Source organism: Plectropomus leopardus, chromosome 20, assembly GCF_008729295.1.
Source record: "Plectropomus leopardus isolate mb chromosome 20, YSFRI_Pleo_2.0, whole genome shotgun sequence".
Lineage (NCBI taxonomy): Eukaryota > Metazoa > Chordata > Actinopteri > Perciformes > Serranidae > Plectropomus > Plectropomus leopardus.
Genome location: NC_056482.1, coordinates 3,949,792 through 4,014,753, shown reverse-complemented (window position 1 = coordinate 4,014,753; position 64,962 = coordinate 3,949,792). Strand labels below are relative to the sequence as shown.

Genomic DNA, 64,962 nt, shown 5'->3' with positions numbered 1-64,962 from the left:
AGCAGAGACCCCATGATATTATAACAGTCCTTAAGTCACGATACATGATACATCATAGCATTCATAACATGAATTGTGATTTATTACCTTTCCTTCAATCTTAAATTTGTTTTATCAAATGAGATGAAATTTTAAAGATTAAGTTTCTTACTTAATTTATTTTTATAGCAGCAAAATGTATCCAGTGGAAAGAAAACCAAACTGATTTTTATTATTCCAGTAGGCTACTAAAACTTTTATTTGTATTTGCAGTGTTAATAATTTATATAATAAAAAAACTGATACTTGGTGTCTGTGTATTGATTCAATATTGCCACACAAAAAATCACAATATGATGCTGTATCAATTTTTTCCACACTCCTAATGGAAAGTAGGTAAGGGACATAAGCCTTCTTGTCATGAGTACTCTCTTGCAACAGTTGTTGTTGTTTTTATTTATTTGCAGGTGCCTGTAGTGTCAGAAAATGCTAAAAGAGATTAGAATATATCCTAAATACTCTAAGTCCATCCTGAGGCCACTGATAGATTTCAGTGCATTGTCACAGGAACTTTGTCTTTCACTGTCACGTCATCTATCTGCATAAACTTCCACCTTTAGCTTCCTTTAGAGATAAACCTATCTGTGTTTCTGATGCACAGCCACCAGTAATCATCTAATCTGCTCCATTCATCTTGCTGTAGTGTCTTTGGGCACTTTTAGTGAACAGCTCTGCAATTGTGTTAATGTTGTGACTATTGAAGTGAAACTATTGACCTGACTGTTAACCCGAGCTGAGTGCTGCTCTCTCTGGATAGGATCCATTAAAAAAGTCCCAACAGTGCCGAGAAAAAAGAGGAAGAGTGTAGGCCATTAGTTAATTATCTACAGCCTGACCCTGACGTCTGTGTGCCATTAGTGTGTGGAGGGCAGAGTAACCTGAATCTGCTGCCGACACCAGGAAGATGTTTGATTATGTGTCTCTTGTCCTATTGACTTTTCTTTGGTTAGTTCTAAAGGATGGATTGGTTTCTTGTGTTACATCAATCAGTCAGTCAGTAGAAATCCCTATGCTTTTCTAAAATACAAGATTAAAGGAGCAACTATTGATCTTTTTAGCCACTTTGGCAGCAAGCTATCAACAAAATATTGACATATTATCACCTTGTAAAGTGGCCAACTATTCAGCAAACAGTTGCCTATTAAATATCCGGCAGATACACAGCAGCAGTATAATTTATTTGGAGCCATCTGATGAATCTCAGTACAGTATTAACTTTCTTTTAGCTCTGTTTTGGTCTCCACCAACTCCTTAGAACAATATTTGGATATTCAGCTTCTAAACGCTCCACTTTGTTCATCAGCTAGTTGCTAACTTTGGTCGTCTAAGTTTTTATGTATGGCACACAGTGTACAAAGGATTCTCAAAAAGCCAAAACAGTGAGCTGAAAGATAATAAAATGCTCCTGTTTCATTATTGTAAATGTGATATTTTAAGAAGGCCCATTTTCTCAAATTTAGCACAAACGTCCATTTGGACTTAAGGATTCGATAGTCTAAGGTCAAAGGTCACTGTAAGCTCACATCCATCTCATTATCCTAAGTGTGATATTTCAAAAATACCTGGAGGGAATTTTTCTCAAATTTGGCAAAAACTACCACTTGGACTGAAGGACAAACTGCTTAAAATTTGGTGGTCAGTATAATAAGTATAATGTATAGTAGGGTAAAAGGATAAAGTGATGGTAGTTTATATCCAAAAGGTCAAAGATGAACTTCACTGTGACATCATAATGGTCTGAAGAAAACCCTTTTCTTACCGTTATTTAATATCATAACTGAGGTACAGAAGGGGAGACATTTGGTCAAATACTTAATTGGTGAAACCAATGCTGGATGTCCATCTTGAAACTGATTGTATGGATCTTCCTTGCTGCTGGGGGAAAGATGTATGTAAAGCGTCCATTATTTAGAATATGTAGCTTTTTTGCAGCAACGTCCATCTTTTAAACATTGTCTGCTATCTTGTGAACAGACATGGATGCAAACTATAACTGTAGCTTGACTGGTTTGCAGAGGTATTTCTGGCATTGCCAGAATATTTGGAAAAACACAGATGGCCTTTTGATTTTGTGCAAGTTGAAATTAAGTAGAAGCAAACAGTTCAGTCAGTCAAAATGGAAAAAACATTGAGATGGACTCATATATTAGTATCAGTGTTTGTGCTGATTTCGGGGTTAAAATTAGGATTTGAAATTTGAATGTGGGGTTTTATAACACCTTTCACACGGGGCTTATGACTTATCCCTCTGAGTGACTTGGCTGCATTATATAAAACACACACAATGTGTTTTGTTGTGTGCAACATTATGCAACGTTACCACAGGGACCCACGTCATGTCAAATGAGGGATGCAGACATAAGCGTCTCTCTTTTTTTACGATCATGTGAAACAGTTTAAAGGTTCTCCAGGTGCAGGTGCTTGTCTGTCTAAGGTTTTAAATGGAAAATACCAATGAGTAAGAAAAGAGAAAAAGATGCTCATTTGAAGTTGTGGAGCCAACTCTGACTCAACTGTTGCTCTCTGGAGATGGTATGGTTTTGTGATTTGGACTCATGGTTGCATTGTTCCTGCTCTCTCTGCAGGTTGTGAGGAGTTGAGAGAGGAAGCTGACATCATTTGGATTAAGTGAAGAATTTGTCTCTGCGTCCACACAAGAGGTTAGTGGTTCATGTTCGAGGTGCTTTACCCTCTTTTTTTTGTAATTCTCTTTTTATTGGTTTATGTGAACAAAAAGATTTTCAAAAAATCAAATAAAAAAGGGAACAAATGAATAGGTGGGAAAGAAAGAAAAAAGGGTGTGTAATTAAATAAAGATGCATTATAAAATAAAATAAGGGTAGAAAATACGTAGAGAGGCAAACAAAAAAATATGTTCCGTAGATAACAGTATTTCGTCAAAACATACACACGTAGATAGTAGGTGGCTACTGGTTATACTATTTGTGTTTCTGATACTTGTTCACACAAAGACAGGTCTGATACAACAATATACATTAGCCATTTTTTTTCCAGTTTTCAATTAACTTATACATTCTTGTCATTCTCTCCATTACATAAATACTCTATGTTACATCAATCCATTCGTCAACACTGGATATTTATTTTTTAGCCATTTCTTGGTTAGAGATTTCTTACTGGCCACCAATAATATTCTTGACAGGTATTTATCCTTTTTTTCTAAATTCGAGTTCCTCCAGTCTATCCGGATACATCAGTTTCAAGTTGAAAGTAATTTTGGTTGAAAAAAGTTTCCAGGATGTCATGAATTTGCATTTCCACTCTTTAATGTGCTGAGTCATGACTCCAGTATGGGGCTTTTCCTTAGGTGATGTGAGGAGTTGTGTAGACAAACAAAACAAACAGAAACATGGTTTCCTGCTTTTCTTGCTCTGATGTTATTGGGGTTCCTGGCACCTGTCTGTTACTGATGGAAATACAAGCTGTTCCCATGGCCCCTATTGTTCCACCCAGGTGTTATCTAATGTCATGCCTTGTAAAGTCAGCTTCTCCCTGTGAGCAAATAATTCCTACATAAACGTCATCTGGAGAAGTTTTGGTTTCTTTATATGTGATTTTCTCTGTGCTCCTCTCACGTGTTTTTAAGTAACCAAAGCTCGGAAAAAAAAGAAGATGCCTTTTCTTACGGTTGTACGGTTGTGAATTGCCTGTGCTTTGGTCGCTCAGGTGAAGTCTGATGAATCCACATCCGCACTGTCCTGATGAACAGCTGTGTTTTTTATGAACAATACCTGTGGATGTATTTTTCTTATCTTTAAAGCTACATTTTGTCAAATTTGCTGAAACTATCACTTCATCCTGCAGTAGTACTTGAGACAGATCATTTTTGAAACAAATCATCTTCCTCTTCCTTATTGTGCTTTTATAGCATATGCAAGAATCCTCCACATGTAAATGACAATAACCAGTCAGAGCCGAGAAGTCTCTAACACCGTTGTCAATCTGCTCGAGGCAGTGCTGATCAAATATAAATCAAGATTCTTTCACTGCATCGCATATTTCTCACCTCCGATGTTTTCAGAAACTGTAAAATTGTAAAAGCAAAAAGTTTGCGACCCTCCTGCCATGTTGGAAACAGTCGAGCCAAAACAAAGCTGTGCCTCCCGGCTGGACCAGAGTTCTCATTTTACAACTAAACAGCACATTAAAATATGTTTCTGAAAACATTTGGGGTGAGAAATAGGCAGTGTAGTAAGGTTACAAAGGTACAAGGTAATAGGCAGTAGTAACAGATTCTTGTTACAAGTTTCATAGTTTGACAGCAGTTAAAAAGCAGCAACTGACATGACTGACAGCTGCAAGAGTCCCTCAGTTTGGGGCAACCTTTCAATAAATTTGATGTTAAAAAAACAACAAAGGTTTCAGAATTTGAATCAGCTTTATTTACCAAGTATGGGCACACATACAAGGAGTTTTTCTGTCTCTCAATATATAGTAAAATATATGTTAATACATTAAAAAAAAAGGTATATATATTTGTAAACGGTAAGACGGTGGGCTCTAAATCTGTTTGGGCTGTTTGGGCTTCTAATACTTTAAAAGTTAGTTATGGCAATATGTTGCCACAGGCTGCATACAACACTTAAATTGTGAACAGTTAGCCATTTTTTTTTCTCTGTTTAATTCAATTGGATCCATTTAATGGCACGTGAAGGTGAAATGATCCAGTAAATCAACAACAAAGAAACAAACCTGAAATATAGAATAAAGTCTATTGCAATATATACGTAGTTGCCAGATTATTAGGAACACTTACCTAAAATGAATGTAGTCTTATACAAAAACTCTGCTATAAATCCTGCCTTTACAAAGGTTATAATAAAAGAAACTGTTCAAGAGAGTTTCTGTTAAGTTTAAAATCATTACATTTAGGCTGTAATTTAATGTCCTGTTGAACTGTGTTACATTATCCTGACAGGTTTTCTCATACACCGGTGACTGATTGTGTATTTTCCACTTTCCTTCTCTGTGAATCATCTTGCTTTAAACCCTCTGTGCAGCTGCCGCTGTGACCTATAGTTAACTCAAGGAAAAACAGCATCTTCATTAGCTCCAAGTTCATTGTCTGCCATGCCGACTCTGGAAATCTGTCTGGTATATTTATCTGGATGAAGTAGGAAGTCGGGGGTGTTGGGTGGGTGGTGAGGGGGCCATGTTTTTCCAATATGGAGGAAAACAACAGAATGAGAGATAATGAGCGGGGACCACCTGTGAAGGTCATTTCAAAGTGGAAAGCCCCCGCTAAGATAAATAAACAGAATAATCGTTTGTCACTTGGCTCCTGAAATAGGGAGACTTCATGTCAGCGGTCAACTTCCTGTTATCTCACATTTGTTTTTGACTGGCCCTCCTTTTGTCTGCAGGCTGTGTGTTGGACACAGGCTGACACTGAGGTTTAATCTTTGAATTAAGCTCAAACACACTCTTGCTTCTTATCAGGAAGTTTGAGAAAAGCCTTGTGTATGTTTTGGGCCTCCCATTAGCTCAAATGGTAGAGCAGGCAGTCCAGGTACAGAGGCTATGTCTACGCCGCAGCGGCTGTGGATTTGATCCCGGCCTTGGGCCCCTTGCCTCCAGAAAATAAGCCTTGTGTATGTTTTTGTTAAAATACTCTCAGCTTTTAACCAAGGATCATTTATTCTGCAAATATGAGACATGACAGTTGTTATACATCCTGTCATGTCAGTTCTGAATCAGACAGATTCTAATGCCTCCACACTGGGGATAGCCATGGCTTCAGGGATAATATTTTCAGGTTCTCAGGTACGTCTCATTCTCGTGAATGCAATGTCTCAAAAACACCGTGACAGAATTTTTCCAAATTTGGCACAAACCTTAAGTTGGACTTAGCGATGAACTGATTCAATTTTGGTAGTCAATGGTCAGGATCACTTTGATCTTGCATCTGTCTCATTCTGGTGAATGTGATACATCAAGACAGCCTTGAGAGAATTTTTTAAATTTGGCACAAATGTTCACTTTGACTCAAGGATGAACTGATTAGATTTTTCTGGTCATAAGTCAAAGATCAGAGTCACGGTGACCTGGTCTGCCTCATTCTTGTGAATGTGATATCTCAAGATCACCTTAAGGGGAATTTCCTCAGATTTGGCACAAACATGAACTTGGATTAACGATGAGCTGATAAGATTTTTGTGGTCAATTTTTAAGGTCACTGTGACCTCACAAGACATGTAACAGAAAGGGAGACATTTGATCAAATGCTGAATTGGCGACACCAACCTTGGGCGTCCACCATGAAACTGATAGGTTGTAATGATGAATGAAGTGATGACATTTTATATCTAAAAGGTCAAAGGTCAGCTTCACTCTGACATCATAATGTTCTGCAAAAAAAATCCAAAAACATTTCTCTTCAACACTCATCTCTTTGTCTGCAAGTGGCAGCACTTTCCCATCTCACTTTACTCCCCCGAAACCAGTCTGACAACAGCAACATGCTTCATTTCTCAGCTTCCCACCTCTTTGTTTTGTCCTTGTCCTCTCCTTTTCACTGGACTGCTCCCCTCGTTTGTCTCCATCCCTTGTCTCCTCGCCTCCTACACATACTGGTAACGTTGATTTGCCAAGAGCCTGTGAGCGGGGATGGGATCATTTGATACTTTTTATTATCTGAAACTGGAGAGAGTGCGGTGCCAACGTTCTTCGGCGGTGCTTACTTTTGATTTTGAGCAGGGTATCGGGTTAATCTCCGAGTACCCGCAACAGCAATAGCTTTGCCCTCCCAAGGGGCGTTTGGATAAAGCAGCCAGCAAAGTCTCAGTTTGCAGGGGAGTTTATGTCAGAGCTGCAGGGAAGTTGGGATTAAGCTGCACTCATCCTGAGCACAAAAACACAGCGAGAACAATGCTTTCAGCCCTCCAGAGAAGAGGGCAGAATACCTTTCACCCAGCTCAGCAAGAGTGGCTGATTTCCTGAGTCTGGCCTGGAAAACAAAAGCACAGGGATTTGAAGTGGCAGGACCTTTCTCCTGCGACCCCCTGTGTTTATGGCCCCCGGAGCTGTTTGCAGGGCCAAGGTGGGGCTGGAAATGGTTAAGTATAATGGAGACAGTGTTAGGCCTGAGGGCCCCGAACTCTGCCGCTCTCTAACAGTGGGAAACAGAGTAGAAGTGACGGGCTCCTGAGGACTCCATCAGCAGTCAGAGGAAAGAGGTGTGAAGAATGTGGCCCCTTAGAGTGATATTTCGTCTTATTGAATGCTTTAATTTTTCAAGCAGATACAATGTGTATGAAGTATTTTTTTCAAACCATTTCTTGAACATAAAACAAAAAAGATAACCTACAGCTTATTTCATACATCTGGAAGCTGATATTTATACTTTATACTTCAAATCAAGGGCTGTGTGGAAGGATGTGTAGAAAATGATCAACAGGAAGTGTTACCTGTAGGGAAAGGGGATGGTGAATGGTTACACACCTGCCAAGCTGCAAAACACGTCCAACAAATAACAAAACAAGTTGTCTATTAGTGAGTAATTGCTGCATCTTCTGGTGACTTTTTAAGCCCCAAATGAGGGTGTATCTTTTAAGTGACCTGTCACAGTTTTTCCATCAGAGATAGTGTCGTGAAGAGCAGTTGTTTTTACCAAGACATTGCTACGTTTCTTGCCTGGAAAGTGCCAGAAAAAGGTGGTTGTCTTTTACCATATTTTTGTTTTCCTGCCAGGGTAGTGGCACAAAAAGCGGTTGATTTTTACAAAGACATCCCTGTGTTTACTGTCAGGATAGTGGCACCAAAAATTGTGTTTTTTTTATCGAGACATTTCCTGCCTTAATAGTGGCGTGAAAAGCGGTTGTTTTTACTGAGACACTGCTGCGTTTTCTTCTGGGTTAGTACTTTTAAAAGTAGTTGTTTTTATGTAGGGGCGGCACTGTGGCTTTGTGGTTAGCACTGTTAGCACTGCACTGTGGTTAGCACTGTTGCCCTCTGTTGCCCCCCCATTTGGAACGGGGTTCGGTCCGGGCAGGGGCCCTTCTGTGTGGAGTTTGCATGTTCTCCCCGTGTCTGCGTGGGTTCTCTCCGGGGTCTCCGGCTTCCTCCCACAGTCCAAAGACATGCAGCTCAGGTTGATTGGTGACTCTAAATTGACAATTGAAGATTCTGACCTGATAATGATGGCACAACAGTAAAAAAGGTAGTGGATAACTCAACACTTAACAATTCTTACAAAGGGTGCCATGAATATCTGCACTAAAGTTCATGGCAGTCCATCCAGCAGTTGATAAGATATTTCAGCTGCAAGTAAAATGTCCTGCTTGCAGGGTCACACAGCAACTGTTTTTGCCTGTTTCGTTTTGCACACAAGAAACAGTAGTGATTGTTGCTCTGTTGTTATCGTTTTTGAGAGCTCATTGTGATGGATGTTATCTCTGCTTTGTTGCCATTCCTCAGCCTCTTTAATCCTCGACTCAAACAAGCACGAGTTGATATTTAACCGAGATGCCATATGGACTGAGTCAGACCAGAGACAAAAAAAAAAAAAATCTTTTGTGGCACAACACAAGATGGCTATCCAGTGGAGCCCTCCCCGTCTGTGGCGCTCTGGTTGGCCACCCACTTTGACATCGCTGTGATATGTCAGATGGTCTTTGTTTTCCATCACCCTCTTAACCCTCGTGGCGTGGGCTCGACATGCGAAGGCTGTTATGGTCAATATGAGAAGATGAGGGATTGTTGACCTCCGCCTTTCTCCTCGGAGGCACAGCTGAAGAATTACCCCGTTGCTCCTTCTGGAGTGACTCCTGCTCCACCTCACCACTCAAACCAGACTGACACACAGTCAGGCAGATTGTATAAACAGATGTTTCCAGGGGGAAACTGTTGACCACTGGCGCTGAGATCAAATGGAGGTGTGCATGTTTAGTGTGCCCAGTTCCACATGTGTTCATGTGTACACTGCTATGCTATGTTTTTATTATGTTCTATGTATGTATTTGGACTAAAAAGACTCCTGGGATGGGTTAAACTGTTTTCTTTTTCCCCATCACACTGCTTGTTTCTCCGACTTTCCCCCTCAGTCGGAGGTGTTATAAGTCCTCGGTGCCTCAGTTGCTCCACACCTCTCACAGGTGTGCTCCCCACTGACCACAAGCTGTGGGATCTGTTCACCACTCGGCTCTCTGCACCATTATTCCTTTTTCCCCTCCTTCTCTCTTTCCCACGCTCCCGTCTTGCTTCCCCCAGAGCTCCAGTGTTGGGATTTTCTCACCTTCAACACATCCGTGTGTTTATGCTCCAGCTCTGCTCCTCACAGAAAGTTCATAAATTAGCAAAATATGCCGCAGAGATATCTCTCCCACACTAAGATATGTTCACCTACAAGCACCGCTGACAAGAGCGTAATGGATAAAAATGATGTGGCGTGACCTCGCTGGGGAAATGTATCTGTCTCCTGACCTCAGCTGTCGTATTAAATAAATGGATCGGTGTCAGATGTATGAAGAACTTGTTGAGGTTTTCAGGGAAGATATGCTATAGCAGAAAACATTTCATGCTGGTTAACACTGAGATGTATTCCTTTCAGCAAGTTATTCTTAACATCCACCATGTTTATGTTAAAATCATGAAAGACAATATGGGGGCCAGATATGTTTTGTCATTGACCTGGTCTGATTTGTGTTCTTTTTGGCCTGTTTTTGGGCTGTTGTTTTTTTTTTTGTTTTTGTTTTTTTATCAGAAAGCTCCTGATTTAAACAAAAAAATTGGCTGATTTTAATTTTTTTTAATATTTAGTTCTTGTAAGTTTGCTTGTGTTTAGACAGTTCTGTATTTAACAAAAGAGAACTTTAACTTCACTTGGTAGATCAGAAAAAGTTTATGTCTCTGTGCTGCCGTTCCGAGTTTCAGAGGCTTAATTTTTTCTGGTTGTCTGTCCATCTGTCCCATTCCCGTTAATGCGAGATCTCAAGAACGCCTTGAGGGAATTTTGTCAAATTTGGCACAAACTTCATCTTAGACTCAATGATAAACTGATCAGATTTTGGTGTTCATAGGTCAAAAGTCAGTATCACTGGGATTTCTTCTGTCTCATTCTTGTTAAGGTGATATCTCAGGAACACCTTGAGGAAATTCCTTAAGATTTGGCACAAATGTCCACGTGGACCCAAGGATGTGGTGATTAGAATTCGTTGGTAATAGGTCGAAAGTCAACGTCACTGTGACCTCTCTTGTCTTGTTTTCTTGTAAATGCTATATCTTAAGAAAACTTTGAAAGAAAAAGAACCAAAAAAACTTTGGCACAAACATCCACATGGAATCAATGATAAACTGAAGATTTTGGTGGTCATAGGTAATTCTGACCTTTTATCTCTCTAATTCTTATGAATGCATTATCTCACTTTGAGGAAACTTTTTCAAATTTGGCACAAACATCCACTCGGATTCAAGGATGAAGGGGTGAGAATTTGGTGGTCAAAGATTAAGATCAGTCTGATCTTGCCCCCATCTTATTCTTGTGAACACGATACTTCAAGAGCTTGGGGGAAATTCCTCAAATTTTGCACAAACATCCATTTGGGCTCAAGGATGACCTGATCGGCATATGGTTGTCAAAGGTCAAGGTCACTGTGACCTCACACAAATTTCTCATAGGATAATATGATGATGATATAAGTTCATATTATATATCCAAAAAGTCAAATGTCAGAGTCACTGGGACATTATAATGCTCTGCAAAACACTTTTTGGCCTTTACACAATGTTATAACAAAGATTTTTGATAAGATATTGAATTGGAGACACTGATCTTGCTGATTGTATAGATCCTGGGTGCTGTTGGGGGGAAGATGTGTGTGAAGCATCCATGTTTACACATGATTGTAAACTGTAACTGCAACTTGACTGGTTCACGGAGGCACACAACCATGTGGCAGTAATTCTATTTTTTTTTGTAAAAAAAACAACAACATAGTAGTATTTATAAAAGTAAAGTATGGAAAAAGCCCTACCCAGGCTGTGTTAGATGTTGAACATCTGCCTCTGTGTGCCTGTTGATGGGCTCTATGCAGCCGTGGCCTTGAAGTGGCCAGATGGCTGTAGCTGCACCCTCTGTGGGATTCAAACTGAGCTCAGGCTTCTCTGATTGCACGTAGAAATGAATGCATAGCAGTGGAGACTCCCTGACATCCATTTGTCACTCCGGATCTACTTTCAGCCTGCATATTTTGAAAGTTAAAATGGGAAGGGTATACTGCTTGCATCCATATGCCACCATCAGGTATGCTGTTAGATGCTCTCCTTCTCTCGACATTTGGTTTGCACTCTAGAGAGAGTTTGCCCAGTCAGCTAGTGAGCTGTCGTTTATTATTTTCCTCAACTGGAAACTCTCGTCAGAGCCAAATGTTCCATCTGTCCGCTCGTCTTTTCCATCTCTCTCTACTGAGTGAACCCTGCGTAGCCTCTTCAGGGTGGCTGGATCGCTGGTGGAATGATGCAACACTTGTGCAGCTCAGATTGAAAACACGTGGAGATAGAAAACTCATTCAGATATCCGAGGCATGTCCGGGAATCATGTCACTGAGCCAAAATCCAGCATTCGGTTCCTGTAGTATGAAATCACTTCCTGGCTGACTCTGAAATCCAGGTCACAGGTTTATAGACACAGAAACGTCACTTTTTCCACTGTTGTCATGTTCATAACTTTGCTTCACATTAGTAAGAACAGTTTATAAACTCTAATGATCTTTACAGATACTCCTAGTACTATATGCACCCTGTAATATAAATTTTATATGTAAAAGTGATAAAGAAATGGAAGATATTTTAAAGCGTTTGAAAACTTGATTTAAATCCAAATGTTGCTCTTTAAAGGGATAGTTAACCCAAAAATGAAAATTTAGTCATTATCTACTTGCCGTCATGATAATGGAAAGTCAAGAAGTTTTATAATCCACAAAATGTTGCACTCATCTGCTAAACAACTGAAGCAAATGGTGACCAGCATTCAAATGTTAAAAAAAATATATAGTAAAACCACAAAATGTCGGCATACTGCTCCACTGAAGTAATTCAAGTGTCCTGAAGCCCCGGCGTGCCAACTTGTTTTGAAAAACATCACTGGCATCATGTTTTTAGCCTTACTCTCAAATTGTAAATTGTGAATTGAGAAAATAATTAACAGAGCAATTGATAATAAAAATGCTTATTAGTTGCAGCTTTAATGTGAAGTAAACATGTCTTAATGTAGGACGTTATTGCTTATAGTAAAAGGGTGATAAAGGTTATATCAAGGAAACCAATAAGAAAACACGATTTCAAAGTTTTTGCTGCTCTATAAAATGCATCTTACCTTAATTGTAAGTTGCCTTTCTTTTCGCCGACTTGTTATCTGACTATTATCAGTTTCGACCCTGCTTTGCTTCACACTCATCCACTTTCTTTAGATCTTCAAGATACGATTGATCAGACAGGAAAGATGAATTACCAGCCGGACAACAGCGAGTGCTCTGTCGAATCAGTATGAATGATGATTCTAGTCCAGCATGTGTACATGTGTGTGGATGTGCTGAAGATCTTTTTCGTCTGATCCTCTGCTCTTTGATGTGAGGGCCTGTGCTTTGTCGTAGGGAAATCTCCCAGAGCATCTTTATGCAGCACCGCCGGCTTTCCATTAGCTCGTAAGACGATATGTGGTCAGTGTCTGTCTGATGTGTATCTGTTCTGATCTGTATCAGTGACATGATAGGTGAGAACGAGGCCCGCTCACAGTCAGCTTGTCGTCTGATACAGCTGAGAACATCAACATAAAGTGCAGTTGTGATATTTTTTTAAGCAATTTACTGTTTGCTAAACTCCACCTTTGGACTGTGAGTGTCCAATTGTAATTCAGCAAACTTATTAAAGCACAGCGGGTGTGTATATCCTTGGATTTCTATGGTAGGTGGTGTTTTTTTATCTCACAAAATAGCAAATTAGGTTGTCAGCACTCAAAAATAAGTATGACGGGGCGCTGGGTGGCTTAGTTGGTAGAGCAGGCGTCCCATGTACAGTCCTCACTGCAGTGGCTGCTGGCTCGAGTCAATAAAGGCAATAAAAGCCCTAAAAAATATCTTTAAAAAAAAGTAAGCATGAAATGCAAGATGATGCACAGCAGCAAAAGAAAATTGACACTTTTTAGCCCTAGGCTTTCGTCAGCCTTTTTTTCGGGGTGTCTTTTATGGCTTTTTTAAAACCCAAAGAACAAAAGTGTAAGGAATGGCCTAAACACTGTGTTTATCTGCTTTATTAACACAACAGATCCCCACAAAATATTAGAAAAAAGTAATATTCTCACAACTATTTTCCTCATTAAACAGAGAAATACAACTGTACACCATTTGAATTCAACTCTCCCAGTAGAAAACTGATGAGGCTCAATTGCCTTGAAAACACATCATAAACCACATACCCAAACTGTCTTGGCTACTCTTGTTAGTAATCTATTTAGTAAGTCCACTGTTCCAACAATCACCAGCTCTGGTTTGGTTGAAACTAATCCTTAATTCACCAAGTTAGATGTGAAAATATGTTGTTCGTCCCGTGATCTCTCTCTGCCTGCTGGCTGCTGGCTGCTGGCTGTTTGCAGTCCTGTAACTTCTCACTCCACCACTAGGTATTAAGGTGTCTTTCAGCTCAGCTGCCTGTTCCACCAGTAGAGACCTAAGACTGAGCTCTGGTGGTGCATGCTGTGCACTACATGCAGTGAATTTAATAGAAAGAGGAGCGCCTGTATTTATGATGATATTGAAAAACATACAATAGGAAGACAGGCCATTCTTACTAAATTTACCCCAGGAACACTGATTTGTTCAGATAACTGCCAGGTAAGCAACTCCACTGGACTGAATAAGCTCCATCTTGGGGTCCAGTATCTAGTTGTTGTTATTGGCTACATCTATTATGGGCTTTAGCCTCAGTCATTTAGCATGAGCCATGAATCTAAAAAGTCTCCTTGCATAAGATTCTTCAAAATGTGTCGGTGGAAAAAAAAAATCAGCTGGAGAGCTTTGTTTTTCAGCATTTGCTTAATACGTTTGTGATCTCCAGCTAAAATGTATCATTGACAATTACCAAAATTGACAGTTTTTGGGTAAAAATTCTAACTTTTATCTTCCTCTCTGAAATATCAGCCCTGTTGAAGAAGTTAGTGTTTGGACTTTTAAACTTGTGCTTGTGTAACAACAGTATCTAATGGGGTGGCGCTTAGCAAGCAGTCAGTTGCTGTTTTCCTGAGAAAAGGCATTTTTGTGATAATCTAGTCATTTCAGTGTTGCTTTAAAAAGGCCCATTAACCTCTTCCCATCCAATTCAGAAACCACAGGGTGAGGACAAGTTACCAGGATTTATTGGAAATGGGTCAAAGGAGAGGCTTTACTGGGTTTAGGATATATGTGTCCTGGTTGAAAGGAACTATTTTTGAACTAACCTCCATTTAAACTGATAAGAAAGGCCTCTTCCTTTAGGCTTTCCATGCTGCCTTCATGTGCTTCAGCCTATCGACTCCTCTTCCTGTTTGAGTCGGCCCCTTTTTCCGTCCTCATATGGAACTAATTTGTCTCCCTTGTGTGAGTGAACACAAAAGTTAGACAAACGCTGCAGCTGACTGTGTTGTTGGCTGAATGCATCCTGCTGCTGCTGTAAGCAATCCTGGGACACTTTGCTCCCATCGGTGTATGTTGTGGGTCATGTATTGGTTATTAGTGTGCAAATGTTATTATTTTACTTTATGTACAACCTGTAGTGACCTAGTAAGTTCACTGTCAGTAGCCTATTCTGTCATTTCGACCGTTCCATTACAGAGAAGTAAACTACTTGTGCACTAGATGCATTAGTTGTATACTAGCTATGTTTGTTTGTGTTTTCTTCAAGCTCTGTTTTAAAGGTTAGTTTTTTGGTGCTTTTTTTTTTTTGCTTTTTTTGTTTAGATAGTACAGACCATAGACTGTATATACACATAGAATCCCCACTGACCCCCGCCATGCTCAAGTAAAACCAAAGTATCCCGGATACAGCTGCTGCCATCTTACGCTGGTGACATCATTCAGAGCAGGAGTCTGTGCAGTAGTGATCTCTGCAGAGGGGAAGTTCCCTGCCAAATACATGTCCGAACAATCGTGGACTGGCTATCACAGCTGTCAATCATGGCGGAAAATCCCCTTCTTGTAGAAATGAATAACTCATTAAAACCGAACTTTTCATAAAAACAATCACTTGAACAAACATCAGGGTGATGAGAACTACCTTCAGTGACAGAAACCATCTTTGGTAAAATTAATTTGGCGTGTACTTTGAGTTTTTTTAGTTTGTCCTATGTCCCATTCACTGACATGGAGGGGCAGGCTTTATGACCTATACTGCAGACAGACACCAGGGGGTGATCAAGACTAAAAGGTTCACTGTAGGGGAGCTGTCATGTTGTCCATCTTTATATACAGTTTATGGTACAGACAGATAGGAAAGGGGGGAAAGTGGGGGGAAAACATGTATGGGACACATGCTCCAACAATAGAAAAATAACACTACTACTGGTGTAATTCCAAGTAAATAAAGGCAGAATTTGAAAATACCATAGACTGTATAAAAAATGGACGTAGCTACAGTGACGTCACCATTGGCTTGTGGACTGCTGCTTTAAAGCCTCGAGTTTGGCATCACGGCTGTCACCATTTTGGTTTTTAGAGCCAGAAGTGACTGTGTTTGGATGAGAGGCTGGAACTGTGGAGGAGTGTGGTGCAGATGTGACTGAAACCAACAACACAATCTGCGGACATCCTGTCACTCAAAAGGCCCTGCCCCTAAATATATGTAACTTTGGACACTAATTATATGTAAACACGTGAGTTATAAAAAAGAAAAAAAAGTACCCCCTTACAGTTATCATGAATGTTCAAATTAGCTATAGAGAGCAAAACTGATTTTTGAACCAGGCTGTAAACATGTTTATTTCTGCTGTTAAGTTGGGCATTTTAACATGGGGTATAAAACGGGGACTGACTTGCTTTTGGAGCCAGTCTCAAGTGGCTATTAGAGGAACTGCAGTTTTTGGCACTTGCACATTGGCTTCATTTTTCAGCCTTGGAGGTTGCCACTTGGAAAATACACCCTCTACCTGCAGCTCTCTCCTCTCTGTTCCTCATGCGTGCATACGTGCATTGCAATCAATGCTTCAAACCCCAATAATAGTAGCGTTTTTTTGAAGCCAATTTGATGGAGTGACCAAACACTGGAATTACAAATTCTAGGTCTGTCACATGATGCATTTGGGACCAAAAAGAACTTTTACCTATGGACTTACATTCTGAAACAGAAACCCTGCAAAAAGGCACGTGCGAATATTAGGCTTTGATCCATTCTGTCCGATTATATTTTAAAAGTCTAGAAAAGTTGCATGATTATATGATTTTTCCCATTCAAGTTATCAGAGGGCTAAATGGAAGATAACCAGCTCAGCCTGTAAATCGCTCTAGCGCACTTGCTCAATGGGCCCAACGATTTGGAAGATGCATAATTGCATACAACGGTAGTTCTGCAGCCAGAAGTGCACTTAATGTGCTTTTAAGTACACTTATATAAACTAAAAAGTGCATGGGCCAATTTAATCTGAATACTATATCAACAATATATTAATCCAAGTATACTTAATGGTGTTTACTCGTTTTTGTAAAGAAAGTAAAAATTCTCAGTTATAAGATGTTGGTCTTGGCTGATTCAAAGTGTGCAGAGAGCAACGAAAACAGAGCGAGAAGGTGAGAGAAACTGAGACAGAGAGAGAGAGAAAGAGGAGAGACCCTCTGCAGCTCCAGCTCTTGTTATTTTAACCCAGATTCAGCACTGAAATATGGCCACCATGTGGACTCTCTCAAGAAGTGTGGCTCCAGTATCGAGCCAAGCCAATCACAGGAGACGTGGCGGCCTGGGGAGGAGGGGCGTGGGGAGGGTCCGGGAGTCAGGAGTCTGAGAGAGAGAGAGAGAGAGTCATTAAAAGTGTGTGAGCAGAGGAGGAGAGTCAGGGCAGAGAAGCCACATCTCCAGGAGAGCTGGACTATCCACAGATCAATGGAGACAGGTTGGACTATTGTCTTAATTTTCTTAATTATTCTGCATTAGTTTTCCCATTTAACCTACTGAGGAGGGAAAACTTGAGTCAGTTATTCATACTAAAGGTTAGCTGGGTTCCTGGCTGATGTGATAGGATGTAAATATTATGCTTGAGGTCTGAATCACAAGCTCCAGTATGCTTAGCAGATGTGCAGAAGTTTAGGAAAGACTGGCTCTTCTGCTGTGGAAAACCTTAAAATTGACTCCTTTTGTTATTGACTGCTATTATTACTATTAGAGCCTGGGATTTCCCTTAAATAATACTTATTCTGTCCTTTAGTGCCGACACAAGAGATATGAAATTACGCTACGTCATATGGATGCCCAAAGTAAGAAATACCAATACTTTTGCTATATTTGACATTCTACCATGTGGTTTATCTTTAAACAGAGCCTTTATGAGACAAGAAAGTGTGACTGGACTAGTATTTGATGTCCTCTGTGACCAATCATGTCCTGCATTCCCTTTCAGTAGCTGCAGGGGCTTCATTCAAACAGATCCTCACAGATTATAAGCACTCCCTTTGTTTTAAAATTGCTTTACTTTGTTGGGTCACCTAAGGCAAGAGAGGTAGACTTCCAAAGGAATACAAAATAAAAGCTTCATATTTCTGTCATTAGACAATATTAACCAAATGTGTTGCAGATGGTACATCTTAACAAGCTGTAGCTTTAGTGCTCTCTGCATTTAGACCCAACATAAACTCTCCCTAAACCCCTCATCCACCTCCAAACAAACACTCTCCATGGTGACGCGTCACTCAAGTTGAGGCATGTCCATAGATATGTAGATTGTTTCCGGTCGGTGGCAGCGTGGAAAGGTGTTTCCTGCTGTTTTGTTGCTGTGATAAGAGAAAGGCTGAGTGGACACTTTGAACTGGAGTCGTAGTGACAGCAAGGCTGTAGGGATGGCAGTGTTGGTCGATTAGTTGGTTTGTCCACCACTTTGGTCCAGATTAAAATATATAGACAGACAGTTATTTGATGCATTGGTGTGGAATTTGTTGTAGACATTCATATTCCCAAGAGGTTGAAGCCTACAGAATTTAGTAATCCTCTGATTTCTTCTGTTGTACCACCACGAGGTTAACATTTTTGACTTTTAATGACATGTCTTGACAATTATTAGATGGCTTACTGTGAAATTTGGCGCAGATATTCGAGTTTTCCAAAGGGTGAAGCCAACAGACTTTGGTGATCGCTCAACTTTGCCTGTGGTACCATCATCAGGTTGACATTTCTGGCTTTAAGTAAATGGCTTGACAATTAATTGGTGGATTAACATGAAATTTGGTGCAGATATATGTTTCCCAGAGGATGAATTCTACAGATGTTTGTTTTTCCCTGACTTTTCCTGTTGTGCCTCCATGACGTTGACATTTTTTGGCTTTTAGCAACTTGACAATTATTTGACCAATTGCCACAAAACTTGGTCCAGATATTTAAAGTTCTCAGAGGTTGAAGCCAAACAACCTTGGTAAGCCTGTGCCTTTGCCTCCAGTGGCACCATGACTTTGACATGTTTGGTTTTTAGTGACATTTCTTGACAATCATTTGATGGAATACCCTGAAATTTGGTGCAGACATTCATGTTCCCCAAAGCTTGAAGCCTAAACACTGTGTCTTTTCCTTTTGTGCCACCGTGAGTTTGATGTTTTTAGCATTTAGTGAAGTGATAGTGATTCAACATTTTGCCATAAAATCTAGTTCAAACATTGATGTTCCCCAGAGGTTAAGTCCGACAAACTTTGGTTTCTCTAGTGCCTCAGCTTCGAGTGACATATGTTAACAAATGTTTTTGATGGATGACCCGGAAATATGGCATAGATATTCATGGTTGCCAGAGGGTGAAGCTTAATGACTTACATATCTTGAGCTTTTTCTGTGGTGCCACCATGAGGTTTTATGATGGTGGTGTTTACATCTATCAGTGGATTGGCATGAATTTTGAAACAGACATTCAAACTAACACGGTAACTATTGTGAAGATTATATCTGCTAAACATCAGCTTGTTTGCAATATCATTTTGAGCATGTTAGCATGCTGGCATAAGCATTAAGCTAAAAGCACTACTGAGTTTGTGTACAGCTTCACAGAACTGTTGGCATGGCTGCAGACTCTCAGTCATGTTTACTTCATTATTAATATTAATGGTGTTCCTCTGAGACCATTGAGGGCATCTCTAACAGACCACTGATCATAAATTATTTCTGAATTTCATTTTGATCCTTTCCATTAGTAAAAGCTATAGAGTAAATTGAGGTCCAACTGTGTGGAAGTTCCCCTCTAAGCCAGACTTTGGGGAAGCATGTGTCCGATGGCAGGGAGTCTTGTAAGTGTGTGCGCGCATGGGGCTTAGTGTTGGAGGTCAAAGGGGTGATGGGTGCAGTCTGAAGCTTGTAAACTCCTCTGTGTATGTAAACCGAGCCTGAAATAATCCTTAGTCTCCCCCTGGTTACTCAGGGAGTATAAAAGACATCATAAATCCACCTCGAGTCTCACATATACGGACTACCATGCTTCGCTCTGTCTTGGGAAACTTCTGTTCATGATAACTGCTCAAATCCATCCGTCTGGAAACAGCGAGCAGACGTCTGGGCCATGTGTTGTGACAAATACCAGGTACATTAATAGAACCAGACATGCCCAGACTTGTTTTAGATCTACTAACCCACATTTGAGGGTAGCTTTAAACAAATTGAGACCCTCTAGTAGGTACTGAGTAACCAACAGGCACGTGATGCAAACACACTGCTGCCAAGGAAGGTCGTAGGTTAAGTGTCCAGGTCTTCAAAGCTCCATATCTCCCCAGCTGGTTTGAATTGTTTCAGCTCCAAAGTGTTTTCCAACAATATTCCTGTCAGTGAGGAATTAGTCTGTGCAACTGGCCAGCAAATGTATGACCCTAAAACTCCGGACTTGCCTGTTTGTCTTTAATGCTAACGTCAAACATGAGTCTCGTCAAAGGACCGCTGGGACGTCAACGGACTTTTTTTGTGAGGGGTGTGGGAAGAATTTCAAAAAAGTCCAGCGAGTGAGTGTGAGTCCGCATCTGTTCTTGCATCTGTTCGTGGTGAGGCAACGAGAACGGCGTGTGATTCATAAAATTAATTTTGGTCCAAATCCACAGAGGCTGTCTGTGCCTGTTCTTATGATCTCATCTGATTTACACAGTCCAAACATTCTCGACATTAGCTCACACACACACACCACCCTGTACTGTAAGAAAGACCACAGATCTGGGTCATTCTCTCTGGAAAAGGCATAGGGGGGAAAAAAGAACTGTTGTTGATATCTCTGCAGGAAAACAAAGATCAAAGTTTGTGTAATGCTCTTACTCACTCACACACTCACTGGGATGTGACCACATGGGACAGCCTGCGACCCTCGCTGCAAGGGCGCACCATGGGGGCGCCGAGTGATGGAAACCTCGCAGCGCGGGTAGCAAACGTGTCAACAGCGGCCCCCGGATCCCTCTGCTGCCCTGCCAAACACTGGAGGAATGACGAACAGACTCCCAAGAGGCAGTGCAGAAAAAAAAAACTCAAAGAAAAGAAACAACTGTCAGTTTTGGCCCAGAGCTGTATTTATAACATCATGACAAAGGCCTATGTAAGACAGTTTTGTGTTTTAATCTTATACTGCTCAAATATCTCTCAAAGATAAGATCTCAAACTTTTCATAACCTAAATAGAAGTAGTGTTTGACTGTTTAATCTCCTTAGATCATCCGGGGGTCCTCAGGGTTCCAGATAGGGTCTTTATTTTCTTAATGTGTTGTTCATTTACTGGAATCTGTGGTTTTTGTCATTGAAATAAGGCAGCAGTTTAAGCAAGTGACTCCATTTAAGAAAAACAGCAAACGAGGTGTGAAAATGGGGCCCACAATGCAGATGTAATTGTTGTGTTAGTGAAATAGGCCAGTTATAATTGCGCCAGAAATGGAAAAGAAAGAAAAGGAATAAACCTTTTAAGGCAAATGGTTATACAATGGAAATAACTCTTTGCTAGAAGAACTAATCCCTGGTTAAAGTAGTAGTTTGACATTTTGGAAAATAAAATTATTTGCTGACAATTAGTCTAGTTTAGCTTAAAGATGGAAAGCATGGAGAAACAGCCAGCCTAGCTGTCTTCAGAGTTAAAAAGTACTTAACCGTGACAGCAACTTTCCATCAAACAACAATGTGTACAGATTTAGTTCAATTTAGAGAGGGGACACAGACTGGACAGCCATGGATGTAGACTGTAACTGTAACTAGAGCAATACGCAGTGGGATACAACCATGTGGCTGTAATTATGTTTAACTTTAAGAATTGCCAGACTAGCCGTTTTCCTCTACTTCTGGTCTAATACAAAGTTAATTGCTATCTTTTTTTCAACTCAGTTGCACATGGCATAATTTCCAGCAAGAACACAAATAAGCTTTCCCGAAATATTGAACAATTTCTCATTCAAACAATTGGGCATAGCCACAACATGAGGCTATACCTGCTAAATATCAACATGTTAGCAGTATCATTGTGTTTGCATGCTGACGTAAGCAATTAGCTCAAAGCACCGCTGTGCATTCGTGCAGCTCCACAGAGCTGAGAGCATGGCTGCTGAGTCTCAGTGTTATGGCAAGGCAATTCCTTTTCCTTGCAACTTTCTATCCAGCATTTAGCTACATCTGTTTCCTTTCATTTCTTGATGAAGATTTTCTTGACTTTTAGCAAGTGTAGAGTGTTTTATAAACTGGTTATGGCTGCAATTAATGTGCAGGATTGCAGATAGCACAAACTAGAGGAAAAATGATTGTGACGGATATGTGTTTTTCTGTGTCATTTGTGTAGTTCTTGATGAAAGACATGACTTTTTTATGAACTGACACCATTTTTCAGCTTCCTCATTGTACTGCAGTGTGACTGAATCAGCAGTGCAGCAGGGTTAATGTCACTGAGGTTATCAGCGGTCATGTGACAGCCGGACGCGCCGTTGTGTTATCAACCGTCGGCTGACCCCGGGTCAGCTGTGTGGGCTGCTTAATGAGAGGCCTCTGGCTTGTTTTTCTCTCTGTCTGCATCCGCCTCTCATCCCGCTGTTCCCACCTCTGTCTCCACATCCACAGCACACAGACACGCTCACACACCAAGACAAGCAGAATGTTTTCTCTACTTTTCATTTTTACAACCTCAGTCATGAAGATACACTGAGAGAAGAGAGCATGAGATCACAATTTTAAAACATAAACACACTGAAAACAGAAGAAACCCACTTCAAATGAACACATCCCCACACAGCTCATTAAACCCTCCGCTGAAGATCGACACCAGAAGCCTCCCTTCCTCCTCCACACGTCTGCTTTTCCAAACATGACAGAGGAGCACCAGGAGAGCTGCACTTCCTCAAACAAAACAAAATGACTAATCATATCTGAGCTTCTTTTATACGTACAATTACATTTTACACATGCAATTAAAGCGCTCACCCTGTTGTGTTCTGTCTCTCTGTTTTATCTCCTAGGTGTGTCTGATGTGACGCCAGCGGGCTGGCTCAGGGAACACAACTTCAATACAATGTAGACACCAAAAAAACAGACAGAATAAGAATCTGAGGACCGAGCGGACAGAAGGAGGGTGAGCTCAAGTAGGAGGAAGAACAGCTGTGCCGAAACAACAGAAGATAAGAAGTGAAAGAAGCGGAGAGAAAGAGAAGGAAGCAGGAGACTGTGAATCATTGACGTGAACCTTTTGTGTACAGCGCCGTCACCAAATCATTCCTGTGAAGTGTTCACTCGCTCTCACATCTCCGCCGGAGAAGGACACAACCTCACATCTCTGTTGTTTGAGGGCCTCACGCTCCACCTCTCCACCTCCAATCTGAACACAGGGAGACTCCAGCCACCGTCAGCATGTGCCATGTCATTGTCACCTGCCGCTCCATGCTGTGGACTCTGCTGAGTATCGTGGCCGCCTTCGGAGAACTCATCGCCTTCATGAGCACTGACTGGCTAGTGGGATTCCCCCGCACCCCCGATGCCGTCTTCGGCCCCCATCACGGGGCCACCACAGCAGGCGAGGCCTACAGGCCCACTTTAGGCATCTACGGCCGCTGTATAAAACTGCCCCACCTGAAGCGTGGAATACTGTGCGGACCGTACGCGATACACTTTGAGGAGATTGCCAGCGGGTTCTGGCAGGCTACTTCTATCTTCCTGGCTGCAGGGATCCTGCTGCTGTGTGCCGTGGCGTTCATTTCAGTCTTCACCATGTGCTTCCAAAGCATCATGAAGAAGAGCATCTTCAACGTGTGCGGACTGCTGCAAGGGATCGCAGGTGAGATGTGCACACAACACATGTAGTTTTATTTTTTTTGGCTCACGTTGCTGATCAAGCGTATGTCTCTGCTTGCCAAAAAAATTAAATGCTCCCTTTAGAATTTCTGTTTCGAGACCACTGTAGTTCTCCTTCAGGTACAGAGGTATGTAACACTCAGGTTTGTGTCAATGGACAAATAGTGTAAGGGTGTCAATATACTTCATCAGAGGGGCTTGTTGGATGGTCAAACTGCTTCAGAAACCCCCTTCCACCTCTCCAATGTCTAATCAGGAGGTCCTGATTCTTTCTGTAAATTTGACTCTGACATCCTCAATCACTTAAAGTTTGCGCTTTGCCATTTTAGAATTATAAGGTTTTATCTGTGTTGTGAGTGGTTTTAAGACTTTTATCTAGCTTAGAAGTTTGGCATTCCAAATAGCAAAAACGATACAAATCCATTTAAGTAAATAGTCTAGAAATGCTGAAAAGTAATTTAAAGTAATATGTTGGCACAGAGTAAGAACATATTAATGACTCAATTTTGATAATAAAAAAAAGTCAGATAATAATGCTAAGGGGAAGACTTTTCTCTCTAGTTTTTAAAATATTTACACAATTATTTTTGTTGCATTCTATGTGTACAACAGAGTGCAACTCAGTCATGTCCTCCAGGAGAGACTCTCTGAAAATTTGAACTGTTTTCTCCATACAGAAACATTTACTGCAACTGTAAGCAGTTATGGTTTCCTATATGGTCAAACAACATCGTGTATGATCTAGTTTTTTCTTGCATAACTTACCATAATCCAACATATAGGTGGAAAATGTTAAAACTCGAATCACAAAACACAAAATGCTGATTGAAATATTAAGTTTTGATGTGGTAAAATATGTAAGAGCCTAGAGGGGGAAGCAACTGAGTTGAGAAGTATGGAAATAAACTGTAAACTCATTTTAGTGGTGGATGACTCACAGTTTTCTCCACAGAGATTTAAAGCTTTCTATAAGACGCTGACTTCCTGCTACATGATAGCACTCAGTGGGAGAGTGGGTGTGTGTCTCAACAAATTTTATTGCGGACTCAGTGAAATGAGCGTCTGTGGGTCTCTGGGACTCTCAACATTGACAATCTTTCAACATCGCTGCTCATAATTCCCTACGCAATTCCAGTCAAGTCAATTTTATTTATAATTATTGTCACAAATCACTATTTGCCTTAGAGGGCTTTACAGCATACGACATCCATCTGTCCTTACACCCTCACATAGATTCAGGAAAAACCTCCCCCAAAAAAACTCTATAAGTGGGGGAAAGACATAGCAGAAACCTCAGGAAGAGCAACTGAGGAGGGATCCCACAGACATGCAATACATGTCGTAAAAAAACAACTGAATTTCAGTAGATGACAAAATGATACATAGGAAAAAAGGGAGAGAAAAAAGAGAGAGGGGGAGAGATGCACACATATTGCAATTTATGCAAGCGGTGACTACAGTCAAATGTGTATATTAATAGTGGAGGCATGACTAATAATAATGGCAGTAAAAGTTGCTGCAAGTACGATCACAGCATCAGTGCAACCACGACCCATGACACAGGCGCAGCCACAGACAGGACCACAGCATCAGCAAAACACACCTAGAAAAGAAATATATGTACGTCTTTTGTGCACTGATCTAAAAAGAACAGAGAGATCTTAAAGCTCACTCATCTAACCTTTAATTGTTCCTCTTCATTCCTGTGGCCTCCACCGTTCATCAAGGTAAATGAAAAGTTTCAGCCGAACACATTCATTACGCGCACCACAACTCCCACCACTAGAATTCTCTTTGATTCTCATGGAGCCTTCTGTGAACTTTTACCCCAAGCAGTCAGGAGTTTAAAACGCATGGTGGCTTGTTTCCACCCTTTGAGCTGTCACTCACAGCAACTGCCACCCAAATATTTACTCTCTACCCAGTCAGCTGGAGCTCTTTTGACTCGTCATTGGCCTGAAAAACCGAGCTGAAAGCGCATGCGTATCTCTGTGTGTGTGTGTGTGTGTGTGTGTGAAGGGTGTGTATCCATAGTTGCGTTGTCTGAGGCCAAATCTGAGGCCACTTTGACTCAATGTGGTGAATTATGGGAGGGAGGAGGCCATGAGATCATGCTTGCTGAACCTCCTCTTTTCTTCACAGACTGCAGCTCTGAGCTTTCTGGTGATTATGGCTGTCCTCCCCCACAGTTGTTTATTTGGTGCAGGCCCAAACAGAAAAAGGTGGGCGTGTGGTGAAGGACATGCCAAGCTGTAAAGCCAGCTCTGTGCAGGCCTGCTGACCGGAGAGAGCTTAAATCTGTAGTGAATCATGGAGGGCTCCTGGAACACTCTCTGTGAGCCTGATCAGCTTAATGTGAATGTTTATTTAGGGCACAAAAGATGTTATTGTCTTTATTCTGCTACTTTTTCTTCACACAGAGTATTTCCCACAGAATGAGAATATGTGTGGCAGTACCTGACAAAGTTCTGTGTCCCCTCTCTAAATTGGATGTTTTTTGTGGGTCTCTGAACGCTGCACAAGTCGTCCTGATGTTTTTTTTCCCTCAGCAGCAGTTTTAGTTGCGTGATGGAGGAGGATCATTCTGTGTCCCCACTCTAAATTTGGATGTTTTTTGCAGGTCTGAATGCAGTGCAACTCATCTTTAGTTCATCAGCAGTTTGAGGAGTTTGAGTTGCAGGGTTGATGATATATCTTTAGATCCTATCAGAGCTGATCATATCAATGTATGAGAGAAATAGCTGATGGACTTATGATTCTGTGTCCCCTCTCTAAATTAGGACATTTTTTGTGGACCCCTGAATGCAGTGCATCTCAACAGCAGTTTGAGGAAATTGAGTCGCCGGATGAATAATTGATGACATATAGATCCTGTGGGAGCTGATCAGATTACTGGATTTATTTATTTACTTAGTTATTTATTTAATGTTTATTTAAAGGGGACACAGCATATTAAAGGTCATCAGTATAAAATACAAATGTAAGTATGCCAAAGTTAGCAGGACTACTAATTTACGTCCGTAGTCCAGCAGTTACTAGACAAAGAAAAAGAAAGAAAGAAAAAGGGAAAGAAAAAAAGCACAGTACAACAATTCATACAGAGGAAAGAAGTGCAGGAACGGTAACAATGTAAACTGTATGGCATAAATTGAGTGGTATTAAGTGCCTTATCTACGTGCAAAATCCAAAATTCAACGAGAGGAGCAGCTGCAGCAGTGGCGAGAGGATGCAAACTTTCAGACCCAACTGAGCAGATAAGTCTCACATTCACTGTGCCTGGCGTTCTGCTGCTCCATCTGTGACCAGAGTACGCTCTGCACTCCAAAAATGTGGTGAAATGAAAAACCAATTGGTGTATAAAAATTCAAATGGCTCTCCAAATGAAGCTCAAAAAGTATAAAATCAGAACGTGGTGGCACATGTTTTAATGGTGGCAGGCTGCCACAAATAAATACATTGGTGGGAAACCCTGACATATCTGAACATAGCTGCATGAGTTAGATATTGGGTTGAGAAATATGACAAATACTCTATTAGATGATACATTTCTAACTGCTCCTTTAATACTGTATCTCTGGTATGCTAAACAATTATGTGCAATGTTGCCACTCAGTGAACAGGACTCCTGTAAGGCAGTATTTGATTTTTATCTAATTTTACTCACTGTTAAGCCAAAGGATTGCTGAACATGTTACTTCTGGTGTAGCTTCTAAACAATGATGAGGAGGAGTGTGACATGCAACTATTATATTTAGTTAGTCATGGAGGAACTATGAGTGCTCTGAATATATTGCATGACGTACAACAGAGAAGTGATTCATGCTGGAGTTGTTTTGGAGTTTTTTTTAGTTGTTGTGACTCTGGGTTTCTGTAAAAGTCTGTTGTAAAAGCAGAGTTGCTGTTTGAAGCAACCTTGAACTTCAGAGCTGCCTGTGAAGCATACAGGTGATTAGTATTTAATAGTTGGCATATTTTTGGTGGAGTATTTAGTTAGCACAAGTTTGACCCTGCACTAAGCCCCTCAGTCTAAGTTACTACTGTTTTGCATGTCAGGCTGGCTGCTCTCGCTGTAGCAATTTATCATAACTTTTGAACTAGTTGGTCTATGACTTCCTTAACACCTCCCAAGATGCATTTTTGGGTGATTGGATTGCAATAGAATAGTACTCCACCACATGAAATTACAGGTGTAAATGCATCCAAAACAAATTAGGGACGGATGGTGATCCGATGGGCCTAACCACTTCTGGAGTTGGTCAGGGACACATTGTGAACACTTTGAACACATGTGTAATGTAATCCACACACAACAAGTACACGGTCGGAAATGCATAATCACATGCAACTTATCCAAACCAGCAAGGCAGCAGCGGCTTTCCTTCCTCTGGCTCCAAAGCTGAGAGTCGCATGGTGGTCTCTCTCTCATGTGATACCAACACTGCTGGGGTGTCTCCTTCTTCTGTTATGTGTTCTTCCTGTCAATAATTGTCTCTAAAATCAGGTAGGCTTGTGTCATTCATGTGGACCTTGCTGTTACCTTCTAAGTCTTCCTTACTGGCCATGTAACAAAGAAAACTATGGACCAGATTTTTTTAAAGTAATTGTTACATTTATTATGCCGATATTGTCTCTGAAAATGTAGACAGTATGATGATATGCACGTTTGGACTGCATTCGGTTGTTTGAGCTTATTTTGTTCCTAGTAGCTATTATTCACATTTAGTAGTTGCACATTTTAGTATAATAATGCATCTTTTAGCTGTAGCAAGCAAATAGACTCTGAGCTATAAAGCATGCCAGGCGAGTATACTCACATTGATAACGTTATTTTATAACAACAGTTACCGACTTGAAGTCATAAATGCATAAACGTGGCAGGAAAAAGTCAACGTTTGGTTAATGTTAAGAAACTTTTTCATTAATCCACATATAAATATCAGTTTTTGATCATATGTAAAGTGTAATATGGCATTAATGTTAACTGCTGTCCATGTAGAGTGACCAAGATTAAATATAAAGAATTATAAATATATATACGTAATACAAAATATAATTAAACTGGAAAAAGCTATCAACCTCTTGTTTAAACGTGCTTAGCATTAAAATGCAACCCATCTCTATGTTGTTCCCACTTTACGACCTCAAAGCACATGAACACAAAGAAGTCTGCTCCCCAGGGCTACCACTACCAAAAATAATATTACATAACCTGTAAAGCCATGTATTTATATTAACTCTATATAAAGCACCTGGAGTCCGGCTGAGGTAATAAAAGTGGGGAAATGCACCGCTGAGTCTCCTCATTGTGCGGAGGATGAGGATGCGGAAGAGGAAAGGGGGCGAGAGGAGCTTCAAACAGACACTGATGGAGGCGGGAGGAGGGCTTCCTCGGTGCTTGCAGAGCTGAAGGACGATAACCTTTTAGTCATTTCAGCCACAGGAAGAGATAAGACCCAGAACCTGACATCTGACAGTGGTCAGCGTGTCCCAAAAATCAGCCAGTCAGCGTGCACGAGTGTTTTCAACGTGTCTGTGAATGCTATCACTCTGATATCCACCACGCCAACTCTCTCTAACTAATCACTATTTCCACTCTCGGTGCCGGCCCTCCGGTAATGAGAAAACTGAAGCCAGGCTGCAGATGTTTGGGGAAGTGATTGACCTCAGATGGGAAGATTGCTCTGCCGCCGCCAGAGATGGTCACGTCATTGCACCGGAGTCTCCAGAGCCCATTAACCTAATCTTCACACACGCTGATGTCACTTGTACTTTGTTACTCTTTTGTCCCCTATGACACACTTTGTGCCGGCCGCAGTGTCTCACATGCCATTAAACTGACTCGCCCTCAGGTGGTTTTGAGATTTCAGCTGAAGGTAAAGCCATTCTCTTTGCTTTACGTAGTCAGATGGCTAAAACAGACGGCCCTCTGTAGTCGGGTACACTTTGTATCCTGTAGGCGTGCTTTCTGAGAGCCCCCTGAAGACTTCTTTTAGACTACCTGTAAGTGAATTCTGTGTGCATTTATTAAGACGCCGTCCTCACTCAGCGTCACTCGTGTCCGACTTCAGCCAAAAAGGGATTAGAGACAAAACGGCAGACAAACCGGGTCTGTAAAACTGTCTCCAGCTCTCATTGCGTTCGGTGTCCAATGCTTTTTATTAGCGGCCATAAAGTTCCAGTCCAGCCGTGAGTCACACACCTCGTCACAGGTTTAACCGTTGACCGTGACTCAGCCTCAGGCTGCTGTTGGAAGAAAGAAAACAAAAGTTTTACAGGAATTTTAAGTAGCGTTACTGTGTGATGATGATTGTGACATAAGATATCATGTGTGACGCAGAGCAGAGCTGTGACTCTGGCTGAGAGGAAATGGGATTCCCACGCAGCTTTTACTGGATATCTGTGTTTACGTTGGAAGTGTTGCTGTTTCATAGTGACACTAACCGAATGTAGAGCAAGCATGGAGTATTAGGACAGCTTTTGTTGTTTTTCATTGCAGCATTTAAATTGATATATCTGTCATTAAATGAAAACATTTTACGGCCAATAAATAATCACTTATTTCATCAGGAAGCAGCAGGCTATAAACAACGCAGGCCGTTATTATGAAAGTATGTAGCTCCATAGACACTTACTTTATATGGTGTCAGTGCTGTCATACTGTTACCATAGATACTGTTCATGTTGTGCTCTGTTTGTTTGAAAGTTGCATGTTTAGAAATCCAACTGTTTCCAGCCTTAAAGCCTCAGTAATTCACATTTTTACAATAACAATTCATTAACCCTTTTAAATCAAACCAATTTCGTCTGAATGCAGCACAAGAAAATTGATGTTGATCCAGGTTTCAGATGGTTAAATGCATCCCGCAAAAACATGCGAAGAAGGCAATGAGCAACAAAAGAAGAAAATGATCTGAAAATTGGTTTTAAAGAAAGAAAAAAATAAATAAAACAAAGGAAATGGAAAGAGGAAAAAGTGCTTTATGGTTGTAATAATGTAATAATTTAAAATATGTACTTATGTACTTACTGTAACTATGTACTATGTATAATGTTCTGAGTCTACTTATTTCGTACAATTTGTGGGACATTTCTTACAAAGTTGCTCATCGTCTTTTTCTCCATGTTTTTGAAAGAAACCACAGTAATTTGTTTGGGGTTCAAAGGTCTGAATAGTTTTGAAAGGTGTCTGAAAGCAGCACAGGAAAAGTGATGTCACTCCAGGTTTGAAAGGGTTAAAGATGGGAGGATTTATTGTTGAGCTGTTAAATGAGAGCACTCTGATGATCAAATCAACAGGTTCAGGAGTCAGTGCTGTTTTCAGCATATTTTTGTCTTTATCAGAGTATTTATACCATGCACGCGAGAACTTGGACTGCTAGTTGGACAGAAGACATTTGAAGACATCTCCTTTAATGTTTTATAAATGAAATTATAATGGATTGATGGAGAAAATTGCCCTCTCGCTGCCTCTTCCGCTTATTTTCTCGGTGGTGGATCTCGGAGGTGGACCCAGCTTTGGTTTTTTCCTGGAAAGGAGAAGGGTGGCCAGATTTCCTGGAGCTGAGCGCAGACCTGCTGTGCTGTATTACAGGGTGGAGGCTGTGGGAGCAGAGGTTAGCGAGGAGGAGCAGGAGGAGGAGGGGGTGGTGGTGCTGGTGGCAGGGAGGGAGGGCAGCTATCAGACACGGATTGATGGCAAAGAATTGACAGTTTGGAAGTTAACGGAGACAAGAGCCAGTGCAGAGGGAGCAGTGAGGCTGGGAGGGTGGAGTGCAGCGGGATATTAGGTTAGAAGGTCCAGCTTGTAGGGGGGGAGTGTGTGTGTGTGTGTGTGTGTGTGTGAGTGTGTGTGTGTGAGGAGGGAGGGGGTCGTAGGAGGGGTGGGGTTGTGAATTAAAACCATACCTTCAATCCATCAGTGGAGCCGGCCTGGACGTCAGGGCAATGCAGCAACATGTGGAAAGAATTTATGACCTAGTTTTCATTTCCTTGTTTAATACGATATTGGGTGCTTTAAGAGGGGGAGAGAGAATGGGAGCAGGAAGAGAGGAAGCAGAGAGAGGGAGAGGGAGATTAGGAGAGCCAGACAGCTTCACCTCCACGTTGGTTTTTATGAAAGCAAAGCAGCGAGACGTGCTAGATGAAGGAGAGCCGGGAACATCGGGAGTGAAGTTGTGGCTCCCCGTCGGCTTCGTTTATGGTCTGTAATTGCGTTATTGTAAGTGTCTCCTCCTGAGCTTTGATGGGTGGCAGGCCTCGCGTCCGGCCGGCCAGCTGACTGATCCTCAGGAGGAAGCTCAGAGCACCAAGCTCACGACATGAAATTACTGCAAGAGCGAAGGGTTTATCTGTGTATAATCATACACGATGTATAATCAGCCGTGACTGTGAGAAAAGCAGTGTGTGTCACAGTGCTGGAAGAAGGTTATTTAATTATTAACCCCTTAGAGGCCGCTTTAATATTACACACACTCATATCGCTCTGCACACAAAAGGCACTTTTAAAAATCGAGCATTAAAGAAATACTATACATTAATATGATTTTCTACTTTCATTAAGTTAATTTTTGGACCAACGTGAGTTATCATAATTATCAAATATTCTTTTTTTTTTTTCAGAATTTTAACCCTTTAAATGTCAGGTTTTTGTCATGATGCCAGTATGTTTTTAGATTAAACACTCACACATGTACACACAAAGTTATTTTCAATATACTACCTGCTAAGTAGATTATTCATTTTGATGATCGAAGCCTAGGATATGTCAGTGATTACCTGCAACACATACATTATTATTTTCTGTGCAGTTTCAAATTCTCACACTTGTACCGCTCTTTTTAGATGAAAAAAAACTTCCGTGTCACTGCGACTTTTGGTACAGTACCTGATTATTTTACTTGAATCTATGATGAGATCACTCATAAACTCAGAGGTTGCGTCCTCTCTGAAACAGGCCTGCACCTTCTGCTGCACTCTAAATCTACACAGTGACTTGGAGCTGCATTAAGGTGCTGAAGCCAAGTCACGGCAGCAGAAGTGGGTCACACTAAGACAGGATGTGACTTCATCCTTCCACGGGGACGCAGGACGCCAGAGGGTCAGCCGTTGACTGGGGCAGGCGGGAAAGCCCTTCAGCTCCCTCTTTCCTGTTGTTCTCTGCTCTTTGTCACACGCTGACCCGAAGGCTGTGCGTGTTAAGATTCGGCTCCAGGTCTCAGCTTCCTGTTCTCTCGCTGCGATTATCTTCAGTCACGTTTCAGACGCTCATCAGGAAATCATCTCTGCCTGGTGTTACTTTTGTTACTGGCTCGTCCTGATGGGATGCTCTGGATGCCGTGACGGCACTGATGGCAGGAAATGTTTTCGCACCAGAGGATGGTGGCGGCCACAGAGATAATTTGCTGCAGTCAACAGAGTCCTCAGAAACTGAAGCACATGTGATTTTTTGTGGGTTTTTCCCTAAAGATGGTGACTGTAATAATATGGTGGTGTGAATGTGAGAGAGGGAGCAGGGGTGTTTGGGTTGATCACCGTCACCAGTCGCTCCCTCTAACAGATGAAGGCAGTTAGTGTAAATGTGGATGTTATTCTGCTTCAAAGAGCTACTCTGTATTATTAATTATGAAACATAATAAAGGTTCTATGCATGAAATTCAGAGCATTAATGTAGCAGCAAAGCACTGTTTGCTGTGTAAAGGTAAAGCTGAGTGATGGCGTCCTGATCAGAGAAGGAAGTCATGCTCCTTCTGTGTGTGTTGTGATCTGAGCTTCTCTGTTGTTTGTTGTGCTAAGTCCATCCTGCCACCTGTGTATGTTAGTGCATGTGTGTATATAACAGTGGTTAACCCATTGCTGTCACTGTGCATCAGAACACAGTTGTTCCAGGATTGTAGCACCCTCCGGTCCCCTCCTGGTTCATGCTGCGTTCATGTGATGTCAGCAGGTCAGCGTTTCCAAGTCGTGAAGTTGTTCCTCCGACTTATTTGTGGTCGTGGTAAAGTGGGAACAACATGGAAGCTACAAAGAAGATGGGTTGCATTTAAATGCAAAGAGCATTTAAACAAAAGGGTTGATAGACATTTTTTATATTTGTATATATTTATTTTTTTAATAATACATATTATATATATGGTATTTTATATATTTTTGTATTTAATCTAGGTCACTCTACATGGCCAGCGGTTAACATTAACACCACCATATTACATAAAATATTGATATGTAATACGTGAATTCATAAAAGCTTCTAATCATTGACCAAACATTGACTTTTGCCCACCATGTTTATGCATTTATGATGTCAAGTTGGCAACTCGTGTTATAAAATAACGTTGTTATGCTTTAGAGTTCAAAGTTTGCTTGTTTGCTACAGCTAATAGATGCACATATTAAAATGTGCAACTACCAAAATTTAAAGATAGCTACTAGGAACAAAACAATAAAATATATAATTTTTTAACATGAACTGCTGACAGTGTTTTCATGCTTTCCGCCGTTTTTGCTGCCCTGAAACGTCACGCAAAAGTCACAACTTGACAACTAGAGAATGTCTTTCTTCTCTCCAGTATAATGGAACTAGACCACTCAGCTTGTGGAGCTCAAAGTGCCAAAAAATACATAAAAAAAAACTCAACAGCAATGTGTCTTTGCAGAAATCATGACCTGGTTACTCGAGATGATCCACAGATCTTGTTGTGAGCAGTTTTTATGTCGGAACTATTTTCTTTCCACCGAACTACACCTGCTGACTGCGTCAGTGAGTGGATACTGAGTGAAGATTTCTGTTAATTACTATTTTTTTGAGGTCAAGAATGAACTTTTGCACTCACTAGTCTGCTGTTTGGCACTTTCATATTGCTGTCTATGTTGTATTCTAATAAACTACCATCACTCAAGGTTTCCTCTCTCTCTGGTTTTTCTTCTCTCAGGTCTGTTTCTGATCCTGGGTCTGATGCTGTACCCCGCTGGCTGGGGTGCTGACAAGGTCCATCTGTACTGCGGCCCCGAGGCGGCTCCGTACCGCGCCGGCCTCTGCTCCATGGGCTGGGCCTTCTACACGGCCATGGGCGGCATCTGCGCCGCCGTGTTCTCCCGCATATAGCCGTGCTCACCTTCATCTGCGCCGTGTGTTCTCCGCGCAGGCCGAGATCGCCACCTCCAGCGACAAGGTCCAGGAGGAGATCGAGGAGGGAAAGAGCCTCATCTGCCTCCTCTGAGGGCCCAGATACTGTGGGGGGAAAAGAAGACGAAGAAGAAGAAGAAGAAGAAGAAGAAGAAGAAGGGAGAGACACCTGCTGCCCTTCTGTGTGTGTTCTCATGAGGCCGGCCTGTGAAACGGAGGCGTTGTTTACCACTAAAACTGACTCTTTGTTTTGTCTCTGTCGTGTGTCAATGTGGGAGAAATCTACAAGTGCCAAGTTTTTTTCTCGTTGTCTTTTAGCCACTAGAGGTGCTGCGTCTGTTCTTCGTGTTTCAGCATGTGGGCGCCTGTCTGTCACCACACGCTCTGTAAATATGTGTGATTATATATATTTTGTACATAGTTGTGATCGCAGAATGAAAATTGGTGATCCGGGGGCCGGGCTGATGATGTCACTCTTGCCTTAAAAAAACAGAACAAAACACTGGTGTTTTTGTCACCAGTTACCTGGATCTGTTAACTGTTTGTGTGAACTCACAAGGGAACCACTACTCAGTCAGAATAAACTACTCACAGAACAGATGGCTTCGGCTCAGAGAGGATGTCCTTTTTAAGCTTTCAGAATGTACTGTTATTGAACGATTTCAGACCCTTGAAATGTATCGATGGAGGAAGCTCTTTATGTTTGTCCCCGACTCTGCAAAAACTCCAGCAAATGAAGTGAGTCCACGTCTGGTCCACGTCCAGCAGGCGTCCTGTAATCTGTGCACAAAGACATGGACATGAACGATGAGGACACACACACACACACACACACACACACACACACACACACACACACACACACACAAAGTATTGCTGTTGTTAGTAACGTCTGGTTTCAGGGAGCCTGTGGAGTCGTAGATAGAGTCCTGTCTGTTCCCATTTGTTTCTGCCAAACAAATAAAGAGAAGGGAGAAAGACCAAGGTTTTGTTTCAGTTCTTGTTCCAGTGGAGGCTTCGCTGTGGGGAGGAGGAGGAGGGAGGAGGAGATGCAGCAAGTGGAGCAGCCAGCTTGGTGCTGAGACCTCGGTTTGGCCCTTGAGGTGGGGGTGGGTACGTTTTCCAGCCAGCGGGTGATCAGTTTTTCCACTGATGCAGAACTGAACTCTGCATGTGTGTCTCTCTCAGTGTGTGTGTGTGTGTGTGTGTGTGTGTGTGTGTGTGTGCGTGCACGCCTGATTTTCAACCAAGTATTACTATTCACGTAAAGTACTGTTTTAAGGTACTTGTACTTTACACGAGTATTTCCATTATATGAAACTTTTACTCAACTAACTTCAGTGGTGAATATTGTCTTTCTGCTGCACTCTTATTTGTCAGCTGTAGTTATTAGCAGGGGTGTAGCAACAAATTCTGCAGCCTCTAAACAGTCTCTCTTGGCCCCCTGCCCCCCTTCTCTTAATCAGTGTCCTGAACAGTGGCTTTTTACAGCTTGTTCACTGTAAACTATCATGCAGTTTACACGGCAGCAGTTGCGTGAAGCCTTTACCTCACACAACAAGGTGTTTTGAGAGACTGAAAACGCAAACTTTTGAAACCGGGTTCCAGAGTGTAATTTAAAAAAAAACAAAAAACGCCACAACCTCTCTCATTGTGTAAACACTGTGTTTTCTGTGAAAACGCTGACATCGTGGTCACACTTTGCACATGCGCCTGTTTTTCTTCTGTGGTGTGTCATCACAAAGTTACACTGCCAGCTACTGGCCTGGTGTGCATATTACAATGTTTGCGTTGGTTTTTGTGGATCCTTTGTGGATCGTACACAAAAATCATTCTCAAAATGTTATCATATGAATGCAGATTTTCTTAAAACTTGGCTGTTCTCATTTAAATGTGGCCTTTTTTTGGCTTACGACACTATAGGAGCAGTGAGTGTGAACCGAAAAAAGGGAAGGTGTGGCCAGATAAAAGCTCTGTGAAGCCAAGAGAAGTTGCAGATTTGAAGAAAATTCATGTTAAGATCTTTTTTTTCACTGTCAAATATGACACATTACTATAAAAAATATTGATTATAGCACCTCCACCTTTTCCCTAGCTATCAAATGGTCCTACCCAAGTGTGTTTGTGATGAGTCCCTCCCCAGATGTTCCTCTCCTCCATGTGGAGCGTTCAGAGGAGCCTCTGGCACGACCCTGTGGCTGCTTTCCTCCACCAGCAAACTAAACACAGAGCCTGATGACTTCCAGATTAGGCACATGACAAATGGTGCAATCTGAAGAGTGCAGCAGAAAGTGTTGGCCTGTTTCGGTGCCAGGGGCTTTGAGTTTAGCTTTTTTCTTAGAAAGAGTCAGAGAGGGCGAGAATGAGGAGAGGCACAGTCTGAGTCTACTTTCTCTTTACACCTAGTCTGAAGCCTTTTTTTTATGACTCAAACAATATGTTTTACAACATATAAATCAATAGATTGACTGTTTAACCCTTTGAAACCAGAGCAAGTTTGATTTCTCTCAAAAAGGAGGCGATGAGCAATTCAATGGGAACTGGCCCAATAGTGACCAGGAAAAAAAACAAAGCAAAACAATGGGACAATCAACAAAGGGGTGTGTGTGTATATATATATATATATATATATACAATGACATGTAAAATGACCAAATTAGTAATTTTTTTTAAGGAAAAAACAACAGAAAATGTGAAAAAAAACCCCAAAACAAACAATTTTTAAAAAAATAACCTTAAGATATACACACACACACACACACATATATATATATATATATATATATATAATTTTTTTTTTGGGGGGGGGGTTATATTCAAAAACAATCCCCCCTTGTCGTCTCTTATGAACATTTCCATTCTTTTTCTTTTTTTCTTGCAATTTGCAGGACATTTCTTGCCAAGCTGCTTTTTATAGGTTTAAATTGTTGTGAGAGGCGTCTGATCTCAATCCAGGTGTTAGAGGGTTAACACAAACTATCCGGCTGAAGTGAAAGTTTGTAAATCAGAGTAAAGTGTAAGTGATTAATGGTTTTTGATCATGTGTATGACTGTCAGCCTCCACACCCAGCTGAATGCATCCAGTGACAGCTGAGAGCGGAGCAGCTGACAGAGCAGAGCAGCTCCCAGCATGCCGTTCTCACACACTCTGCTGTAATGTCATGTATGAGAGGCATTGCAGAAAAGAAGCCCTTGGGTCTGTTATTCCTCCACTGTGCCCCTTCCTGTTGGCACTGACTCGCTCTGCTGCCGGTTTCCTCTTTTGTGAGAGTGTCGCTCTGTTTTATTTCACATACGTTTATTCAGAGTGAAGGACTCAGCACTTGGCCCACTATTGTCTTCCAGTGTGAGTGGGTGTATGTATTCTTATAGTGTTTCTCTCACAGGTTTGTTGTTGCTGCCACTGCTACTGTGAAAAGTAGCACACTTGGAAAAAAAATCTAAAACATGATTAATTAGCTTTTCTGTTTTTCAGTCTTAAAAGTCTTGAATGACAAGTAAAAAGGTGCATTCTTTAACTTTGTTTTAAATGTGACACCAAGGTAATAATAAACACGTCTATATAAATAATAATGCTTATGGATCATTACAAGAGTTATAAATGTCAGTTTTCTGGTCATGTTACTGTCCATGTTTCCATGTCAGCTAATTGTCGAGATATTTTCTTTGTCACCTTGTTTAAACCTCTGAAACCTAAGAAAGTTGCTTCGATTTACTTAGAAAGCATAGTGGAAAAAGGCAGTGAGCAACTTTGCAGGAACTGGCATGGTTCATGCACGGCCCAGGACAGGAGGGCTCTACAGCGAGGGATTAGAACAGCTCAGAACATCACCGGTTCCCATCGACAGAGCACCAGTGACCTCGGTGAAGTGAGGTGTCTGCACAGAGCACAAAGGATACTCAGAGACAGCAGCCGCCTCAGCCACAGTCTGCTCACCCAAAAGATACAGAAGTATTCGTTGCAGAACCACCAGACTATAGAGCAGCTTATTTCCCCAGGCTGTGAGACTCCTCAACTCCTCCAAAGCCAAAAACATGCAGCAGGATTTAGGATCAACTTTAATTTCATTTCTTCTTAAACCACGTGTAAGAAAAAATGACAATTTATCTACCTTGTACCTTGTAAATGTCCTGTAAATTGCAAAAACATTGTAAAAAGTGATAAGAAATAAACTGAAAAGTAGATGGTGTGATTATATATTATAAAAAAAAAAAAACTAGGGAAAAATGTCCACAAAATTGTTTTTATTAATCTTATGTTTCAGAAAAACAACTCAACATTTTTAGTTATGTGTGTGTGTGTGTGTGTGTGTGTGTGTGTGTGTGTGTGTGTGTAAGTTTCTTAAGGTTATTTACTTGTTTTTGTTTTTTAATTTTCTTTTTGTTGCTTATTTCCAGGTATTTTTATTGTTTTGTTTTTTTTTTTTCATTTTAAAAAACATTTTCTAGCTAATTCTTTGGCCATTTCTTGTGACGTTGCTGACCAACTTCCTCCTCTATTGTCTTTTAAAGAAATAAAGCCAGCTTGCTCAGGTGTCAGTGGGTTTTAAGCATAGACTGTAAATAATATTATGTATATCCAGTGTTTTCACTCAGAAACAGCCCTGTCAGAGCCTGGGTTACTCTGTCTAATGAGTGACAGCGTGCTGCCACCTCGTGGTGGCCTCTGTGAACAGCGGCAGATTGGCAGACAGGCTGCAGGTGTGCGCGGTTTGAGGCCAGAAGACGCCGACGAGACACATTTCAGAACTGTTTAACGTTTACTGCTTAATGTCAACCTTTACATTTGTTTATCGTTTCATTAATGTTGCCTCTTGTGGCTTGATTTGGTTTGAAGCATCGTCAAGGCCTATTTTTCTCTCGATACATATATGTTTGAGAGAGAAAACACGGATTTCTTTTAATCATGCGCGAGCCGCCTGACCACGAGACAGCCTGACAACCAAAACAGGTCATCCCACTGTGAGTAAAGTAATGTGACAGATGCTCAATTTAATTCAAGCATTTAAGCACTGTAAAAAAAAACAAAAAAAAAAAAACAAAAAGCAAACCCCAAAAACGTCATCTTGGGTTTCTTTTCATTTTTTCAACAACTGTGGTTTATTGAAAAGATCCCAAATTCACAAAGTTAACCCTTTGAAGCCTCTACAAATTTTCTTGATTGCTGAAATTAGTAAAGAGAACAACCTTACCTGAAAATAATAATTAAAAGATTATGTTATAGGATTATTATAATTTTAAGCACTTTTGAAGGGCAGTTCCTTTAATTATATTTGTAGTTTTTAATTAAATTATTATTCATCTATTTATTATTATTATTACTATTTATTATTATTATTATTATTATTATTATTATATAGTTTTCCCATAGCCCTTTCTCTTTTTTCCCCTATACATTTTCCCTCTAGCTCGAACTGGTAAATTACCAAAAAATGCTTAAAAATAAAATAATTCTATAAAGTAAGTTTACATGTTTAACTATGATAATTAAAAATTATATCTAAATCCAGAAGTTTCATGCAATTTGCAGGAAAGGCATCTGAATGCAGCACAAGAAAAGTGATGTAGCTCCAGGTTTAAAGGGTTAAATGTGAAATTATGCTGGTTCTATACACACCAAAATGTTGTTTCAAATGTTTTTTTAAATGGAGTTCATTTTCTGGTCTGTTTTTTGGTGAAACAAAATAATCTTACTGTTTAAGGTTTATCTCTGTAGAGATCATTTTCAGAATGTTGTCAGACACTTAGAAGAACAACCTGCGCCTGCCGGTGACCAAAAACACACATAAAACACTCTTTTAATGGATGTACATTGACGGTGTAAAAAAATGCCCTGATCGGTTTACATTATAGCCTGTTTTGGATACAGTGCCCTCTCTCAATACTGAACCAATTTGAAATATTGTTGTTCCCATTACAAATCATGGAAAAATAGGGTTGGGGTTAAAAAAAAAAAATCCACTTAAATTCACATAATCCTAGAAACATGATTTGTACTGAAAACCTAGAAAACCTTGTCTTATAAGATATTTTTATATTATTTTATGAAAAGTTTGCTTTTATTGGACTCAAAAATGACTTTTTCATTATAGTTTAATATTATTTTTATTACTGCTTTTCCTGATAGTAATACTACTACTGTTACTACTTCCACTGCTCCAAATTAATGTGAATTTTCACACATTAAACACACATTGTATGCTGTTTTAAATCATCAATTTCTGGTCACTCTTTGGAACGACCTGTAAATACAACACTGACATATTGAAACATTATGCAATGTTAGCAACCAGTTACTAATTTTGCATCTATATGTGGCACCCTGGACATTTTAGTGGCTATTAAAATCATATTTGCATTTTTATTATTATTTTTGTTAACCTCGTCCCATCATTATTTTTACTGCATAAAATAAAATGTTTGCAACTTTTATAATGTAAATGTGCAACACATTAGCTCATGTTCTTTGATAACTATTCACCTCATCTGGTTTTCTGCTGCTGTTTTTTTTTTTGTCTCATCTTGCAAATACAGTACTAATTTCAATTTGTAGAAAAAAGAGAAACCATGCAACACATACAGAAGAAGAATTTTATTCAGTGTTAATACAATAAATATACAAAACTCAAAACTACTCAACATGCGACTGAAGGTCAAACCAGAGTGCATCTTCAAATGACACAAATTTAGAGCAAATCGCCGACCATCTGTAAATCGTACAAAATATACAAACATCCCTTACTATTTCTTTACAATAATTTCATCAGGATTTTATTGTTAGAGATGCTTTTGGGTTGATTTCATCGTCAGTGTTTCTACCACAAACCAGGTTGATTATAAAGCACAGCTTAAAGCCACAGCCCATCGACAGCACGTCACACAGGTCACATTGCATCACCATCCAACGCCTTTCTCACGTTTAGCAAGTCGAAAAAAAACAGCAAAAATACTGTAAGTGCCACTCAGTTTGATTCTTTTCAAAGGAATAATCTCATGTTGCTTTCAGGAATACACATGCACTGGTTCAGATTAAGCCAGTGTCAAATCAAAAAAGAAGCAAGCAGAGAGCAAAACAAGGCATGTCGCAGGAAGCTTTCAAATTAAAATGAAAATAAAAAAAATCTCCAGGAAGTCAAGAGGGATCCCAGACCCACAGCCAGACTCTGCCCTGCACACAGATTTAAGACTTAAAGGCTGAATCCCCTCAATTTACACTCCTACACATCAAATACATACAAAGGCTTCACTGGCTTCAACATGAGACACAAAAGACGAGAGAGACATTCAAACTGTGAAATAATCGCTTTGCAGCTCCGGCTGCAGCGACACTAATGTAGAAAAGACACATTCAAGGACTACGATGGAGGTTTTAGGGCCATTTTAAGGAAAAAAAAAAAATCTTTTTAGACTTTGTGAATAAAGTCGGAATATTATGAGAAAAAAGTCGGCGTTTTCCAAGGAAAAAGTCGTAGTTTTACAAGAAAAAAGGTGGCTTTTATGAGGATATAGACATAATATTACAAGAATAAAATCGTAATTTTACAGAAAAAAGTTGTAATGTTACGAGAGTAAAAACGTAGTTTTACAAGAAAAAAGTTGCAATTTTATGAGAATAAAGTCATAATATCATGAGAATAAAATCGTGATTTAAATAGAAAAAAGTTATAATTAAGTCGTAATTTTATGAGAACGGGGACATTACAATACAGAAATAAACGTATTGCCAGCAAACTAGAAAGCAGGCGAGAGCACATAAACAACTCGTCATCTAAATTTTCTTTGATGTGTTTATAGATGGAAATAAATGGAAATCTGGAAATAAATTTTGTGTGTGGAAAACTTGGGAGTTGAGGTATGCGCTGCCTGCGTTTGAGCTGCTACTGCCTTGCGACTCTATTTTCGTAATATTGTGATTTTAGTCTCATAAAGTTACGACTTTTTTCTCGTAAAACTATGACTTTATTCTCATAATATTACAAGTTTAATACTCAAAATAATATGTATTAATTCTTGAAATCTAACTTTTTTTTTTCCTTTAGCATGGCCCTAATCCTCCGTCATACGAGGACATCTCAGCAGGTAAAATGCATTTGAAATTCTTAATGACCACATACTGAAATAAAAGAGACTTAAAAAGAATAAATCTTCATATCTGATTGCTGGAGTTCAGTGATCGTCAATCCACAATTGGCTGATTATGAATATGCAAGCAATTATCAGAACATTACATCAACATTCCTGGCCCAATTTTTTAAAATGGTCTTTTTAAGTCATTTTTATTGTAATATATTGATTTACAGCACATATATTTTAAAAAGGGGGGCCATTTAGTGTCTAATTTCATACAATCTCATATCATTTTTTTACCTCGTCATGCAAGTGAAGATCCTGAGTAAAACTGAGGTAAGTCTCCGGTTTGAGAAGAAAAAGCTGGAGACGAATTCCACTTTCCTCTACCAGAGAACAAACTGTATAAACATGCAGCTCTACGTACAGAGTGGTGTCTCTCTTACTGGATGTTAACAGTACCGTTACTTCATCTTTGAAGAAATGTCATGAAAAAGGTAGGCTTTGTGTGAAAACTAGGCTGAACTCAGCTGGTGCGTGTTACACGTGTAAAATTAAGAACCGACGCTAATGAGCAGGAAGGCAAGAGGACATTTTTAAAAATAATCCTTCCACTTGCACCGATTACAGTGTGCAGACAAAGAGATTTAAAGTGCAACTTTACATTATTTCACTATGGATATGTAGAGCGTTATAGGCAAAAGATTTCAAGCTGATATATACTTGTAAGCAAACTTTAAAGTGACAGTTCACCCAAAATCTTTGTAGCATCAAACACAGCTTATAGGCGGGATGTCTGCAGTTTTGTGGTTGACTTTAGTTGTTTGCAGCAGTGAAATGTTTTTAGAATTACAAACTGTAGATACCATACCACCATGTTGCCGATGTTGGAGCTTAAACGATTAGTCGATTAATCAGTCAGTCAATTGGTTGAATGACTGAAAATTAATCAGCAATTTTTTTTTGACAATTATTCATTTTTTTAAGCAGCAAGACTCTACAGCCATGCCAGTGCTGCTCTGAGCTAAATGCTAATGTCAAAAAATCATGACAGTGCCAGTATTCTCCTGCTAAGCAGGTATAATGTTAACCCTGTCCAGCATCTGAGTTTAGTCTGTTAGCGTGCTAACCAAACTCAAAGCAGAGCTGAGGCTGATGGGAATGTCATTGGTTTTGTAGGTGTTTGCTCATTAAGTGTTGGACACATTGACATTTAGAAATGATAACATTTTAAGGAATCAAACTGATTACAATTACCCGGGTAGCCAAAATGCCCCTGTCCAGCATCAGCCCAAACTCGGCATGCCGGAAGAATTATGTCGGTTGCATCCAGTTGCCCGACTCGGCTGAGACTCTGGATGAACGACGCCCCAGAATCAGGGAAAATAAACCGTCCTGATTCCCGCTGCTGACTCTACCATCACGGGGCCGTTATCAAAAATGACCTGGCCCAGCCTCGGCCCAAACTTGGCGTGCCGGAGAAGAAAAAAAGTCAGACTGCATGCAGTCAGCTGACCTGGATGAGACTTGGGATGAACTGAATGAGGCGTCTGAATCAGGCCAAATAAACAAGCCCGATTCCAACTGCCCATACTGCCATCACTGGACCATTATCAAAAATGGCCTGGCCCAGCATCAGCCCAAACTCAGCAAACTGGAAGAAAATAAGTGGGGCTACATCTGGTTGCCAGACTTGGCTGAGACTGGAGATGAAATACGCCCAGGGCTAATTAAACTGACCCGATTATGGCTGCCGCTGCCATCACTGGGATCACGAGTGGGAGATGAATGTCTAGTCGTGAAAATATTTCACTTAATTCCACAGATGTGAACCTCAGGGTAGTGCCACAGGAGGAGTAAGAGGGTTTCGTCCTCTGGGGATCATGAATGCCTTTAACATTTCATGGCAGTCGATCCAATATTTGTTGAGATATTTCAGTCAGAACTAAAGTGGTTTGATTGGAAAAAAAGATGCATTTTGATGGCTGGTAACGAGAATGAAAGTTATTAATCTACAGAGGGAGTGTTTGAAAATTACCAATTTAGAATTTGGGTGATGCATCACTTTAAGAGATCAAGACTACACACTAAAAACCAAATTCAAGAGGAAAGCAGACAGTAAGAAGAAGGCAAAGGCAGTGAACTGGAATGCACAGCATTCATCTTCAACAACACACGGTGACTCCACCGGGGGGCAGCACTGTTAGGTTCTGTACTCATGGAAAAAACAGCAAAACAAATCAGCTGCATTTGCATTAACTGACAACTAGAGAGGACTACTTGACTTCCATTTGTCCCATAATAAATTAATTTAAAAAAATAGAAAGTAGTGATGGATCACAGACACAGGAAGTCAGTGACATGGAGAGAAGTGGTAGTGTGAATGCCCAGGACACGTTAGAGAGTTGGTTCAGCTACGTTAGAATCTGCCTACAGAGGACAGACTCGACATTTAAAGAGGCACACAAACATCCATTTAGTTGGCCACACACACACACAGGCACAAACTCACACAGAGAGAGAACATAAAGTTGAGCACGCTGGTTGAGTGGTAGGAGTGCAGCGGAGGTCGGGGGGGTCCCAGAGTCTGTGATGAGAGCCGTGGCCCTGTTTTGAATCCTGCTTCCAGTGGTCGTACTGAGATCACAGATCCTGGGTGACTGGACGGGCGCCCTCACATGAACCACTTTGATATTGTCAGAAGGCTGCGGGGGGGAATCTCCATGTGTTCAAACAGGGCAGTTGGCTCAAGTGGAAGCTGGGTGTGAGCAGAGGAGGAGGAAGAGGAGGAGGGCTGGTACGGGTTGGACGGAGAGATGAGCGAGCTCTCTGGGCCGATCAGATCTGCTCCTTGAAGGACGTCTGTGCAGCCCTGGAGGCGGCATTAGCAGCGGCCGTCTGGACCGTCTTGTTGGACATGACGCCTGTGGCAAACTCCTGCTGTGCCTTCGCGAAGCTGGCGCCGGTGGTGCGGTACATCGCATGGACCTGATGAGGATGATGGAGAACAAAAAGAGCGGCATTACAGCTGAGCAGATCTTTTATAGAGAAACTACTTAAACGTTGTCTTTGTTTGCTGTGCGTCTACCTTTTTGAACATGATGAGGGACATGGCAGCCAGTGAGGTGAAGAGAGCAGCGATGAGGATCATTATGATGCCCACCGGGATGCTGCGATTCAGGCCGGTCAGAGCTGAGATCCACCCGCTAAGGATGAGAGAGTCATTAAAGGATAAGAGGTGATGATATTCTGTGTGTGAGGACACAGACGTTCTGGAGAGAAGTTAGAGAGGAGTCGCTTAGATTGGATATGACTTTGACCCATCAGCTCTTCAGGGCATTTTGGCAGCTGGAGTGGACAGTGCAAGGAACATTCACAATGGAAAGTTGATTGGAATACTCTTATATGTGGCAAGAAAGACTATTCCCAGGTTCTGGATCTCTAAGGACACACCAGCACTGACCGATTGGTACAAAGAACATTTATGGGATACTTCCTTTGGAAAGGTTAATCTTTACCCTTTGAGGTAATTTTGAGGGTGTCATTAAAATATGGGAGAACATGGTGACCCCTCTGGACTGGACTTGTCATATTTCAACAATATGAATGTAATCGTACCATGGTGGTGGGTTTTTTGTTTGTTTGTTTGTTTTAGTTTTTGTTTTTTGTGTGTGTTGTGTATGTAAGATGTGATTCTGCTGTCTTTTGTTTGTGCTCTGTTAAGGTCATCCAGAATTATGATAACAATGGTTCTGTGCATATTTGGTAATATACACATATGTACATATGTTGCTAGCAGAACCTCAATAAATTGAAATAATAATTGCACATTGCTGTGGTACCACGTGTTTTCCGTGTCCCCGTTTTCTCACCTGGCGCCCCAACCGGTGATGCCGATACACTGCATAACGTAGATGCCAAACTGACAGATGTACACAAAGAAGAAGGCGAAAAACCTGAATGAGCTGTCACTCCTGCAGAAAGAGAGAAAAAAATTCAGATCTTTTACTTAAGTAAAATGACTAATACAACAGTATAAAAATATGAAATGAAAAATACAAATTCTTCCTCTTAGCTGTAGTGCGACTACAGTACTGTAGGTGGTTTCGGTGTGAGTTTCTGAGAGTTTAGGATATCGAGATATCTCATGTAGAAACTATTTTCTTGTCTTTCTTTGAACTAGACCCGCCAACCGTTACAACCATGCAGAAGGAAGTGTGGATCTGCTCATGGACAGGAGGCTCATGTTCGTCACAACATGAGACGTAAACATTAACGGCGTCCTCCTCGGCTGAGCTGTAACGTTAGCTAGCTCAGTGGTGCTAGGTGAGCTAGCAGCAGGTAGACAGAAAATAGTTCCTACGTGAAACTGCTCACAGCAAGGTCTGTGGATTATCTTCAGAAATTGATTATTAGATAGAAAAGATTATTGGGTCATGATTTCTGGAAAGAGACATTGCTGTTGAGTTTTTTAAATGTATTTTTTGGCGCTTTGAGCACCTCAAGTGGAGTGCCATGAGGTTCCATTATTTTGAAGAGAAGGCAGATGTCTCAGAGGCCGATACCTCAAACACTCTGCAACTTACTTCAAAACTATCTAGATTGATAAATAGCGCTACAACAAAGAGGAAAAGTGTGTTTTTGATTTTGAGGTGAACTGTCCCTTCAAAAAGTTAAAGTGCTTGTTCTTTGTTAACTCACATATTTTTATGAATATGAGCAGTTTAGAGAGAAAATGTCTCTTTGGTGGAGTGGCTAAAAACAGTACAACTAGACACTTTTTTGTCACAGAGAGGTCAAAAACAAAAAAAGATTAAGAACAACTGGTTTAATCTTTAGCAATATGTTTAATTGTATAGGCTAAAATAAACTTAAAATAAACCTTTTAAGGTGACTTATAACTAAAGCTATTAAGTAAATGGAATAAGTAAAAGAATAAATAAAATGCACAATATTTCCCTTTGAAATGTAGTGAAGTTGAACTATAAAGCAGCAAAATATGGAAATACTTTCAGTAAAGTACAAATACCTTAAAAATGTACTTAAATAGATGGACTTAGTTATAAATACCACAGCAGGGGAGTGTTTTATTTTGTACCTGCAAGGTAAAAACACTGTGTTGTTTACCTGAACGCTCCATAGAGTGGTCTGTACCAGCAGACGAAAGAACACGGTGTGAAAAGCAGAAACCAGAGGATAGACAAGCCGAAGTCCACCCCACGTGACGCGTCCACACAGAACCAGGCCAGACAGCCCACCATGTTAGCCAGCAGCGTCCCAGTATGAACTGAAGGACCAGCAGAAATAAAAAAAGTACATTAAGAGTCTGCAGGGAGCTTTTTAGTGAAAGTGGGACAGTGTGGCAGCCTGACTGTGTCACTGTATATCAGAGCTTGGAAAGTTGGCTGTTTTTCAGAGTCCAGTGTCCTGACACTGCTGCACGCTGACACTTAATATTTCAACATGTAGCTCTGTGCACACACATGCAGGTTTATTTAATAATTCATTACTACCATGTGCTCCCAGGGTTCTAACAGTGTCTGCATGATTTAAGGCACTGACAGAGTGACTAAAACTGAGGGGGTTTACATCCCAGTGTGAAATATGACATTAGCCTGCTGGTTAACATACCAGAACTGAGCGGGGGTGCTGCTGATGTGTTTTTTTTTATCCTTTCTACTTGAGCCTGGGGAAAAAAATCTGGTTTGTTGGCAATTTCCAACAAAAATTCTTTGCTTTTATCAGACTGATCTGTGAGAAAACCAAAAAGGAGGGAGGGAGGGACAGTAACTACTGCTCTCTGAAGGCTGCATCTAAAGCAACCTTTAAGCAATCATCTGACCAAGTCACTTCATTAGGCCACATGACTTAACACATGCTCTCGTCATGTGGCTACTGAATGCCACTTGAAGCCATTCATTCCCTGAATACCAGATGGAAAATCACTTTTTTTTTTTTTTGGACGGAGCTGTAAAGGTTGTAGCAGGAGAAAAAACAGTTGCTCTTATTCAAGGAGGCAGGGTCTTGGGTAAATCAGTGAAATCACGTGAGAAAACACATTTTGGTACTAATTTACAAAACGGTTCTGTCTTTTATAAAAAAGAATAGCTAAATTTGCAGATCTATGCATCTGTAGATAAACTGTAACATCTAATATCAACCTGAAGAGAACCGATAAGTTGGAAGTGTTGATTTTCAGCAAAGGCATCCAAAATGCATGTGGAAGCAGTATGTACTAACGCTGGTGTGCACCCAAGAAAAAGTCTCAGAATTATCACTTTTATTATCTATTCGTCATTTAAAACAATTGTGTTTGGAATCTTTTTCCCAAAAACCTCAACAGATTAAGATCATTAGAAGCATTAAAGGGAAACTACATTCTTTTCCAACCTTTTTCTTATGTTTTTGTGTCTAAATGACTAATGGGAACAACAGTTTTTGAAACTGGTCCAGTATCAAGTGAGAGTGCTGCATAAAGCTGTGAAAAGACAGGCTGAAATGAAATCCCTGAGCACAATGGAGCAGCGTCAATTTACATCCACTAAAAGTTCGTCTTTTTTGCCACTGACAGACTCATACCTGTAACACTTTAAAAATGATCCCTACAGAGATAGACCATTTTGTTAAAGAGTTCAATTATTTTTGTTTAACCAAAAACAGACCCAAAATTGCCATCATCAACTAGATAGCTGTAAGTAGATTATTTGGGGTACATCTTTCATTTCTTACATCACTTTATTACATTGCATCAGGCATCCTAATCATTAGTAGGTAAACAGAGGAAAAATAACATAAAATAGAGGAATTAAAACAGCCACTCACACATCCAGAGGTAGTACATGATCTTAACTGTCTTCTGAAACTCTACAGGGATGTCCACTGTGATGTCGTGGTAGAAACAGGGACCCACAGGGAACTTCTCCGGGAGGGGAGGCCAGTTGTTTTTCCTACCTGAAATGGGAAAACACAAGAAAACAAAGTGTGAGTTCATGTTTAATATCACGCATATCAGTGACAGCTTAGACTGAAAAGCTTGCATGCACAATAAATATTTCCCCTTTGCATGTTAATATAAAGAAAAAGCCTTTAAAATGCCTGTCAGTGCAACAAACTCATCAAATGTTTGGCAGTGAGATATTAAGGAGATGCTATGACTGTGAATAATGTGGTTTAAAATAGTGGCTGTTAGACATACACCAGCTCTGCAGAGAAGCTTTGTGAATTTTAAAGGAATGATAAGCTTACTTGCTTTCTTGCTGGATTTTAGATGGGAAGACTGCCTCTTAAATCTGTATGCTAAATCTTAAGAATGGATAATAAATTGAAATATTATCAAAATTGCAGTATGGCTAGGTGCAATATCCAAATTGCAGGAGCTGCGATTGTTTGATTGAAGTAAAATGTGTTGCAACATACCATTATAAATAAAGCATTGTGGTGCTACAGAGACGCCCCAGGCTACAAATTACATTCAACATGTAAGGGAACATGCTTGTTTGCTACAGACCACAGCAATAATCACACCAAAATTTTTATATATATTTTTATATTTTTTTTTCCAGTGAAAACGAAATACAAGGATTGCCATTATGACTAAAAAGGGAATCATAAAAATAACCAGCCGACCAAATAATAATCAAAATATCACAGTACGATTTTTTTGTTGCATATCATGCAGCCCAAGTAAATATGAAGCCAGAGCTTGAGACAATTAAGTTATGTTAGCAAAAAAGGTAAATCTCTAATACAGAACTCTAAATTTGACCAATTAACACGTCATTATTCCATTTTTTGGCAGGGTGCAGTGACCTCATTAAGTCTCTGCTGGCTGCCTGGCAGCCACATGCTGACGAAAGGACACGTGGAAGTCACTGTAGGTGAGCCCTTGTAAATGCACAATCTTTTATTTTTATGCCTCTATTTGTGTAAGGATTCAACAAACAAGATATGTGAGCCTTATACCCCTTTCCCACCAAAATTAGCGTGTGCAAGCGGGTTTTTTAAACACGGGCAAGCCTGCTAAATATATGTGATTAACTGCATTCCCAATGCCTGTGAACACACCACTGCAGCAGACGGGTCTGCCTTTCTGTCAGCTTGTGTGTGTGTGGGGGGGGGTTGTTTTGATTCTGTAATGGTGTGTCTGTGTGATGTCATGGACAGGCAAGAGAACAGGTTAATAGTGGAAAGCAGTACAAAAAGAGATCTTAGTGCCACTTGGGAGGAGATGTGTGGTAATTAGTGACAGTGCATCATTGCAATGTATCTTTTACCCCTTTTCCACCAAAAGTAGCACCCTGCACATGTTTTTTTCAATCATGGGTAAACCTGCTAAAAATAGGCTATAGACTGGTTTCTCATTGCCAGTAGACCAAAGCTGTGTACACAGCTCTGCAGCAGATGAGTGTGTGTGTGTGTGTATGAGAAGGGGTTGTTTTGGTGTGTCCATTCAATGTCAATGGACTGGAGAACAGGTAAACAATAGAAGCAGCATGGACAGAGATCTGTGAAAACTAATCAGAGGTTACTTCTCTTTCTATACATCTTATAAACTTATTCAATCTCTCTTTTAAACTTGGTGCAGACTAATTTGGATTGCTATTTTAGTGCTGCTTTGGAGGAGACGGACAGTAATTAGTGATGACTCGTCATTGCATCTCACCAGTTAAGGGTCTAAAATCGGTGCGTTTATCCAGATGTGTTTCCATCAATGTCGATTGGAGCCGGAGCTAATAAATACCTGTGACTACTGCAGAGTCTTTTAACCTGGTTAGAATGCTGATTGTCTATATCCTGACTGCATTAAAAAGCCAGATGTTAGTGGGTGTTAACAGGTCTTTTGTGCAGTGGGATTGAGGCCTTAGTGTCTGACCTCCTGAAGCACTGAGTGACTGCATCTCCCGCTCCCGGCGGTCCAGCTCTGCAGCCTTCCTTTCCAGCTCCTCCTGTCTCCTCAACAGCTCCGCAGCTGCTCCCGACTGCTCCTACTCACACACACACACACACACACACACACACACACACACACACACACACACACACACACACACACACACACACACAATATAACACACATGTTCAACAACATATGAATACAAGGCTGTGTGTCTTTCAGTGTGAATTCTCTTGTTTCTACTTTTGGAATAAATCCAATTCTCCACAGGGGCAGCACCAGCAAGGGGAAGACACATCTCAGAAACTTCCCAGGAGTCTGCTGACAAATGAGGTGCGCCATCGCGAGGTATGTCCTCTGGCTGCCTGATTTCTTTCTGACTGTCTCCCTCGACAGCCACAAAGCTAAGTCGCAGATAGCAACCGCCTCCTGTAGAGCTACTTTTTTGCCCACAAACTCAGTATGAAACCTCCTGTCATATTAATATCTTTGCCGCCTCCAGTGCAGGAATCTCTGCTGGTGGTATGTCATAGTCTGCTCGCTTATTAAGACCCACACATGCAAAAATATCTGCAGTCTGCATGTCCGTTAGACTTGCCTTTTCTTTGTGGACCAAAAAGCTAAAGAAAATAAGTCTGTGTTTTTGGCTGCGGCCAGTAAATCCTGTACCTGAGGCTGCGAGTAGGCCGGAGGCTCCTCTGTGGGTTTCATAATGGCGGGTTGTGTGTTGATGGTGGGTGCTGCCGTCTTGGGTGCCATACCCCCATGCGTCTGTGGTGGAAACATATTGTCAAACTCAGATATTGTGACAGTGTCTAATCATGCTGTGACACTGTAAAACAGTCTGATACATCATTAGAAATCCTACAAGATGAGGAAGTTACTTTTTGCAAAATGGTCAGTGCCTCCTGTAATACTACCCTTTAAAACGGTGACAATATAAATATAGAAAAAGAACTTTAGCAGGCAACAGTATCAGCACTGTTTGCATCTAGAAGCTCAGAATCTACATTAAAACTAATCACATCAAATGTTAACAGTTGAGGCAACCTAAATATCAACGTCAAAGCACGAAAGGACTTGATTAAAGCTTCATGGGATTAAACAAGGAAAAGAAAATTAATTTGTAATAGCATTTGTATATATGAAGATGAACAAAATGAACTTTAATCAAAGTGTTTGGAACCAAGAAAAATTCAAAAGGCTAATTCAGTGTTTTTTTCATTTGTGGTGACCCCTTAAAATGAAGTTTTGTCTACTTGGAACCCCTCAGGAGCTGACTGAAGTTTGTACTTAGAGTTTGTGAGCAGTTGAACCACAGACTGATTTTCTCCAGTAAACCTCTCAGATCAGTTCATTTGAATAAGTCTTTCGATGCCAGAATCTGTAAATCTATCTAATATTCTATAAGGAAAAAAGCAAGCAGAGGTAGAATACACATCTGAAAAAAGATCAAACTTTGAGTAGCAGAATAATATTTTCATTATTTCTGTCCCATTAAAGAGTAACTTTGGTATTTTTCAATTTGGACCCTATCTTTCCTTGTTTTTTGACTAATGGGAACATTAGTTTTTTTTAATTGGTCCAGTATTGTACTGTATTGCTTACATTTATATTTTTACACACATTCTATTATACATACTTTATTTTAAAATGTTTAAATATTTACATACTAGTGCTAATTGTTTACTATTACTGTATTTCTATTTCTATATTTTTATATACTTGTGCTTGTACTTATTACTACTTGCGATAATTCTCTATGCTGGCATCACAGCGACTGTGACAAACCACAGTTTCCCCCGGGGAATCAATAAAGTATTTCTGATTTCTGATTCTGAGAGAGCGCTGCAGCCAGCAGTGACCAAACAGACTGCAATGTAATACTAACGGGCTACTGTGCACCTTCAGTTTACGTTACATTAGAAGTGTTTGTTTTTGCCACTGACAAGCTCAGATTGTCAGGCAACATCATGGAAGAGACAGACCTTTTTGTTAAAGAGTAAGATCATTTTTGTTGTGGAGACTGTTGCGGTTTCATTATTGCCAAACCTACCAAACTCCATTTAATCAAACAGTAATTCAATCACCATAAAACACGCTTGATTCAAAATCAACTGAAACAAACAAAACTATCATATATATATCACTATTAAATATCATGGCTCCTCTTATTACCGCTGTTCCAACAGTTCTGGTTTAATCAAAATAAACTCTTAATTTACCCAGTTAGATGTGAAACCTGTTGTCTCTGGTTGAATTGGCAATTGCTATTTCAGGGTTGTTTCTGGTTAAACAAAAAGGTTGTAACAGTTTTATGAAAGGTTCTATCTCTGTAGGGATCGTTTCCATAATGCTGTTAGACACTTACCAATCTGAGCCTGTCAGTGACAAAAACAAGCACTTTAAATGGACGTACATTGATGGTGCACAAAAGCCTGGATGGGTTACAATGCAACCTGTTTCACCACTGCTGGCTTTAGCTTCCCCACAATACCGCCCAAATTTTAAAAAATGTTGACCCTGTTAATCGATTAGACACAAAAACATGGAAAAATAGAGTCCAGGTTATAAAATAACAAATTTCTCCTTTAATTATCTCACAATTATTTGATCAGAGAATCTAAAATTACCCAAAATGTAACTTTTAAAAAATATAGAAGTTTTGGTTTTATTTAGTTCTTTAATATTTCTTTTCAATCTAATTGAAGGGAAAGGTAAAATAAGTAAGAATGAAAGCTTAATAATAAACAGGGACTTATAAGATTACTTTTGGGTGATTTGTGTTCTATAGTTATAAAATACAGATGCAAAGCTTTCTGATGGCACACATGATCATCGCTGCATCAAACGCCGTGCTTAGGGACTTGTCTTATTTTCTATTTAACATTTCTTTACTAAAAAGTGGGTGTAAAAGTACTCACTGGTTTGGCATCTGTGAAGGGATTGTACTCCTCTAACCCTGGAGGAGCAGCCTGTCGTACTTGTGTCACTGATGGATCCTGAAAAAACATAAGGTTCGTTTAATAACATTAACTGTTGAAAGAAATCAAAATAAAGGTAGCAAACGACTCAAGTGTTCTAAATAGTTTTGGTATGAGTGCAGCAGTCTTGATATGTCTATCGTGTTTTATCAGGGACAGCAGAACAAACAACAAGAACAAGTAGAGAAAAGCTCTGCGCTGAGAGTAACATGGCTCATGTGAGGGTGAAAAACCCTTCATTATTGTGCCAGATGAAGGCCAAACAACCGTCTTTCATCAAAACGCAACAGGCCTATAATTCAATACTGGCAAAGACGGGATGATTCCAATAATTTCACGGGAAGACATCTATAAATAACTAGGAGTTTCAGAAAAGGAGGGGAGCTAACGCTTCTGGCTGCTAGAGGCAGAAATAAAAAGAGACTTCATATTTTTAAAATTTGCTGCGCTCGGCACAAAAAGCACTTTTCAGTCCTTTTAGGCACATTCTTGATTTGCAAGACAAGAAAATTTAAAAATCTTAGTTCACAAAGATTTGCGAATATGCAAAGTGGAACAAAGGATGACAGTAAAACATGCAGAAAAAGCTCTTCATTCTTACAACAGGAAACTTATAATAATTTTAAAAAATAGAGTTTTCGGGACTTTTTTGGTAATTTTCGAATAACCTCCCTTATGGTCAAAAAATCTGGTCATTTTCTTGTCACCCTCTGCCTATTTCTGGCAGTTTACGGGACATTGCCTTATTCTCCATGTTTTTTTCCCATCAAAGAAATCAAACGAATCTGCTCAGGTTTTAGAGGGTTAAACCTCTCTGCGCTATATTTTAGAGGAGACACTGGAGTGCAACTATGTTTACTTATGGGGTGTATTCAACCATCAAATACCAGCTACCGCACACTTCAAAAGTACAAGTATCTTTTGCATCCATTTGCATGTAAAATTCCTGTTCCTGCAGGCATCAGTTAAGCTACATCAGCACACGTTTCGATTTATTATAGGCTTACCATCAGCTGCTGTCAGTCACGCACAACTTTCATTCAAATTGCTGCCAAAGATTAACATCCAATCTGCGTATTCCTGCAGAACTATCCTTATCCGGTCTCAGTGCCGTCCTCTCACTGTCTCCCTGACTCTTAAGTTTCTGCGAGCAAGTCTTTTGCTGCCACACACGCACGCACGCACACACACACACACACACACACACACACACACACACACACACACACACACACACACACACACAGGCTGCAACTTGTCACCAGACCGGGGTCATCAATATTTCATGCTATGTTTCCTTTAAAGTTTAATGTTTCCCTATTGCGCAGTCAAACACATGCATATTCACCAAGCTTTCATCATGAAATCTATAGTTACAATTGTAGAAAAAGAAAAATGAATCACCTGTTGCATGTGTGTGAAAACTAATTTTATGGTGAAGGATTTTCTGTCAACCTAACATGGCACAAACTGGCATCATCTTGGTGTAGCTGCAAATAAAACAGGTGCAGAAGTCTCACTAGCTGATGTGACTTCATCCAAGACGTCAACACTTTGCCTACTGTGTGACGGTGAAGCTGCGATATGCTAACACCAGTCAGAGTCCACGCTCTGTGCCGTCTCTACAACATTTAAATAAGCTGCTAAGACGACACAGTGTGACATCTATGCTTCCTTCTTACCGGACATGAGAGCCTAATTTCTGTCATTAGCCTACATCCAGAGAAATAGGCCAAAACAGAACGAACAATCTGATGCATGACTGGGAGTGATGAAATTTAGCAGGAAAGGCGCCAGCTGGGATCCTTAGCACCACATGTCTCCATGGCGGCACCATATGATTTCATCAACTATTGAAGGATAGCTCAGAGTAGGGAACAAAGCTCCATTTATCCTCAGGCAAAGGGAAAAAAAGTGTGAGCCAATAAGTGACAGAAAAATGAGCAGAGCGGCAGGGGCTCACTCGTCATGTCAGTATGTTAATGAGACTCTATGAATTATTCACATTTCATGCGTCTGTGTGGTCAAACTGTGCCGTCAGCATATCTCCCCGCCACACACTGACTGAGCAAGAAGGTGAAACCACTTTTTAAGTTTCTGCAAAGCCTCCTATGTGGGAAAAATGATTTAATGTAGCCTTGTACACATTCACAGGAATATCTGTGGCATAATGATTTAGCCAGGTATTCACTCTGAAGAACATGAATTGGTTGAGCACCGGACTGGCCCCTTTTTTTATTTTTTATTGATGAAAACACGTTCTGATAACAGCTTTACAATTGTCAGGAGTGGTTTCACTTTCTTTGTATCACATCTTTTTTAACTGATCAGATACATTTCTTTATCAGGGCACTCAAATGACAACACTTGCAGAGCACTTTTTGAACTGAACGTTTTGAACGGTTCTCTGTTAAAATCTACATGACTTTGACAGAGAATTTTAAAAGTCCTTACATTATTCCAATTATTTTTCTTGATTTTTCCAGAGTCATGTATCACATCCTTACAAAATTAATACTTGACCAAAAATTGTTTTGTTTGGTGTTGTGGGCAATATTTAGAAAATACCTCTGGCAACTTGTGAAGAGAATTATCATTATTACTGACATGTTACAGTGATTAACTGATAAAACTTCTCAATGAATCATTTGATCTTTGAAATACCGGGCAAAAAAAGAAGAAAAATACCTATATCAATATCTTAAAAGCACAAAGCTCAATGTCATGTTTTATACGGAAACACAAAAAATATTCAATTTATATTTGTTGTATTATGTGAGACCAAGAAAAGTTTTGAATTCTCATTATTTTTGACATGCTACATAATCATTTTGCCTATAAAACATAATGAAAAAAATGTGAATCACAACATATTAAACACAAAGGGCCATCATTCAATTCCATATTTTGCCTTAAACACCAAAAATATTTCACCTTTTATCATGTAAAACCAATAGAAATGTGAATTCTCACATTTTAAACCATTCACCATCAAATAAGTTAAAGTTGTTTTCTTTGTAAAGCATGTAGTATCCGGAAAGCACCATAAAAATCCAATACAATTTTTTTCTTAAAAAATACTTTGATTTGTCAATTATCAAAAATATTTTTCAATTAATTTTCTCCTCCAATTTAGCAATCAATTAATTGTCTAACTGTTGCAGCTCTATCTTTTTTCTTCTTCTTCTTTTTTTTTTTTTTTTTTTTACATGTTACACACCTTGAGATTTAGCTATGTTAATCCAGAATTTAAAAAGTCCAAAACTCAAAGATATGCATTTAAATACAATAAAAGATCAATAAAACTGGCAAATATCTTTACATTTGACAAGCTGAAAGGAAGGAAGTTTAAGCATTTTTACCTACAAAATTATTGTAACAATTAATCGATTATTATGAAAATAGTCACTTAATTTGTCTTTGCAGCTCCGAGGAAAATGCTGACTGGCCTCTGCCCTAGTGTCCATGTTTAGTTCACCTGGTATGATGAGGTAGATAAAGAAACACCATAGCAGGCTTACTGGTGGAGGCAGACAGTGAAGGGCTGAAGAGCACATGATCAAATGCATGCTTTCACCATGACATGACACTGTTAACACATGGATGTCTATGGGTCAATGCCTAAATACAGCATCATGGAAGCATGACAGTGAAAAATGTATGTTCTGCTTTCATTTACTCATCAGCTCTGGAGAGCAAAGTCACTAAAATGGCTGTTTTAACATCCTATTTACAATATATATATTCAAAAACCATCCCCTCCATCCTGCACCTCAGGTTGAGTTATTAATATAGTGGTTTGGTATAGAAAGTCCATTATGGGGATCCATATATAATGTGTATCAGTGTGCAGTCTATGGCAGCACTTCAAATCAACCATATATTAAAAAGGCACACTTGTGTAGCACTGTAGTGGATCTACTGGAGGGCTGTAAAGGGATGGATGGAAAGAAAGGTAAAAGTTGAAACTAAAACAAGGATTAAATAAAACACCAAAAATACAGTGTTCTACGATGTGAATCAGGAATAACACCTGCTGTGTCACAAGGAAAGCTAACACAAGACATCAAGCTAGCAGCTAACACAACACTGCCCGCTACCTTTACATGTTATATCACAAAGTGACAGACTGTAAATAAAGCCTGCCAACGAAGAACATTTCACTTTGCTAATAGCTGCCATTACTATTGTTAAACTAAATCAGCTATATGACATCTGCTTAGCACAGAACAACCACTGTCTTGACTTGTCTCGCCGAGTAACGTTGTTATTAATGTGGAATAAGGCAGAAGCTAATGCGGCTAACGTAGCTCGCGAGCTAGCATAACGTTACCTGAAACGGGTTGCTGATCTCCGGGTCCGCGAACGGGTTGCTGTCGAAATCTGACATTCTCCCAAGAGGGTGGTTTAAGTCGTCTTAAAACTTATAACGATATATATGTATGAGTCAGAGCGAGCTACTTCCGAAAGAAACGAGTCGTTTAGAGGTAGACGCAAGAGATGAGACACCGAGGTGAAGTCAAGTGTTGACTGTGTCCAGAGATACTACCGCGGCGGAGGATTGGTCGGCAGCAGCGGATCAAACGCGAGCCAGCGCGACGGCAGGCGGAAGTAAAGAAACGTCACGTGATTTATTTTATTTTGTTTATTGTGTGTGAAACGTCACACTCTAAGTTGCAATTAAAAGACAGTATGTCCCTTTTCTCCCACTTTAATAACCATAAGAATTATTTGGATTCATGTAGCCGTCTTTCTCACAAAAGAAACCAACTTAAATTGTATGCTGAATTAAAAATGTTTGATGTAAGACTATAGTGTAGTCAAGATAAAATTGCTAACATGTAGGCTTTACCATACTTTAATAATTTTTGTAAAATTTCCTACTCACAAAAATGGTCAGGAACCACGCTTACTTTGCTGCACTTTTTTAAAAAAATGATTTTCAGCAATATAGCACTATCTTGTTTAAAAACAAAAACAGCTAGTCAGGCAATTAAGTTAGCCTATTAAACGTTTTTAATAGGATGCATATGACTCAAACTCTTGAATTATATAATGTAAGTGTATCTTTCTGTGTTTTTTTTCCTGATTTTGTTTGCTGTTGTCTATGTATCTATTTGTACATAACTTTTGTTCGATCAGTTGATACATTATAAATAACTAACGCGTGTGTATGTGTAGAAATACTAAGTTACAAGTAAAAAATGCACATTTACTTAAGTACATGCCAGTACCATTCTGAGTTGTTTGTGCAACTACTTTTTAATTTCATACTGTTTTATACTTCCCCACAACAGTTCAGAGGAAAATAGTTTTATTTTGACACCACATTTGTTAACTTGGGTTACCATTTACATTGCAGATTGAGATCAATAATATGAACTCTTTGAAACCTGAGCATGTTGACTTTATTGCTTTGAAAAACATAGGAAGAGGGTGACAAGCAACTTGACAAGAAATGGCCCAGAAATGACTAAGAAATTTGTACATTTTTTTAAAAAAAAAAATTACTTGAAAATAAGCCAAAAAACAGATAAGTTACAAAAAAAAAACCTTAAAGGAAGTGTTGTTGTTTTTCTCCCCCGTATTTTTTTTTAAGGTTATTTTTGGGGGCAATGTAAGACAATTAGCAATATATAGTTTTTCAGGCATTTTCCCTTGTTTTCGATCATATGTAATAATCCCCCCTAGCTAATTTTCAGATCATTTCCTTTTCACTCCCTTTTTTTCAGTTTGTGGGATTTCTTGTCAATCAGACTATCCATTTCTGAAGTTTTGCATTGTTTAAATGGGCATCTAACTTCAGAACAAGAAAACTTATGGCAATCCAGGTGTTAAAGGATTATATATAATACATAATATATCTAATTATCCTGAATTATAATGTACAATAAAGACACAATAATACTCTACCTATGTAGGTTGTGTATGGATGGTTATGTTGAAGGAATTAGGTCCCATTACATCCAGTTCTTTGTGAAAAATGGTCTGAAATAAGAGTCTGTATTTATACTGATGTACTTTACTCTTTACATGTGCGTTAATAGTCACCCTATAACCAAGCATGAGTTTTCTGTTGTCATACATGCAAATAATAAAGAGGATTTGTTATTGATAAGTAGAAAAATATGCCTCAGCTAAGGCCACGTTTAGACGGGAACAGCCCTACTGAATACGGAAAAGTCTTTCCTTTGCATTAAAAAAAAAAATCCATGTTCAACTTTGTAATGACACACCATAGAAGAACAACATGCTCATGTGCCAAGTGCAGCTGTGACATCAGCATTCTCACATGATCCACGCATTGCCAGTTTACACAGCGACAGAAGGGCTGGCGTTTTCTGGAACCCGGTTACAAAAGTTTGAGTTTTCAGAACCCCAAAAAACACTGTTGTCATTTTAATGAAAGGCCAACATTTCATGCAAGAACCAGTGACGTGCAAACAGCCCCTAACAGAGAACAACTAGCCTAAATAAAAACTAAAAAAATTACACAATCATCAGTGGATTCAGTCTGTTTGAGAGGATGTATTAATGTCTCAAAAAAAAAAGTTCCTTTAGCAATACGCCTCCACTCAAACAGCTGTACTAAAACACCATCAACTGCTAAAATGTTAACATACCAATGATCAAAAGCATATGAAAGTGCCATAGTAACATTTTTGGTTCATTTTATATGTTAAAATTACACTCATGATTAAATGTGTTTTTTTTTCTTAATTGAAACCCTGTAAAATGTAACCATGTGAATCCAGTTGTGAGTGCATCAGAGAGCATAGGTGCGGGCCTTCCTCTCCACTTCCCCGCAGTACTTTTCAGAGAGCCCTGTCGCCCTGCACACAGACAAACACATGTCAGCTTTGCTCAGTTTAAGACAGTCAAAAAGGTTCATTAACCCTGGCAGTTCTTACCTGAGCTCCTGCAGCTTCTTTTCTTTGATCTCACTGAGGCGAACACGTCTCTGCCGGGCTTCCTCGATCAGCCGATCGGCCTCCTTAAAGATCTCTCTGCGCTTAGCTATGGCCCACAGCTCGCGCTCCTTCACCTGATTTCGGATGGCCTCTGCGTGGCGGAGCGCTTTCTGACGCTGCTTCTCCTCCTCCTCCTTCTCTTTGATGCTAGTTTCCTGTTGCACCCTGTGAGGAGAGAGGTAGAAGTGGCAGTGAAAACTACTATCAAAAATAAAAAACATATGGCTGAATGTGTAAAATAGCATAAATAAATGGAGAGAAATAGTACACCCTTAAAGAGAGAGTTCAGATTTTTTAAGTAGGGTTGTACTTATCCAGAGTACATACAGTAAGTGTCTTTCTGTTGGAGAAACAATGAGCCAAAATGGAAGCTAAAGAATGTACTACTCTGGACAGGGGCTGCAACAAAATGTAATTTAGGCACCTACAAAAATCTATAGATGGGTATCCATTAACCCTTGAATTGCGCAAAGAGAAATTGCAAACATAAAATATGCCTTATGGAAACATGTCAGTTTAAAAAAAAAACAACCTCCCATTTATCACAAAAAAAGTTGTTACGCTTGCATGAGATGGTATTTCAGGCGTTTTGAAAAGGCCATATTTCGCAAAAAAACTGCAATGGAAACACTTTTTAGTCTTTTCTAGGTCACATGATGCTATGGCTATGTGCTTGTCAGTAGGAAATGGCTCCCTCATGATGCAGCAGGAGCTACAAGAGCTGTTATTGCATCACATAACTCTTCAAAAGTTGAGCAATTAAAATTAAGAATTAAAATTGTGAAATTGTGGACTATCACCTCCCAGTATGGCTCATAAGCAGCTGCTCCCACATTTAAATGGCTTGCCTTTTCATTATCACTCACATAACACGCCAACGTTGCCTAGCTTCTGTGTCAACAATCCTGACGCTTCTCCAAACCAGGGCATGCCAACTAACATCTATGTATTCATAACACTGACTATGGATAAGTACCCATAAAGCCCTGCTTCAAGGTAATGTGATGTGAGGATGTGAAAATAAGTTTAAAAAATTTAAATTAAGTTTCTTACTTCAACACCCTCTCAAACTCCGCCTTTTCCCGGCCAGCCTCAATCGACAGGAAGTGCTCTTTGCAGTGGACCTGTTCCAAGCGCGCCGCCCTCAGCATCGCCTCCTCCTGCGCTTTCTTCACAGCAAGCTCTCTCTGTTTTCTCCTCCATTCTCGGTCTGCGATCTCTTGGTTCCTCCGAGCACGGACCTCATCCTGTCAAACACACAGACAAAAATGTGAACATAACGGAATGCTTTTATTCCCATGAATCTGTTTGTGACATAAACAACTTTAACCCTTTGATGCCTGGCTTAATTTAGTCCAAAAACATGGGAAGAAGGAAATAAGCAATTTAACAACGAATGGCCCAAAAATTAGCAAGAAATTATTAAAAAAGTAGCAGAAAACTACCTGAAAATTACCCCCCGATAAACAAACAAAAACAAAAACAAAAACAATGGGAAAGTAAACAAACAAACAGACATAAAATAAAAAATAAACAACAAGAAAATGACCTTAAAAAATGCTTAAAAATATAATTTTCTGTTTTATAAATATTATACTTAATATTATTAAAGAACTATGATAAATAGAAATATAGTTTTCTGGACATTTTTTCCCAGCTGTTTAAAAAAATAAATAAATTTGCTAATTTCTTGGAAATTGCAAAACATTTCTTGTCAAGCTGCTTATTGCCTTCTCCCCATGTTTTCTAAAGAAAATCAAACCGATCAGCTCAATTATAGTTCAAAAGTTTGAAATATTTGTAAAGGCATCTGAATGTAGAACAAGAAAAGTGATGTCAATCCAGATTTCAAAGGGTTAAGAAATGATTTATCTGTAATAGGATTACATTTAGAAGGTACCACCTTTTTGCTAGTAGCTGGTAGTTTTATTTCTGACCTGCTCTGCCTTGTAGTCTTTTGCTTTTTCCTGCCGGGCCCTCAGCCTGGCAATCTCCAACTCCTTGTCCTTTTTGATTCGTCGCTGCTCTGCTTCATATTCCGCTTCCCGCTCCTGTAGAGGTAATTAAATGTCAATATATGAAAAAAAAAAAACACAAAACACAAAACACACCTCCCTGTGGACTCTCTATGAAGGTCTTTAGCTTTTCTTCTGACCATTTTGATCTGTATGTATTCCAAATCTCGCAGGTCAGCCAGCTTTTCCTCCTCTCTTCTCCTGTCCTTTGCTTGCACCGTCTCAGCGTTTATCCGCATGATCTCCTCCTGCAGACGCTGCTGCTCCTCTCTCTTCTTCTCCAGGGCCTGGAAGAAGACAACTGGTCAGAAACTTTCTCTGCTGTTTGTGCTACATGTTGTCTGTGCAGGGGTCCATGTCTGCACCTTGAGGTCTTCCAGGTTCATTAGCTCCTGCTTTTCCCGTAGCTGCTGTTTCTCCTGCTCTTTTATTTCCTCCTGCACTTGCTTCTCCTCCAGACGTTGCCGGATCTGGTCGGAAATTTTCTGCATTCCGCTGCAATATAACACACACACACACACACATAATAAAAAAGGGAAAAGGGGATCTTATTAATAGGATGTGGGTGGTTTAGGTGGGTGTGTGAAGTTGACATTTTTTTTCATTCCCACAGTGAAACATGGGCATATTGACTTGATTTCTTTCAAACATAGGAAGAAGGCAATGAGCACCTTAAGAAAAACTGACACGCACATTTGCAAGATATAGGTAGAAAATACTAGAAAATTACTCGGAAATTAGCAAAAATAAAATAAAAAATTTAAAAAAAGGTAAAAAAATAAAAGAAAACAAACCAAAAAATAAAAAATATGAATACCCCCCCAAAAAGCCTATAAACAAACAAACAAAAAAAAAACAACAACATGAAAATAGCCTTAAACCAGTGCCAAAAATTTAATGTGCAAATCAACCCATACTGTTCGGTAAGAGCTCTTTTCACCTGATCCTCTGCTGTTTGTGCAGCTCTTCAATCTGCTCTATAGTCTCTAAGGCCTTGCGGCGCTCCACCTCCATCAGGGCATCCAGACGCTTCTCCTCCTCAGAGAGCTCTGCCTGGATCTGTTTCTTCTCGTGGATCTGGGCGTCACGTGTGGCTTGACACTGAGCGCCCAGAATCATCTGAGGGGACAAGCAAAAGTATTCATGATTGATGGGTTAAGCCTTTGAAACCCGGAACTACATCAGTTTTCTTGTGTTGTGTTCAGATGCCTTTCACATGCATTTAAACCTTTGAAATCTGAGTGTATTGGTTTGATTTCTTTTGAAAACATGGTTAAAAAAGGCAACGAGCAACTTGGCAAGAGATGTTCCACAAATTGCAAGAAGTTAGAAAAAGAAAAAGACCAGACAATGTATTTTACAAAAGGGGAGAGAGAGAGAGAGAGAGAGAGAGAGAGATGGAGATGAAAAAATTATTAGAA

The 64,962-nt window shown here is 40.1% G+C and overlaps 3 protein-coding genes across 3 annotated transcripts; 1 reads left to right on the top strand and 2 right to left on the bottom strand.

Moving 5' to 3' along the window:
• The first annotated feature begins 17,050 nt into the window (after positions 1 to 17,050).
• Positions 17,051 to 35,328, top strand: lhfpl2a (LHFPL tetraspan subfamily member 2a). The gene is made up of 4 exons (XM_042509236.1): positions 17,051 to 17,125; positions 22,661 to 23,472; positions 34,418 to 34,579; positions 34,611 to 35,328. The coding sequence occupies exons 2-4, from the start codon at positions 23,049 to 23,051 to the stop codon at positions 34,703 to 34,705; spliced, it is 681 nt and encodes a 226-aa protein (XP_042365170.1). The 5' UTR covers positions 17,051 to 17,125; positions 22,661 to 23,048; the 3' UTR covers positions 34,706 to 35,328.
• A 9,619-nt stretch (positions 35,329 to 44,947) lies between these two features.
• LOC121959653 (secretory carrier-associated membrane protein 1-like) lies at positions 44,948 to 59,108 on the bottom strand. The gene is made up of 9 exons (XM_042509080.1): positions 58,889 to 59,108; positions 54,496 to 54,573; positions 52,241 to 52,342; positions 51,551 to 51,662; positions 49,501 to 49,629; positions 47,806 to 47,965; positions 46,551 to 46,652; positions 45,767 to 45,884; positions 44,948 to 45,666 (listed from the first exon to the last, which is right to left on the bottom strand). Exons 1-9 carry the CDS (start codon positions 58,943 to 58,945, stop codon positions 45,517 to 45,519), a joined length of 1,008 nt encoding a protein of 335 aa, XP_042365014.1. The 5' UTR covers positions 58,946 to 59,108; the 3' UTR covers positions 44,948 to 45,516.
• A 2,213-nt stretch (positions 59,109 to 61,321) lies between these two features.
• Positions 61,322 to 64,660, bottom strand: LOC121959652 (cilia- and flagella-associated protein 45-like). Its single transcript, XM_042509079.1, has 7 exons — positions 64,482 to 64,660; positions 63,907 to 64,036; positions 63,682 to 63,828; positions 63,464 to 63,577; positions 62,580 to 62,773; positions 61,467 to 61,691; positions 61,322 to 61,388 (listed from the first exon to the last, which is right to left on the bottom strand). Exons 1-7 carry the CDS (start codon positions 64,658 to 64,660, stop codon positions 61,322 to 61,324), a joined length of 1,056 nt encoding a protein of 351 aa, XP_042365013.1.
• Between the last annotated feature and the right edge of the window lie 302 nt (positions 64,661 to 64,962).

Coding starts and splice junctions, on each gene's coding strand:
- LOC121959652 (XM_042509079.1), bottom strand. CDS start 64,660: ATGATTCTGGGCGCTCAGTGTCAAGCCACACGTGACGCCCAGATCCAC. Junction 61,692..62,579: donor GAGTTTGAGAGGGTGTTGAA/GTAAGAAACTTA, acceptor CTCTCCTCACAG/GGTGCAACAGGAAACTAGCA. Junction 61,389..61,466: donor AAGAAGCTGCAGGAGCTCAG/GTAAGAACTGCC, acceptor GTCTGTGTGCAG/GGCGACAGGGCTCTCTGAAA.
- LOC121959653 (XM_042509080.1), bottom strand. CDS start 58,945: ATGTCAGATTTCGACAGCAACCCGTTCGCGGACCCGGAGATCAGCAAC. Junction 54,574..58,888: donor AGATCAGCAACCCGTTTCAG/GTAACGTTATGC, acceptor ATGTTTTTTCAG/GATCCATCAGTGACACAAGT. Junction 45,667..45,766: donor CCCTCATCATGTTCAAAAAG/GTAGACGCACAG, acceptor CATCCTCATCAG/GTCCATGCGATGTACCGCAC.
- lhfpl2a (XM_042509236.1), top strand. CDS start 23,049: ATGTGCCATGTCATTGTCACCTGCCGCTCCATGCTGTGGACTCTGCTG. Junction 23,473..34,417: donor ACTGCTGCAAGGGATCGCAG/GTGAGATGTGCA, acceptor TTCTTCTCTCAG/GTCTGTTTCTGATCCTGGGT. Junction 34,580..34,610: donor CATCTGCGCCGCCGTGTTCT/CCCGCATATAGC, acceptor ACCTTCATCTGC/GCCGTGTGTTCTCCGCGCAG.